The following is a 71,244-nucleotide window of genomic DNA, read 5'->3' on the forward strand; positions in this document are numbered from 1 at the left end:
TAAAATTTTAATTTTTTATTTATAAATTTTTAAAATTTTCTTTTGAACCAGATACATAGTAAACACTCAATAATGCTTGGTTTTGGATGTTGTAGTTTGATGCTCTTGATTACTGGTAGTGATTTTGAATATAATGATGTTGACTGCTGTTTGAGATGATGACAACCTTGATTTCAATTGTTATCTTGTTGCTCAACTTATTATGCTTCACTTTAACATCTTATCCACAATGTCTTTTGTGTAGTGTTTTCACCTCTGTTCTTGAAAAATGTTCTTTCTCACCAGTCTTTTAATGATTAGCTTTTCAAGATTATCTCCCAATGTTAAAAAAAATTCTATTGGAAAGGATGGAAACAAGAATAATTCACAATAAAGAAGATAAAATAGCAGTTGGATCTACTTTGTTGGATGCTCAGAATTAAAAGATGAAGTTAAACAGCTCAACTAGTAGTGTTGCTGTGTCAAATATAGGTCTCCTAGTAGACATTCTCCCTTTTTTCCTAATAATTACAGAACTTTCTCTGCTGCCAAAAAAATTTCAGCAGGGCAAATGACTATCAAGTTAGAGTTGACATTTCCAAAGATGTAAGTGCAGTAATGTGTTCAATTTCTTTGTCAAATTATTAAAAGGAAATTGCTTGCTTTCACTTTCTCCTTTTCCTGATATTACCTTCTCCTTCTCCCTCTTCTTTCCTATTTCCTTTTTTCAAGACTATGAATGTGAGGATTTGGGCTACATATCCACCTTGGAATAATGAGGGAAAAGTCAAGATCATTACAGAAACCTCAGTCCTAAGATTCTGGGCCATCAAACCTATGCCAGTATCTGCTTAACTAACACTTCTTGTTACATGAGAAAATTACCATCCAAAATGTGTTTAACCATTATATAGATAACTTTTCTGTTACTCATAGCTAAACACTATTCCTAACTGATTCATGAAAGAGCAAAGAGAAGGTAACTCTCACTGAGGAAAAAGAGACAAGATAAACTTCCTTCAGCAGAAACAGATTTTGCTACCTATTATTTATATTGCTATTATAAACATGCTGTATAACAAATGACAATAAATCCTCAGTGGTATTAAATAGGAAACATTTATTGCTTATGAATCTGGAGCCTACTGGAATTTGGCTAGGTGGCTCTGCTAATCTTGGTTGGGCTTGCTCACATATCCAAGGATGGGCTGTTTCTTGGCTGATCTAGTATGCCTCACATGGGTTGGCTTCGGTGAGTCTCTACCTGTTTACCATCCTCCAACACAATAGCTTTGGAATGTTCTCATGTTAGTTGCAGAGATACAAGAGCAAGGGTAAACTCAAGTGCTCAAGCACTCTTGAAGTCTCTATTTGCTAAGAACTCATGAGCCTAAGCAAATCAAGTGGCCAGACCCAGATTCAAGGACAAAAATAGAATAGCCACGGACTTCCCTGGTGGTCTAGTGGTTAAGACTCCATGCTTTCACTGCAGGCAATGCAGGTTCAATCCTCTGGTCGGGAAACTAAGATCCCTCAGGCCATGTGGTGCAGCCAAAAAAAAAAGAAAAAAGAATAGCCAGGACACAAATTACAGCACTATGTTAGCATAAAGAGTTTGTTCACTTAGGAAAGAAGGTAGTAACTCAGGTTATCTCTACACTGGTTATTTTGGGGAAGTTAGGGATAGGTACCACTATCCCCCCTGAAGTTACTAACTGCCAGAAATTTTTAAACAGCTGAGATCAAACATCTACAAAGATAGATATGATCACCTTAGGACATGGCGATTAAGTTAAGACACTTTTGATTGTAATTATCAGAAATTCCACTTCCAATATCTTAACTAATAACACATTAAAGAAGTGGAAATATAGTAGAGTAGGTAATCTGAAAGACCTTCTACCTAAAAACGTCTAGAAATGCCTAAATTCTAGATTAAAACAACAACATTTTTCAGATGCGTGACTGAGCTCAAAGAGAGGAAGAGGAAAAAAGCAGAGAAGGCAAAAACTAGGGGAGTGAGTGAGCGCTGAAGTCACAGTCACCTTTGGGTCATTTACCAATCCCAGAAGACAAGACACTTGTTTTTTTGTTTGTTTGTTTTATTTATTTATTTATTTTTTGCGGTACGCAGGCCTCTCACTGCTGTGGCCTCTCCCGCTGCAGAGCACAGGCTCCGGACATGCAGGCCCAGCAGCCATGGCCCAAGGGCCCAGCCACTCCGCGGCACATTGGATCCTCCCGGACCGGGGCACTAACCCGTGGCCCCTACATCGGCAGGCAGACTCCCAACCACTGCGCCACCAGGGAAGCCCGACACTTGTTTCTAAATGGCTACATGAGGCCAGGGAATAAAGCTTTGGGCTCAAATGCCGTATAGTTGAATTTAAGCCTCAGTTTAAAGCCAAGACCCTACATGTCCTATATGTTCAGTGAAAGAGTGGATTAGAAAATACGCAATTCTTCCAAAAAGAGATAGCAAAGACTATCTGAGTGGAAAGCAGAGTAATCTAAAATTCCTAACCACAGCCTTTCATCAATCATGTGGTAGGTAGAATAATGTCTCCCCCAAACCCCCAAGATAGCCATGTCCTAATCCCTGAAACCTGTGAATATGTTACCATAAATGGCAAAAGGGACTCTGCAGATGTGGTTAAGTTAAGGATCTTGAGGTGGAAAAATCCTCAATTATCCAGGTGGATCCAATGTAATCACAATTTCCTTATAAGGAGGAGACAGGAAGGAGCGTCAGAGAGGTATTTGACATCTGGTTTATTTCACTTAACATAATGCCCTCCAAATCCATCCATGTTGCTGCAAATGGCAAAATTTCATTCTTTTTTTATGGCTGAGTAATATTCCATTGTATGTGGAATCCACATCTTCTTCACCCATTCATCTGTTGATGGACACTTAGGTTGCTTCCATAGCTTGGCAATTGAAAGTAATGCTACTGTGAACATCGGGATGTATGTATTTTTTGAATTAGTGTTTTTGGTTTCCTTTTGGATACATACCCAGCATTGGAATTGCTGGATCATATGGTAGTTCTATTTTTAGTTTTTTGAGAAACCTCCGTGCTGCTTTCCATAATGACTCTACAAATTTATATTTCCCACCAACAGTGTGCAGTTTCCTTTTCCTCCACATCCTCACCAATATTTGTTGTCATCTTTTTGATGATAGCCATTCTGACAGATGTGAGGTGATATATTTTTGTGGTTTTAATTTGCATTTCTCTGATGATTAATGATGTTGAGCATCTTTTCATGTGCCTGTTGGCCATCTGTGTGTCTTCTTTGGAAAAATGTCTATTCAGGTCTTCTGCCCATTTTTTAATCAGGATGTTTTTGTTTTTGTTTTCATTTGAGTTGTATGAGCTGCTTATATATTTTGGATATTAACCCCTTATCAGATATAATGTTTGCGAATATCTTGTCCCATTCAGTAGATTGCTTTTTGTTTTGATGATTCCTTCCTTTGTTGTACAGAAGCTTTTTAGTTTGATTAGGTTCCATTTGTTTATTTTTGCTTTTATTTCCTTCACTTTAGGAGACAGATCCAAAGAAATATTGCTACAATTTATGTCAGAGAGTGTTCTGCCTATGTTTTCTTCCAGGAGTTTCACAGTTTCTGGTTTTACATTTAAGTTTTTAATCCATTTTGTGTTTATTTTTGTACATGGTGTTAGAGAATGTACTGATTTCATTATTTTACATGTAGCTATCCAGTTTTCCCAGCACCACTTATTGAGGAGACTGTCTTTTCTCCACTGTATATTCTTGCTTCCTTTGTTGTAGATTAATTGACCATAAGTGTGTGGGTTTATTTCTTGGGTCCCCATTCTTTTCCATTGATCTATGTGTCTGTTTTTGTGCCAATACCATACTGCTTTGATTACTGTAGCTTTGTAGTATATCAGAAAAGCATGGAATATCTTTCCATTTATTTGTATTTATTTCTTCCATTTCTTTTATCAATTTGTATCTTCTTCCATATCTTCAGTGTAGAGGTCTTTCACTTATTTGGTTAAATTTGTTCCTAGGTATTTTATTCCTTTGATGCAAGTATAAATGGGATTGTTTTCTTATTTTCTCTTTGCAATAGCTCTTTTTAGTGTATAGACAAGCAAAGTTTTTTTGTAAATTTATTTCATATCCTTCAATTTTACTGAATTTATTAGTTCTAACAGGTTTTTTGTTTTGTTTTGTTTTGTGTAGTGTCTTTAACGTTTTCTACCTATAATATCATGTCATCTGCAAACAGGGACAGTTTTACTTCTTCCTTTTAAATTTGTATGTCTTTTTTTTCCCCCCTTTTTGCCTAATTGCTCAGTCTAGGACTTCCAGTACTATGTTTAATAAAAGAGGCAAGAATGGGTATCCTTGCCAGGTTCCTTATCTTAGAGGAAAAACTTTCAGGTTTTCACTATTGAGCATGGTATTAGCTGTGGGCTTCTCATATATGGCCCTAATATGCTGAGTTACATTCCCTCTATACCCAGTGTTTTGGAGTTTTTTTTTTTTTTAATCAGGAGTGGATGTTGAATTTTGACAAATGCTTTTTCTGCATCTATTGAGATAACCATATAATTTTTATCTTTCATTTTTTTAATGTGGTGTATCACATTAATTGATTTGTGGATGTTGAACCATCCTTGCATCTCTGGAATAAATCCCACTTGATCATGGTATATGCTTCTTTTAAGTATTGTTTACTTTAGTTTGCTAATATTTTAATAAATTTTTGCATCTAGGTTGATCAGAGATGTTGGCCTGTAATTAAATTTTCTTGTACTGTCCTTGTCTGGCTTTGGTATCAATTAATACTGGCCTTGTAAAATGAGATTGGAAGTGTTTCCTGGTCTTCATTTTTTTGGGAAGAGTTTGAAAATGATTAATATTAATTGTTCTTTAAATGTTTGGTAGAATTCACCAGTGAAGTCATCTGGTCATGGACTTCTATTTTCTGAGAGGTTTTGATTACTGACTCAATCTCCTTATTAGTAATTGGACTTTTAGATTTTCTATTTCTTTATGGTTTAATCTTGATATGCTGTACATCGCTAGGAATTTGTTAATTTCTTCTAGGCTGTTCAATTTGTTTGTATATGATTGTTCAGAGTAATCTCTATAATCTTCAAACTTGTGGGGATCAATTATATTAATTTTCATTTATAATTTTATTTATTTGAGTTTTTCTTCTTTTTCTTGGTAAATCCATCAAAAGTTTGTCTACATTTTTAATCTTTTTTAAAAATTAACACTTAGTTTCCTTGATCTTTTCTATTATCTGTTTAGTCAATATTTCCACTCTGATCTTTGTTATTTCCCTCCTGCTACTACTAACTTTGGGTTTAGTTTGTTCTTTTTCTAGTTCCTTGAGGTAGAATGGTAGTTTGTTTATTTAGGGTTTTTTTCTTAATGTAGGCCAAATCTCCTTTATTTATTGCTATAAACTTCCCTCTTAGAACTTCTTTCATTGCATCCCAAAGTTTTGGTATGCTGCATTTTCATTTTCATATGCCTCAAGATAGTTTTAGCTTCTCTTTTATTTCTTCTTTGACTCATTGGTTATTCAGGAGCATGTTGTTTAATCTCTGCATATTTGTGAATTTTACAGTTTTCTTCTTGTAATTGATTTCTAGTTGCATACTGTTTTGGTCAGAAAAGATGCTGGATATGACATCAATCTTAAATTTATTAAGATTTATTTTGTGGCCTAAAATATAATCTATCCTGGAAAGTATTCCATGTGTGCTTGAGAAGAATGTATATTCTGTTGCTGTTAGATGTGATGGTCTGTAAATGTCTTTTGGTCCATCTGATCTAAAGTGTAGTTTATTTATTTTAAATAAATTTATTTTTATTCATTTATTTTTGGCTGTGTTGAGTCTTCTTTGCTTCACACGGCCTTTCTCTAGTTGCGGTGAGCAGGGGCTACTTTTTGTTGTGGTGTGCATGCTTCTCACTGCAGTGGCTTATCTTGTTGTGGGTCATGGGTTCTAGATGCATGGGCTTCAGTAGTTGTGGCTCAGGGGATCTAGAGCACAGGCTCAGTAGTTGTGGTGTATGGGCTTAGTTGCTCCATGGCATGTGGGATCTTCCCAGACCAGGGCTTGAACCCATGTCCCCTGCATTGGCAGGTGGACTCTTAACCACTGTGCCACGAGGGAAGTCCCTAAAGTGTAGTTTAAACCCAATGTTTCCTTATTGATTTTTCTGTCTGGAAAAATTGATTTTTCTGTCTCTATTGTTGATAGCTACCTTCACTTTTTAAAATTCTTTTTTCTTTTTTCTCCTCTGATTGGATAATTCAACTGTCCTGTCTTCGAGTTTACTGATCCTTTCTTCTGCTTGATCTAGTCTTCTAGATCTAGTCTTCTACTGAACCCCTCTATTTAATTTTTCAATTCAGTTATCATATATTTCAGTTCTGTGATTTCTGCTTTGGTACTTTTAAATATTTTCTATCTCTTCATCAAAATTCTCACTTTATTCATGTATTACTCTCCTGACCTAAGTGAGCAACTTTACAACTATTATTTTGAACTCTCTATCATGTAAATTGCTTATCTCTGTTTCATTAAGATATATTTTTGTAGATTTACCTCATTCTTTTATTTGGGATATATTTCTTTTTTTTTCTTCATTTTCCTCAACTCTCTGTGTTGGTTTCTGTACATCAGATAAAAACGCCACCTCTCCCCATCTCGACAGAGTGGTCCTGTGTAGGAGATGAACTTTGTCTATCAGTCCAGCCAAATCTCCTGATTACCTCTCAAATCTTTGATTGTCCAAGCTTATTCTTAGTATCTCCCCATACCTGAGGGTGTACCAAGGCCCATTAGCATCCCAAAAGAAAGATTACATTCAGCACCTAGATGTAGGCTGATTGGAAATCACATCCTCTGACAGCAACTGAGAAAGTATATAGTTAAGCTCTTTCCAAGGAAGAAGAAATTGGGAGATAGTTGATTTTGTCTGTTTTCTCTGTGCTGGGTCCAAGTGTATAGCTGCAGAGGGGTTCTCCTGCACCTGTTAAGAACTGCTTCTTTGCTATAGTACTATGGGACTTGTGAATTCAAACCCCATTGGCTATCAGAGCCAGGCAATCCAGAGGCCCATCCCTCAGCAGCCACAAGATCTGAGGTGCCAGATATGTGTACAAGCTCTTTCCAGGGAGATACTTGTGACTTTGGAGTGGGCTAGAGGGAAAAGAGTGTCCAGCATCTTCCACAGAAACTGGAGAGGACCATAGCCAGCTCCCAGATGCATGCTATATTAGAAGCCTGACCCATAGCCTCATGAGCTGCTTCTTTTTCCGGTAGTGGATCTTGGCCTTCTCCTTTCTCTTCTCCTCAAGTGTAGCCGTTACTGCCTGGTACTTCCAGCCAACCTCATGAGCCAGGCACCCTAGGTAGGCAAACTTCCGTGTAGGCTTCAGACGAACAACCTTGAGGGCGGCAGGAACCACCATCCACTTTTTCTTGTCATAGGGTGACAGGATCCCATCAAACACCTTGGGGCAGTCCAGAGCGGCCTGGCCTCGCTTGGTCTTGTGAGGCAGCATGCCTCGCACTGTCCGCCAGAAGATGTGGCTGGGGGCTCGGAAGCGGTAGGGGCCACGGGAGGGGTTGGTGTTCATCCGCTTGCAGAGGAATGCCAGGTACTTCAACTTGTTTCTATAGAAATTGCCAGAAATGTTGATGCCCTCACAGCGCACAACCACCACCTTTCGACCCAGAAGCACCTGCTTAGCCACGATGGCCGCCAGGCGGCCCAGGAGATGGCCTCGGCCATCGAGAACCAGGACCTGCCCCTCCGCCATCTTCGGCAGCCGCCTGGGAAAAGTATTCAGATAGAACTTTCTCAGGGAAAGACTAGAAGCAATTTTGCCTGCTTCCTCTCTGTTGAACCCTGGGGAGACAGCCATGATGTATGCCTGCACCTGCTAACAACTCTTTCTTTGCTATAGTTTTGTGGGTCTTGCAGATGCAAACCTTGTTGGCTTTCAGAGCTAGGTGTTTTGGGAGCCTGTCATTCAAGTTGGAGTCTTAAAAGTTGGGGCCCTAAATATGGGGTCCAAACTTTAATTCCTCAGGTAGAAGTTTGGAATTGAGCATTTCCTCCCAATTGTATGACACTGTGTTGAGCATGGGGCTTATGACAAACATGTCTCACTCTGCTTTCCTACCTGTTTTGCTGTGGGTATTTTCTTATTCACCCAATATGTAGGAGTCACACAACTTGCTTCTGGATTTCTTTCAGAGGTAATTGCTCTCTGTGTAGTAGCAGAACATTCATTGTGTCCATGGGAGAAGTGGGGTTAGGAGCCTCCTTTGTCATCATCTCAGCTGACCCCTCTTTCCCTCAGCCTTCTTTTAAAGCAGTTTTACTTATATCTCATTTTATTGACATTATCTGTTTGTACTCAACCTCCCTAATTGGACTCAAAATAACATGAAGGCAAGGCGTGTACCTTCATAATTTCCATTCTGCATTACCAAATTAGCACAGAATACATAGTCAATAAATGAACAAAGACATAAACCAAATGGAACCAGGAAGCCTAGTAATTATGTAGGTAAATAGGTCCCTTCCTTCTGAACCTTCAGGCATGATATCTGGAAAACAGTTTGAGCAAGACAACTTTGGAATGAGTGAATTAGAGCCATGGTTGCCAAGAAAGCCTTTCATGATTGGAAGGGAACCACCAAACAATTTATGTAGGCTCAAGGAGTCACTCTGAGAAATAGTTCTGTTTCTTCTTCCATTTTATAAGAAAAATAGTAGGAAATAAAGATGAAGAGGAACTTTGAAATAAAACCTTATAAAGCAAAAAGCGATGCCCCTCCCATCTTTTAACTATTGTTCACAAGTCACTTAAAAGTCCTAAGAAGGTAAATTAATATCTTCTCTTCTCACAGTTTATGAACAGGGAAGTAAGACTGGACTAGAGCCACCTATCAACAGACCCTGAAGCTCAGGTTCTGGAGCAGTCCACATTCCCCACAGTGCTTCTGGCCTTAAGCAAAAATTCACTTTGATATGAGGCTCAGACAATAAATAAAATAACCTATGAGGAACTGGAGCTGGAGTTTATATATATTTTTAAAATCTTTATCTTCACTTAAATTTTATTCAATGCAAGTAATTTATTTCTTTACTATTCACATGTCTATTTTAAAATATGGCTAAGGAGTAGGATTGTGTGGTCGACATTTCCTCTGTCTGTGGTCTGCATGTGAAGAATCTTGACTGGTTAGTCATTGTTGAGAGTTTTGCTAGACTACTCGATAATATTGCTGCCCCAGCATCCATTTGTGTGGCCAAGCAGCCTGCAGGGGACTTGAACTGACTGGCCCCCATCCTGTGAGTGCATGCCCTAGATAACACCATTACAGTCATAAGTAAATGTAAGATCCTGATATGACTACCCCAGCCACCTTTCGATAATTACTCTCCCGTGCCTGCCAAGGCCTTCTCCTTGCGTACCCCTTAAATAATATGCTCCACAAAGTTCACCAAAATCCCACTCTTTTTGGTTTGAATTAACCAATCTGGACTTAGCCAGGGAACACCAACGTATTCTACCTGTAGACCCTAATAAAGGCATATGCCCCAGGTCCTGCCATGCTCTCTCTGCCTGTACCCTGCCTTGACCTCTCATGGCCCCATGAGGCATGCAGTGCACCTCCTCCAGGACCTCTGAGTAATAAACTTCTCTATTTCAATTCCTTTTCTTGAACTATGGCTCAGCAACCAGATACCCAGGGCTCTACTTAACAAATGCTCATTTAACAAAGTCACAATAGTCACACAAGTACCATTTTCCCCCTGAAGGCAAAGTCCCTAAAGAAAATAACCAGTCCCTAAAGGGGCTGAAAATCCAATCACTTAGAATAACTGCAAACTTCATGGTAACACTATAGATTTTTGTTTTCATTATTTCCTGCAAATAGTTATTGTCTACTATGTGCCAGTTATTACCTACTGTGTGGAGACACACAGACTATCTGCACTGGATATAGTAGCAGACAAGATAGAAACATCCCTGCTCTTGTAGGATTATAGTCTTAAGGGGGAGATGGTCAACAACCAAGTAAACAAGTAAAATGAAATGAAATAGTGATACCTGACACAAAGAAATAGAAACAGGGCATAGTCTAGACAGAGTCAACAATTACAAAGTCTCTGAGATAGAAGGGGGCTTGAGGTTCTTAAGGGCTGGGGACAAGGGAGTAAAAGAGAAGATGTAATAGGCAAACATACAGTGAACTTTCCATTATATCCACAAAGTCACCTTCCCAATCGTCCTGAATAACTGAACTTAACACATTAGGCTCAAACATGCTATTATTTTAACACTTTTTATTTTCTTTTTAGAAATTTTCACCTTTTTTAGACTTACAGTATGTAGACATTATAATTTAAATTCTTCTTGAAGCCAAAGGAACAGAGTTATAATTGCTTGTTGCACTGTGGTATATGGCTTGAGAGTCCAAAGTGTTTACCTGGAATATGTACCAGCTGCAGAACATATCTGAAGCTTGTAATCTTAAATAAATTTGCATCAGTGGCTTGGTTTCCAAAAAATAAATATCTTTTATTTTTAAGAGTAGAAAATGGTTTCACAACCTCTTAGAAATTGAGAAGTAGCCTTTCTGAAAAATAACTAATTGGCTTAATTACGGAATCAGTCTTCTCCTAAATGACTTTGCTGTAAATAAAATTATCTTTGCTTTTTTTTTAAGGTATAATTTGCCATTAAAAGTTTTTTAGCATCAGTAACTGCTTCCATTACCTAGTCAACTTCAATTCAGGTTTTAGAGCCCTTCCTTTAACTTAACAGGGCTACAGTATCATTTTGTGAAGGTTGGAGGAAGGGGCTTGATAAAACAGAAAGAACACTTTATATGAAGTCAGATATTTGCTCACGTATTTATTCATTCATTGATTTATAAATATTTATTAGAAATCTTACTATGTGCCAGGCTCTGAGGTAGATAGAGTAGTGGCTGAAATAGACATGCTCTGTCCTCATGGAGCTTTTAGTCCATTTCCAGTTCCCTCACATTCTTCTGGCTGGGTAATTCTGAACAAGTCATATCACCTCTAAAAGCCTGGATTTCCTCATGAGTAAAATAAGCAATATGTAAGAAGCGTTGTGAGGAATATAGATAATAGCATAGGCTTAGCACAATGTCTGGCATATGGTGGTTACTTAGTAGATTTCAGTAAGGACATCCTACCCAGAGGCCTCATGTATTCAGATAGTTCATTAGAGGAAAATATTTCAGTTCTAAAGAACAAATGAGGTAGTTTCAATTCATTGATTATTTTATTACTGTTTCATTTGTTACACTTATTGGATAGCTGTATTAATATGTTAGTTTGAGCTAATAGCTCTCCAGTTTGTTAATGTCTATCAGTAAATGATAACTTTAATTCCGTAAGGTTTCCACTCACAAATGTACACTTCCCAGAACAGGACTAGCCTTGCTTACTATTTTTAATCAATAACAAGAATCCAAGACAACACAAGTTCTTTAGAATCCTAATTAATGGCTTTGGTGATAAATGTTTACTATCACAGATACTTGCTTCAGTTTCCACCAAACCTACACAATAAAGATGTGCACAGTAATTTTTCTTCCTGAGGATAGAAAAAAATTGAATATTTCCTTCAAAATGTTACTTTAATCCATTCTACCAAAACATAACATAATGATACATTTTCAATAGCTCTTTACAAATTAAAGCTCTTTACAAAGGTCATATAAATACAGAGTCATTATTAAAGTAGAAACTTAACACAAAGCAAGGGGAAAAAGATATTTCCTCTAAGGTAACTTGGTTTCATATTATTTCCAAAATAAGAACAATTCCCCACAAATGTCACTTGGGAAATGCCCATGAGCACCAATATCAGAGGAGGTTATGGCTTTGCCCACAGAGGGACTTAAGTTTACACAGAGGAAGGAGGTTGAAAGATGGGGCCAAAAGTCAACTGGCTTCCTAAGGTTCATGTGGAAAGACAGCTCCAACTTTGTTTTTGTCAATTGCACAGGGAAGTGTATTTTTGGATAAAAGCAGGATTCCAGCTGTCTAGTCCAGTTCTATGAATCAAGGGGAGATTTGCATGCATTGTCTCTGTGGCCTGACTCCCCAAATTTGATGTGGACCCCTCTGAGGCACTGACAGGTAGAGCTTATCTATTCTGCTGGTGTATGCTTCAGTTTTCCCTGTTTTAAATCTGTCCTTTACTAGATGAGGTCAGAGAGATACAATTCCCTGGCATACTAAATCAGTTATCAGTTTAGTGAGAAAATCAAATTATTTGTCTGTCTGGTAGACCAACTGTTCCGCTGAATTAACCAGCAGCTGGCAAGAGACAACAGCCCTTATCAATAAGCCAAATGTTGGCTGACTTGATTGGTTAATTCATTGACCACTGAATTCAGCTAAGAGAATGGCTCCTTTTCAGATAGCACCTGAGTCATTTCATTTCTTTCCTTGATTTTTGTTAGTGGAAGATATAAAACCTCTGATTATTTACTGAGTATTTGTGTTTTTACTTTGCTTCGTGATAAGTCTCTTCTCTTTCCCACAAGCTTGCTTTATGTGTGTGTCCTAAGGGAATGGAATGTGTCCCAATTAGGAAAAGCATTCAAGTTTGGAAGGGATGTTAAAAATCATCAAATCCAAATAACTCTCCAGTGCTTTAGTCTCTTTGTCTTTATAATTTGTCCTCTCAATATCTCCAATGAAGGGAAGCAGATGCTTTTCTTTTAGTATAAGAGCTCATCTACCTATAGATAGCACTAAATGGGCTGGCATACTTGGGAGGAAGGAAGGAGTGGAAGAGAAAGAGATGAAGAAGAGAGGAGGGGTGGAATGCGCTACAATTTATTGAGCCCTTACTCTGGACCCAGCTCTGTGCAGACATGAAGCACAGACATATCATGTGATTTGGGGTTGTGGCTCTAGAGTCCAGCAGTGTGCATGAGCAGAGTTAACACAGGAGCGTGTTAGCAGAGTCCACATCTCTACCTTTTTTAATAATATCCTTTTTTGATTTCCTCGCTTCTGTGAGGGAGATAGAGGGAGAGATAGTAGTTGTATATTAGGGTCAGAGGTGGGGGATTAGTATCATCAACCTCTCTGCTGCCCTTAAAAGATTCATCTTCTCAGACCTAGAGGCAGCAGAGTTGCTCTTCCCTTAAAGGTTATAAAATGGTTTCGCTCACATATATTCGTGGTTGAGCAGGAATTTGAATCTAGGCCAGTTTAATTTTAGAGGCTGTGTTCTTAACCAGGCTCCACTGCCTTTCTAGTCAGTTATCTCATACCTTTCACCTGCTTTCTATTCTCTATCATGCCTTCCTGTACTGCATCAAGATAGTGCAGCAGCTCTATAATTGCCTGGTAGAGGGAAAGTAGTAATTTCCTATGCACATATCCAAAAAATGTTAGATTTATTTTTAAGGTAATAAAGAAAGGACATAAAAGTAGTAGTGTGAAAGCAAGTACAGGAGACAGGTAGAGAAGGTTGTCAGAGTTTGTAACCCTTTATGGAATTGTTCCCTCACCAACTGACAAAGCAAGTCTCACCTTCCCTGAAGTTAAAACTTGGATGAGAGGCTTCCTTGTGGAACCGTTCCCCTTCCCACGTCTGTGAGATAATGCAAACTAGCCATGTACCCAAGCCCCATGAGAGGCAGTGTTCATGGTTAGGAGTGAGGGATCCAGAGCAAGTCTGAATCTCACCCCTTCCATTTTCTAGCTGATGACCATGGTTAAGTTATTTAGCTTCTCTGTGACTCCATCTGGAAAGTAAAGATAATAAGAGTACTCACTACATAGGGTTGTTGTGATGATTAAGTGGGTTACATATTTTCAGCACTTAGGACAGTACCTGGGATCAAGTCCTAACATCATCATTAGCAGCAACAAGCAGTAACATCCTGGAGTTTGGTTGTATTCTGTCAGACCGAAGCCTTCTCTCTGAGATCTCAGGTTGTTATTTGCACTTTGCAGGGGATTGAGAGAAGTTCTCTCTTTGTGCCTTCTCCATGCTCCACTGAATGGGCTCAGTCTGAATCGCCAGTTGCTGGACATCTTCTGGGCACCAGGAATTTTGGTCAGCACAGATTCCAGGTTAGTTCTATGAGCCCCTTTGAAAAGCTGGAACCAGACCTCCACAAAATGGTACCTAGGACACTGGGTCAATTTTAAAATGGGATTAATGTATTGAAGGCTTTTGTATGATAAGAGATAGCAGGACGAGCTTAACTACTCACACAATTACATGCTCACACACTGCAGGATGTGGCAAAAGAAATGGCCACATTTCTCTGCTGCTTCCTTCTCACAGCAATCACAATGGTCCTACTGTCTAGACTAACCTTCTGTGAACCCAATGAAATTGATCACTTCTTTTGTGACTTCACATCTCTGGTCCATCTCTCCTGCATGGACACTTCACTGACCGAGACCATTGCCTATGCCACCTCTTCTGCAGTGACTCTGATCCCATTTCCTCTCATCACAACCTCCTACTCCTTCATTCTTGCTGCTGTCCTAAGAATTCCATCTGGCACAGGCTGGCAAAAGACCTTCTCCACCTGCTCCTCTCACCTCACCATGATCATGGTGTTCTATGGGACACTGATTGCCACATACCTCATGCCCTCAGCCAACTCTTCCCAACTCTTGCACAAAGGATTTTCTCTACTTTATACCATCCTAGCACCCATGTTTCAACCCCATCATCTATAGCCTGAGAAACAGAGACATCCATGAAGCCCTGAAGAAGTGTTTGAGTAAGAAGCCAGGTTTCCTTAGATGATGCAAAAAGGAAAAGAACTATATTTGTTCGATGGTTCATAAACTGGATTGAGTAATTTAGAGTTAACATAAAAGGCAATTACCTAAACTATTAGCTACCAAAGACTGATGACCAGATGCCTATGAGTATGGCTGTGGACACTGCTGAATTCTGACAGTGAACTGGTGTCCCAGGAATGGTCTAAGCAGGTCAGATTCTGCTCCGTTCTGCTCCAGGATCCTTGTGTAGAAGCTCATCTCCAAAATGAACTGGTAATGCTGGCCACTCATTTGTTCAAATACTCATTGAGGGTCTACTATGTCCAAGGCATTGTACAAAATATAAGTGCAAAGTAAAAAACAGAGGAAGTCCCTGCTCTCACTAAATTCATAGTCATGGGGGAAGACAAACGTTAATCAAATAACTAGTGTAAAACTACACATATAAAATTACACTTGTGATTCAAAATTAAAAATAGTAAGATGACTACTACACACCTATTAGAATGGCCAAAGTCCAGAATACTGACAACACCAAATGCTGGTGAGGATATGGAGCAACAGAAACTCATTCATTGCTAGTGGGAATGCAAAACAGTACAAATGCTTTGGAAGACATTTTGGGCATTTCTTACAAAATTGAACATACTTTTACCATATGTTTGAGCAATCACACCCCTTAGTATTTACCCAAATGAGTTGAGAACGTATGTTCACACAAAAAACTGCACCTATTTATAGCAATTGTATTTATAATTGCCAAAACTTGGAAGCAACCAAGATGTCCTTCAGCTGATGAATGGAAAAATAAAATGTGATACATAGACAATGGGATGTTATTCAGCACTAAAAAGAAATGAGCTATCAAGCCATAAAAATACATGGAGGAAACTTACATGCATATTACTAAGTGAAAGAAGTCAATCTGAAAATGATATATAGTGTTTTATCCCAATTATATGATGTTCTGGAAAAGGCAAAACTTTGGAGACAGTAAAAAGATCAGTGGTTGCCAGTCTTGCACTCAAGACTTAGAAGTGGGAAACAAAGGTTTGGGGAAATGAGGGCTAGGCAGAGGACCCATGATGAATCTATGATGCTCTATCTCCCCTGCTATTATGGTAGCAGGCTCAGTTGGAAGCTGGGACATTGTGTTTATTGAGTTCCACCTCTTCCTGCCAGGCCCTCTACCAGGCTCTTGCCTGCACTTGCTCCCTCTCCTACTGGCACATGTTCTTAGTAAGTTAGAGCATAGGGTGTGGTGGGCATGTGTTTTTTGCTCTTTGCAACTCTAAAGAGCTGAGTTGACTTCTGAGTAGAAAAGCTGAGGTCAGCATTGCACATTCAGATGCTGCCTGACTTCTTTTCTGGCTCGTACAAATTATGCGCCCCTAGTGCATAATTTTCTGGCTCGTACAAATTATGCGCCCCTAGTGCCCCTAGTGCTGAGGTTAGGATTATCTCTTGCCTAAACTTTCTTCTGAAACATTCTTCTTTTTTTGAGTTAAGCAAAGAGATTATGTTCACCATGTGTGGGTGTTACTCAGAACCTTGGATTGGAAATAGCACATACGAGACTATGCTGGGTATCTGAAAACATTCTCAGACCTTGCTTTATGAAGAGAGAATTGCCCTCTCCTTGCTCCTCTTGTAAACTAGGAAAATATTGTGTGATCATCTTAGGGTACTCCCAGTAAAAGTAAGACTTGTCAGCTTTCATTTATCCACAGGTGGCTCATTGGGAGCCAGGGTTAATGTCAGACTAGCTCTACAGGAAATTGGATAGGAGAGCAGGCTTTTGTGTCATGGGAACGTTTTTAATTTTAGCTCTGCCACTTTCTTGTAATGTGCTTTGGGAAAGTTACCTAAACTCACCAATTTTAGTCTTTCTCATCTGTAAAGGAGGACATGCCATGCCCATCTCACACTGTCCCTAAGTGAGAACATGCACTGCCTGTCTGGCCCATAGCAAGTGCTCAGTAAATGGTAGCTCTTGTAACTCTTCTTCTAGGTTCCACCTTCTGTACCAAATCCCAGCCAAAACTATTATGTAGTCAAATTTCATTTTGACATTACAAAGTAATAAATATTAAGAATGTTTAAGGCCCAGAGAGAATGTATGGATTACACAACATCTTCTTCACAAGAAGTGATCCCCTAAGGGATTAAGTGGACTTTCCCCAGGTAACACAGACTAGAATCCAGAAATTGTATATCTGAGTCCTGTCCTCTCTCCCCTATACCACACCACCTACCAACTCAGTAGGTTTTCTCCTTGCATAGGGACACATAAGGAACATTTCTGTATATGTTGGCATCACTGTTTGGTTACACTTGGCTAGGAGAGAGTGTAGTGTATCACAGCACATGCCAGAGCCATGGAACTCCCCCTCCAGCCCCAAGTCTTACATTCCATCTCCTACAAGCCTGCAGCTCCACTCAGGTAACAAAGCCTCAGAATGTTTGCGGCCAGCACAATTGCCATCAACTGGGAGAAACTTCTCCACTACTCCATCTGCAGGAAGCCACAGCTCTCAACCTCTCAAATGGGGAAGGGGACATGTTGCGGGTAGAACTGGCTTCCTATTTCCACTGAGACATGGCAATGAAACATGAAGCCTGGGGAGTCTCTTCCAAGTTAGTGAGGGCTGCAGGAATGGAGCAGCCACAGCCCTGCTCCCACAACTGAAAATAAGCCCCAATACTGCCAAAGAACCCAGGAGTCTCATCTCACCCAAACCAGTGGTTTTCTGACCTTAGAGTTGGGCAAAGGTGCTTGAGAAGCCACCAAAGGTGAGGAAGAGGTTGAGCAGTCTCTGAGCCCCATCCCTGCACTCACTGAGCAATTCTGTTTTGATGTATCTTATTTATTCCATTTAAAACTTCATTTGAATAAAGACTTTTGCTGCTAAATATGTGTACACACACACACACACACACACACACACACACACAAACACACACATTTTTTTTTTTTTTTACTAGGTCCTTTCCTTCCATTATAGCTTCCCTTATTTTCCCTGCTGGAAAAACATACAAAAACATGAAGGTCATGTTTGGATTAGTTTACGTCCCATAAAGTCAAGGACAGTTGGTGTATCCTGACTAAGAGGACAAGACAGAGAAAGTATTTAGAGAAGACCACAGCTTCTAGGATGATGATTTCTGCAGGAAATTTTGTATGTCAATTACCTGCACTGTATTTTTTAAGCCTCTGAATCTCTGTAACTGACTTCTACCAGGTTGAAGCAACACTTGTCAGTGACTTTCCCAGGTTTATCAGGGATGCCTGTCCCTGGGGGACACTGGACACCTCCAGGTAGCATGACCACACCCTGACATATTTGTGCCTTTAGGCTCAGGAGTGGGTTAGTCTGCAAAAGAAGCCTTTTGTCACTCACAGACTTAGATTCCTTCTGAGAAGAAGTGAAGGGAAGGTTACACGATGGCCTGTAAATTTCTGATTCTTGTCCCAGGGCTGTGCAGGCCTTTACTGGTAGATGAGAGGGATATAGATGTACAACCAACTAGATGGAGTCAGAAGAGAAGGTCATAGCCACTCCTGCCATCATAGGGAGTAGCTGTGTTTCCACAGAGACCTGCCACCCTGCTCTCTCTGATCTCAGGCAGGAGGGCAAGAAAGCCCATATACAATCTTGGTGGTTTCTCACTGGTCCACACCTGCTCAAGCTCAAAGAATTTGGGACCTTAGTAAGAGAGAGTCACAACTTTCAGGCAGAAATCAAGAGTCTTCAGCACAAGGGGTCCACTCCTTGTGCATGCTCCTGGGGTCTGACCACACCCCTAACCACTGAAAGAGTAGAGGGTTGTGGTATCTGCTTAGTTCTTTCTTAGCTGAGGGACCTGAGGCAAGTCTCTTCAGCACTTTAGGTTTTAGGCTCTGAATCTAAAAAATTGGGAAGATTGGCTAAGTGTTTTCTAAGGAATATGCTGAGGATAACCAGTAACATTCATATCATACTTTAAATTTTATAAAGCTCTTTCACATAGTTTCTCATTTGGTCCTCATTTGGCTATAAAGTAGAAACGATCCCCACAGCACAGATGAAGAAACTAAGATTCAAAGATGTTAAATGACTTCCTTAAAGTATCTCTCTGAATGCCTTTTGGTTTCCAATCCTCTGTTATTTCCTTTACAGTGTACTCCTAGCTCTGAGTTCCATAATTCAGTTCTTCTCTTCTGGGTATGTGCTATAAACTGAAAGTGTTCCCCAAATTCATATGTTGAAACCTAATCCTCAATGTGATGGTATTAGTAGGTGGGGCCTTTGGGAAATAATTAGGTCATAAGGGTGGAGCACTCATGAATGGAATCAGTGCCCTTATAAAAGAGACCCCAGAGCTCTCCATCTCTCCTCTGTGCCTTGTGAGGACACAGCAAGAAAACGACCTTCTATCAACCAGGAAGCAAGCTCTCACCAGACACCAAACCTGCTGGCACCTTGATCTCAGACTTCCCAGTCTCCAGAACTACAAGAAATTAATTTCTGTTGTTTATAAGCTACCCAATCTATGGTATTTTTGTCATAGCAGACTGAACATACTAAGACAGTACTTTTTAATTTTTTTTTAATTTATTTTTTATTGAGATAACATTGGTTTATAACACTATAAGTTTCAGTGTACAGCACTGTATTTCTACTTCTACAGCCATCACTCCTAGGGCCTAAATCAGGTAGGCATAATATATCATAGACATTATGTTAAAAAGTGCCAGGCACTTCCCTGGTGGCACAGTGGTTAAAAATCCGCCTGCCAACACAGGGGACACGGGTTTGAGCCTTGGTCTGTGAAGATTCCATATGCTGTGGGGCAACTAAGCCCGTGGGTAACTGAGCCTGCACTCTAGAGCCCACGAGCCACAGCTACTGAGCCTGCATGCCACAACTACTGAAGCCCACGTGCCTAAAGCCCATGCTCTGCAACAAGAGAAGGCACCACAATGAGAAGCCTGTGCACCGCAATGAAGAGTAACCCCCGCTCGCCACAACTAGAGAAAGCCCGCATGCAGCAACGAAGACTCAACGCAGCCAAAAAAAAAAAGTGCCAAACTTTTTGGCAGTATGGTATCTGGGACAATGATGCGAGTACGGGGCTGTTTTGGATGCAGGTTTCCCAATCCCAATGTCACATTGGATTACGCCTTAAAAGCAAGGCAGTATCATTGTTGGTTATTATAGCTGGAATTAAAAAAAAAATGCTCTCTACCCTCAGCTTGGAATTTTATCTGTATTCTTCTCATATTTCAATATTTTCCAATAATAAAAACAGACTCACTCATCTTAAAAAAAAAAAAAAAGAAGGCTTAAATGGGAACCCAGTGATTTCTCCATGTCTATGTGAGGTTTTGTCCATTCAGGAGGCATTTTGACAGGTACTACTGCATGATAACGCAGCATCAATATTTTGTGTTCCCACTCCTTATCTGGCCAACTTCAGGTCTCCTAAACACCCAGATTCTGTTATCACCTACCATACTTGATCAATAACATGCACTGAGAAAACCAAACCATGGGTCTGACCTTCTGCTATATCCTTTTTCTAATTTAGTTTTTCTCATAGTTTTTGAGCTTTCTTCTGGATTATTCAAAAACATGGGCTGCCCTGACATTGTCTTATTCTCCATTTTTTTTCTTCTTCCTCCAAATGGATTGTAAATATCTAATGGTCAGAAACAACATTAAGTTCTCAATGAAATCTTGTAGGTTTGGGTCTGAGTGGGTATAGAGTTCTCTACCCTTCCCTGACTCCCAGGACACAGCTGCCTCTGGTTGTCAAGCACTTGGATCAACAATTGGGATGAAGGAGAGGAGTACATTAAAAAAGTTTTCTCCATCAAAATGATCATTCATTTCTGCTATGAGGAACTCTTGTCTTGAGATATTCTTCCTGATATTCCTAAAATCCTCTCTCTAATAACCACTTCTCTCTCCACAGATGTTCACTCTACTTATCTCTCTATCCTTCTCTTATTTTCTCCTCCCTTCCCAAATCTCCAGTTCTCCTAAGTTTCAGGCCTGAAGTTATTCAAACATTTATAGAGCACCTCTTATGTTCCAGACACAATTGTTCAACATACACAGAGCAACACAGAGGTTTACAGAGCTTTGAGTCTACGGGTGAGAGAATATTCCAAAGACAAGAGGGGAGGGAGGGAGGGAGAGTGAGAGAGAGAGAGAGAAAGAGAGAGAACTAGAGTGATTTGTTCAAGCAATTAAAAGGAATTCAATAACCAGTATGGCAGTACAGTGGGGGTGGGTGTGGGGAAGGACTGGCCAGCTGAGTGTGAGGAGTTAATAGGACCTGCTTAAAACCTATGGGAAGCCATTAAAGAGTTTGTTTGGTTTTTTTTAACATCTTTATTGGAGTATAATTGCTTTACAATGGTGTGTTAGTTTCTGCTTTACAACAAAGTGAATCAGTTATACATATACATATGTTCCCATATCTCTTCCCTCTTGCGTCTCCCTCCCTCCCACCCTCCCTATCCCACCCCTCTAGGTGGTCACAAAGCACGGAGCTGATCTCCCTGTGCCATGCGGCTGCTTCCCACTAGCTATCCTCCCTACGTTTGGTAGTGTATATATGTCCATGCCTCTCTCTCACTTTGTCACAGCTTACCCTTCCCCCTCCCCATATCCTCAAGTCCATGCTCTAGTAGGTCTGTGTCTTTATTCCCATCTTGCCCCTAGGTTCTTCATGAGCATTTTTTTTTCTTACATTCCATATATATGTGTTAGCATATGGTATTTGTTTTTCTCCTTCTGACTTATTTCACTCTGTAGGACAGACTCCAGGTCCATCCACCTCACTACAAATAACTCAATTTCGTTTCTTTTTGTGGCTGAATAATATTCCATTGTATATATGTGCCACATCTTCTTTATCCATTCATCTGTTGATGGACACTTAGGTTGCTTCCATGTCCTGGCTATTGTAAACAGAGCTGCAATGAACATTTTGGTACATGACTCTTTTTGAATTATGGTTTTCTCAGGGTATATGCCCAGTAGTGAGATTGCTGGGTCATATGGTAGTTCTATTTGTAGTTTTTTAAGGAACCTCCATACAGTTCTCCATAGTGGCTGTATCAATTTACATTCCCACCAACAGTGCAAGAGTGTTCCCTTTTCTTCACACCCTCTCCAGCATTTATTGTTTGTAGATTTTTTGATGATGGCCATTCTGACCAGTGTGAGGTGATATCTCATTGTAGTTTTGATTTGCCTTTCTCTAATGATTAATGTTATTGAGCATTCTTTTTCTGTTTGTTTGTTTTTATGTTTTTTATTCTTTATTTTTAAAATATGGGTGAAAATATATATTTAGAATTAGTCATCTGGACTCAGTTTAGATGATTCCAATTTTGTTGGCAATATTCAAGGCACCATAGTCAGGAACCAGTGGAACCTATGCCTTCTTCTTTCTTTTAGGCCTGATGAGAGCGTTGACCTTGGCCACATCAGTGTCACAGAGCTTCTTCACAGCCTGTTTGATCTGGTGCTTGTTGATCTTGACATCCACAATGAACACAAGTGTGTGTTATCTTCTATCTTCTTTATGGCTGACTCAGTGGTCAGGGTGACCTTGATGATGGTAATGGTGGAGCTTGTTTCTCCTGAGTGTGCTCATCTGAGGATATTTGGGCAGCCTTTTTTTTTTTAAGTATTTATTTATTTTTACATCTTTATTGGAGTATAATTCCTTTACAATGGTGTGTTAGTTTCTGCTTTATAACAAAGTGAATCAGTTACACATATACATATGTTCCCATATCTCTTCCCTCTTGCATCTCCCTCCCTCCCACACTCCCTATCCCACCCCTCCAGGCTCACAAAGCACCGAGCTGATCACCCTGTGAAATGCAGTTGCTTCCCACTAGCTATCTACGTTACGTTTGGTAGTGTATATATGTCCATGCCTCTCTCTCGCTTTGTCACACCTTACCCATCTCCCTCTCCATATCCACAAGTCCATTCTCTAGTGGGTCTGTGTCTTTATTCCTGTCTTACCCCTATGTTCTTCATGACATTTTTTTTCTTAAATTCCATATATATGTGTTAGCATACAGTATTTGTCTTTCTCTTTCTGAATTACTTCACTTTGTATGACAGACTCTAGGTCTATCCACCTCATTACAAATAGCTCAATTCTATTGATTTGAGGCCTCTCCCTTTTTTTCTTGATGAGTCTTGCTAATGGTTTATCTATTTTGTTTATCTTTTCAAAGAACCAGCTTTTAGTTTCATTGATCTATGCTATCATTTCCTTCATTTCTTTTTCATTTATTTCTGATCTGATTTTTATGATTTCTTTCCTTCTGCTAACTTTGGGGTTTTTTTGTGCTTCTTTCCTTAATTGCTTTAGGTGCAAGGTTAGGTTGTTTATTTATGTTTCCTGTTTCTTTTTTTTTTTTTAACATCTTTATTGGGGTATAATTGCTTTACAATGGTGTGTTAGTTTCTGCCCAATAACTGTTTCCTGTTTCTTAAGGTGGGCTTCTATTGCTATAAACTTCCCTCTTAGAACTGCTTTTGCTGCATCCTATAGGTTTTGGGTCGTCGTGTCTCCATTGTCATTTGTTTCTAGGTATTTTTTAATTTCCACTTTGATTTCTTTAGTGGTCACTTCGTTATTAAGTAGTGTATTGTTTAGCCTCCATGTTTTTGTATTTTTTACAGATCTTTTCCTGTAATTGATATCTAGTCTCATAGTGTTTTTGTCGGACAGATACTTGATATGATTTCAATTTTCTTAAATTTACCAAGGCTAAATTTGTGACCTAAGGTATGATCTATCCTAGAGAGTGTTCCAAGAGCACTTGAGAAAAATATGTATTCTGTTGTTTTTGGATGGAATGTCCTATAAATATCAATTAAGTCCATCTTGTTTAATGTTTCATTTAAAGCTTGTGTTTCCTTATTTATTTTCATTTTGGATGATCTGTCCATTGGTGAAAGTGGGGTGCTAAAATCTCCTTCTATGAATATGTTGCTGTCGATTTCCCCTTTTATGGCTGTTAGTATTTGCCTTATGTATTGAGGTGCTCCTATGTTGGGTGCATAAATATTTACAATTGTTATATCTTCTTCTTGGATCGATCTCTTGATCATTATCCAGTGTCCTTCTTTGTCTCTTGTAATAGTCTTTATTTTAAAGTCTACTTTGTCTGATATGAGAATTGCTACTCCAGCTTTCTTTTGATTTCCATTTGCATGGAATATCTTTTTCCATCCCCTTACCTTCAGTCTGTATGTGTCCCTAGGTCTGAAGTGGGTCTCTTGTAGACAGCATATATGTGGGTCTTGTTTTTGTATCCATTCAGCCAGTCTGTGTTTTTTGGTGGGAGCATTTAATCCATTTACATTTAAGGTAATTATTGATATGTATGTTCCTATTCCCATTTACTTAATTGTTTTGGGTTTGTTATTGAAGGTCTTTTCCTTCTCTTGTGTTTCTTGCCTAGTGAAGTTCCTTTAGCATTTGTTGTAAAGCTGGTTTGGTGGTGCTGAACTCTCTCAGCTTTTGCTTGACTGTAAAGGTTTTAATTTCTCCATCAGATCTGAATGAGATCCTTGCTGTGTAGAATAATCTTGGTTGCAGGTTTTTCTCCTTCATCACTTTAAATATGTCCTGCCAATCCCTTCTGGCATGCAGAGTTTCTGCTGAAAGGTCATCTGTTAACCTTATGGGGATTCCCTTGTTTGTTATTTGTTGTTTTTCCCTTGCTGCTTTTAATGTGCTTTCTTTGTATTTAATTTTTGACACTTTGATTAATATGTGTCTTGGCATGTTTCTCCTCAGAGTCATCCTGTATGGGACTCTCTGTGCTTCCTGGACTTGATTAACTATTTTCTTTCCTATATTAGGGAAGTTTTCAACTATAATCTCTTCAAATATTTTCTCAGGCCCTTTCTTTTTCTCTTCTTTTCTGGGACCACTATAATGCGAATGTTGGTGTGTTTTATGTTGTCCCAGAAGTCTCTGAGACTGTCCTCAGTTCTTTTCATTCTTTTCTCTTTATTCTGCTCTGCAGTAGTTATTTCCACTATTTTATCTTCCAGGTCACTTATCCGTTCTTCTGCCTCAGTTATTCTCCTATTGATCCCTTCTAGAGTATTTTTAATTTCATTTATTGTGTTGTTCATCATTGCTTGTTTCTTCTTTTTCTTCTAGGCCCTTGTTAAATGTTTCTTGCATTTTCTCTATTCTATTTCCAATATTTTGGATCATCTTCACTATCATTATTCTGAATTCTTTTTCAGGTAGACTGCCTATTTTCTCTTCATTTGTTAGGTCTGGTGGGTTTTTAACTTACTCCTTCATCAGCTGTGTGTTTTTCTGTCTTTTCATTTTGCTTAACTTACTGTGTTTGGGGTCTCCTTTTTTCAGGTTGCAGTTTCTTAGTTCCCTTTGTTTTTAGTGTCTGTCCCAATTGGCTAAGGTTGGTTCAGTTGGTTGTGTAGGTTTCCTGGTGGAGGGGACTAGTGCCTGTGTTCTCGTGGATGAGGCTGGATATTGTCTTTCTGGTGGGCCGGTCCACGTCTGGTGGTGTGTTTTCGGGTGTCTGTAGCCTTATTATGATTTTAGGCAGCCTCTCTGCTAATGGATGGGGCTGTGTTCCTGTCTTGCTAGTTGTTTGGCATAAGGTGTCCAGCACTGTAGCTTGCTGGTCATTGAGTGAAGCTGGGTCTTGGCATTGAGATGGAGATCTCTGGGAGATTTTAGCCATTTGATATTATGTGGAGCTGGGAGGTTTCTTGTGGACTGATGTCCTGAAGTTGGCTCTCCCACCTCAGAGGCACAGCACTGACTTCTGGCTGGAGCACCAAGAGCCTTTCATCCACATGGTGTTCTTTAGGATTTCTTGGGTATATTTTTTTTTGCTTTCTTTCTTTCAGGTATTTTTTTTTTCCTTACTTAGTTGCAGTGAAATTTCCAGGAATGAAGCAATAGGCAGGTGAATGGTCTCCAATTCAAAGCCAGGCGTTTGTCAAGCTCTTGCTAGTTCTTGTTTTCCTTGTGTCTCTGGAGGGAGAACCAGGAGGTGGTTCCAGGCTCTGTCCCTACTGCTTCCCCACGTGGACCCCTGCACACACGTCCTCTTGCTGCCTCTGCTCTTGGAGGGGCAGCTTTCTGAGAGATGAGAAGTGCTTGCAGACATCAGAACTCCAGGCTAAGATCAGAGGAACAGGACAGATTGCTTACATTTCCCCTGAAATGGTTGCTAGTGTTGGAGGGTCTCCTGCAGAGGCCGGGAGTGGCTCTGTTTCACTGTGGGGACAAGGACACTGGCAGCAGAAGTTCTGGGATATACTCCTTGGTGTGAGCCCTCCCAGAGTCTGTCCTATTGAAGAGTTTAAAGTGGGGAGTGACATGATTAAATATGCATTTTTAAAAGACTGTTCAAAAGACTGTTTAAAAGGCTGTTCAAGACTGAGGCAGAAAACATCCAAGCTGATCTTGAAGGAGGCTGGTATCCAGTGACCCAGGAGAGAGATAAAGATTAGTGTAATGGCCCTGGAGTGATAAGAAGTAGCCTGATTTGAAAAACATTTAGGCAAAGGTATAATTTAAAACACTTTTTGGTTGATAACATTGACATAACTCTTTAGGCCCAGGATAGAGATGCTCCTGCCCCAGGTGCCATGTCAGCAAACTGAAATTTTTTATAACTTTTGTGTCCTTGTAAATGCTTTGCTTGACTGGTCAACACATCAACTCTAGGCTCTATACTTATTTCCTTGTTCCTTCTCACCCCAAGCAAATTTGACTATGTGGCCCCAGTCAACCAGATATTTTTCTCTTTTTCTCTTCTTTGCTCTTTATTTTCTATTCTATAAAAGCTTCCTGCTTTCTGCCCCACTTTGCAGTTCTCTGAATGGAGACTGTCTACTTCAAGAAGTGTTAAATAAAATTTGCTCCTGTCACCAAAATTGTCTTCTTTAATCATTTTTTAGCAATAATATGTGGTAGTGTGGGAGAAAGAGTAGCCTAAAAGGATGCTTTGAATCTGACTTGGGCAACTGAGAGTTTAGTCAATCTTTCCCTGAGATGGTAATGGGGGTGAGGGGGTGGAAATCAGGCTGAGTGGGAGGAAGCTGAGTTTACTAAGCTGAATTTTGGCTACTGTACTTGAGGTTCCTGTGTGGTGCTCAAGTGAGAGACCAGGTTGCACATAGAGATGTGAATCTTTGACACAGAGACATAGTAATCAAACTCATCAAGAAGTCTTTCCTCAATTACTCCACTTCAGCGGCCTCGGGTGAGGGGCAGTGATTTCTCAGAGTGATGCCAGCTGAAGAGAGGAAAGTTTATAACAGCATTTCCTGAAGTACAATTACACTGAAAAATTGTTCCCTGAGAAATACCACACACACACACACACACACACACACACACACACATTGTTCTATGATCTAACAAGTTTGGGAAAAGCTACATATTTAGGGAATGTTAAGAGAATATTAAGGACTAACACAGCACAGTCTGCAATAAAGAACATTTTCTTCTTTGTTTAACTCAGCTTTCCCCATGAGCCAACCCTGGCCAGAAGTTGTTCCAGAATCTTAGTGTCTCAGGGCAAAGGAAGATAGTAGAATTATTATTGGATGTTACTATTAATAAACTGAAGCTGAGAGGTTGAGAGTTTCTCAGTATCTCACAGCTAACAGAAATAAAGCTTAGACTGAAACCCAGATGTTGGGACTCTAAACCTGGAGCTCCCTCTACTAACCAAATCATTTCTACTAGTGCCCGCTGGATTGTGCCTTGGAGTTTGCTCCTGAAAGTACCCTTACATAAGGACAGTCCAGCTTTTGAGACATGGAAATCTGAAAATAGTGACCCAATCAAACTGGAGACTACAGATCTTCTGGAAGGTAGTTGGAGGGAGGGTGGAGAGAAGGTGGAATGGCTTAAGAGACATTCCTAAGTCTCAGTCCTAGAAAACTTCTTAAAATATTGATTCTTGGGTTCCACTCAAGTCTGTCTACCTGAATGGGACTGGAGAAGTATGGTGGGGTCAGGCCTACTTATCCTTGAACAGATCCACAGGTAATTCTGAGATGTCACCTTGATTGAGAAGCACTGCCCTTTTCTAGACAAAAAACAATGTCAAAATCTCCCCAGAACCCACCAGTTCTCACAGATTCCTACCTGAACCAACTTGGTCATTGAGATTTTCCTGAGTTGCAGAGAAACTGGTTTAGACATTTGGGTGGGTTGTGGAGTAAGCTTCTAAAAAGCCTCAGGGGAAGGATTGTATCTTTGAGGCTAAAGAGGGCGGGCCCAGCCCCACTTCCTCTGTCTCCTCATCTGGGCTTCCTGTCATCACAGTGTGATCACATTTATTCCCCCTTCACTTCTCCTTTTACACAAATAGCCCCAACTTCCGTGTTACCAGCCTTGTCTCGGCGCCCCATTGATAATCACCAATTTTGCCTAAAGGACTGAGGAAAAGAGCCTGCAAAAGGTAAGATTGGTGATATTTTAACCTTGTTTGAGAGCAGAGACCTGAACCATATTATGTGGGCTAGGGTATCTTCTTAGGAGTCTCTATATACCTCTCTAGTAACTACAATTTCCTGAAACTTTTGCAAATATTTACTGCAGGTAGTAAAATTATGAACAAGATTCTAGTGACCCTCAAAAGGCAATCAGGCTGGAAGGAGTTTCAATTAACTGGATTCCCATTATCTGATATCTCTTTGGGTCAGGGCATTTATGTGCTTAAATTGCTTCAGAACTTGAATTTGGGTCTGGTCATTTCTGTTGACCAGAGCCATCTGTCCAAGATGAAGCTGGGGAGATTTCCTACATGTGCTGATCTTCAGAAGATTTGTCTTGTGATTTTAAAGTGAGCAGAGAACCAACAGTCATAGTTATTTTAAAAGGTAGCTGGGAGATGCAGATCTTCTTCATCTGAGAAATTCTCAGAAGTAAAGTTAGTGACTCCCACTGTGATTCCTCAGAGACACTAAACAGAAGGACTGATATAAATCACAATACCCAACTCAGAGTCAAGGACACAGGACATGCTCAGAACCTGTATTTCGAGAAGTAAAAGCTAGACACCACTAAGAGATGCTTAGATTTGTTGTTTTTAAAGGGCAGGAAGACCACTGTGATCCTCAGGTTTCCCCCAAATAAAAGTATCCTTAGTATTCAAAACAAGAATATTGATAAATATAATATGATGTGCACCAACTTTGCATGACTTGCAAAACAAACTTGATATTGCAATGATTTCTAATTCAGGCCCCATAACTAATAACTGAGGTCTTACGGACTCAGAAAGTGATAGCTAAGCTTTGGTCCTGGCTTTCTGTAACCACTATAGTCACTGGGGGTAAGGTTACCACAGGGAACTCTAGATGAAAGCTTTCTCCTTCCAATATTTGCAAGGATCTTACTGGGAATGGAGAGGAAAGTCCCCTAGAACCACACTCACCCACCTAACAATGAGGCATGGGAATGGGGAAAAGGGCTGTAGATTCCCAAAGCACCTCAGGGACTATTGCACTTTGAATTTAAAAAATAATCAGATGTTAAGTAGCTCCTAGGGCCAGGCACTGTGCCTGGGAGGAAGGGGCAAAGTAGAAGGAAGATATTTGTCCAAAAAACAATCTTGCCCTTAAGGAACTCCCTTGGGAGATAAGAAATATCAGATATTTATGCAAGGGCTTTGGAAGAGAACTGAACAAAAGCAGAATCTTAGCTGCTGGCTAAACAAAGAAGTTTTGCTTTCTCAATCTCTACCAGAATCTGCACTATTTTGAAATTGTGGTTGAATTAGAGCAGAGGTTGAACTGAAACATGATTTCCTGTGATGTTTCCTGTGTAGGCCAGTTAGAGTATTTAACCTTTAAATGAAAGGATTGGACACCTTTATGCCAGCAAGGAATGATTCAAAGCCCAGCCTTTTTTACATCTACTACTATCTAAGTGACCTTGCATTTGGTAATTGACAAGAGACACACACTGGAAACCTCAAACTCTGTTGGTCTTTAGTTTCTTATGTCCTCAGGTTGACTTCTGACCGTGCAGAGGGCTTCAGACTAGGACCTGAGGTCTGTTTAAACTTCCTCACTCCTACTTTGCAACATGCCAGCAGCTAGGCATATGCTAAACACTGGAGACCCAAGGATAACTGATGTGGTTATCAATTTCAAAGCATTTGTAGAGTAACATGAAGGACAGACACAGCAATACAAAATTATGACACAATGTGAACTTTTCTATAATGGAGCAAGTGTGTGCACAAAATGTAGGAGTTCAGGAGTGTGCCAAAGACTCCCTGGGAGAGGTGACTGCTTGGGTTCATTTTCAGGGAAGGATGAGTTTGCTATGGAGACTGGGGGTAATGGCATTTCAGACAAGACACAGTATATGCAAACTCAAAGAAATGTGAACACCCAGGCATGCTAGAGATGAGAGTAAGAAAATGAGATTGGACTATAACAAACCATGGTTGCAGGACCACAGGAAGTAGGAAATTTCTCCTACTTGGTTCTAGAACCCCAACACCTGAAAGTGGAAGGCAAGATCTCTAACCAGGAGGGTCCCAAGCCCAGCCCTGGATGGAGCTATGCCTGAAACCTCCACTTGACAGGCTTGATGGAATGTGGCTTGAAATGAGGGTGAGAGATTTCTTCTTCTTCAACCTAGGTTTTCCCCCTAGATTTAAGTGAAAGGTGGAGCTTTTTGCAAGGTTACAGACATTCTCTTTCCCTCAGCTTCTGTTTCCGGAAATGCTGTGTTGATTTAGTCATGGTGGTTTGGTTTATGTTCCTGAAATAGTCAGCCTACAGTACTTCCTGTACCGAGTGAGCATCCAATGTGTGCAGATCACCATGGGCCTAGAGACTGGACACTTGCCTTCAGGAACCTCCAGGACCCAGCTGCCACTGCAGGTGCAGAGCACTGAATGTCTAATGCAGAGACATTAGACAGCTCTGCAGAGTGGGTCTCCAGGGTGGCTGCTGGGACAGAGGAGGAGAGGATTGCAACTGGTGCTTGGGTGGTCAGTTTGGGAAGGCCGTCTGGAAGTAGGCCTTCTGAAAGAGGAAGATAACATTTTTCCAAAGCCAGTGGGTGAGCCCTCAGGCCATCCATCTCTGTGTTGGGATATAGAGGCAATTCCTCTATTCATTTCCCATTTCACAGTAGAGTTCCTACCCAAGCAGTAGCAACAATACATCCTAGCTATGGCCAAAAGTTGTTCAGCCACAAGGATACATTTCCACAAACATTTAAAATAAATGCACTATATTCCAAGTGTTAGAATGTTGACACTTAAAGGGAACTTAGAGATTATTTAAGCTTAAATAAATTGTCCAACTCATAGTGGGAGCCCTGTTTTGCTATTATAACATTCCAATCTGTATATTTTTCAGGTCAGGTGACTTGTTCAAAGTCATAAAATTACTTAACTAGTTATCTAGAATGTTTCCTGAGTCTCTGTGAAATGTTCTTTTCTCCACACTACATTATACACCTTTTCTTATAGACTTCTTTTTAAATAGGCATCATTAAACTGTGTTATTTGTTCACATAAAGAAGTTTCCAGTGCTTTTTAACATAGGTAGACATGAAAATACAACTTAACTATAAATCCAGATGATCTGAAATCAATATGCTAACAAATCAAGTATTTAATATCTATTTAATTTGTCAAACTTTTGTTTGACATTTTATATTTCAGGAGAACTAAAGAATAAAGGTGAGAAATGATTTCAATAACTCACATCTTTTAAAATTTATTCAAGTAAATTTGAACTCATGGCTTAATATTTACTCTATATTATGAACAAATAGAGGCCTTAAAGAATTATCCCATGGTTTATTCTTCTAAACATAGTTATTGTAGAATCACAGTATTTATACCATGAGGGACTTAAATCGTAATGATTTCAAGATAGGTATCCTTCAGATCATTTACTTATGTTCAACTTTTTTTTTTTTTTACTTTTTATTTTGACAAAAATTTGTACTTACAGAAAAGTTACAAAAACAATACCAAGAATTTCTGAACCCCCTTCATTCAGATTTCTCAAATATTAACGTTTTATCACATTTTCTTTATCCTTCTCCAGCTTTCTCATTTGAGAGTAATTGCTGACATGATATCTTTTCCCCTTAAGTGTTTTAGTGTGTATTTTCTACAAACGAAAACATCCTCTTATATATCCACTTTACAATATCAAAATCAAGATTTTAACACTGATAAAATACTATTACCACTCTATAGATTTTATTCAGATTCCACCAATTGCCTACTAATATATTTTACAGCAAAGGGAAATCTCTGATCATACATTGTTTTACACCATCGTCTCTCTAGTCTCCTATCTGGAACGGTTCCTGAGTCTTTCTTTGTGTTTCATGATGCTGATATTCTTGAAGAGTACAGGCAAGTATTTTCTAGACTGTCTCTCCATTTTGGTATTTCTGATGTTTCCTTGTGACTAGATTCAGGCTATTCCAACTTTTGTTAGGAATATCACAGAAACGGCTTTCATTATCCCACAGAGAGCCTTGTCCACCATGGGCATAGCTTGCCTGAACACACCATGGACAGGTCTCTAGGACAGGGACCCTCCACAGCAAAATTCTACATATTTTATGCTAAGGAAAGAGAACCACTAGTCCACTGACTCTGGAACAATGGTAACTGTTTTATGTAACTGTTCCTGATTTACAGAGAGCCCTTGTTATATAAGTCCCTGTCTCAGCTCAGCTGCTAGGAGCATCTATGATTTTTCTGTTGAGTGATGATCTTCCTAAGCTCCCAAATGGAGGAAAATGAGACCCCCAAGATAATCTGGATTTGTTTTTCCTCATTTCTTCTCTTCTCTTTGCTTCTTGCTTCTTTCTCTCTTTTATAAATCACCAATTCCTCTCCTTTGAGGACAGCCTTGAAAGGAAATTTTCACCTGAACACAATTTCAGGGAAGAATAAGATGACAGACACATTCCTTTGACAAAGTGATGGAGAGGTGAGAGGAAACTAATACATGAAAGTTGATGGTTTGATTTGGTTTAATTTTAGTATCACCCTTTCCCCTGTAACTTATTACTCCATGAATAGACAGAAATCTAAAACCCACATCCTACCTCAGCCACTGCTCACAGGGGTTCAGACTGAAAGATGGAAGGAGTCCTCCTGGAGGCTCATCACATTGCAGTGGGGGGAGTTGAGTTGGGAAGTGGGAGGTAAGAACTCAGAACCTGGGACAATGAAAGGAACGTAGGCTTGGGAGACTGAAAGACCTTGGCCTGTGCCCTGTCGTTGTTGATTATTAGCTGGGTGATCTTGTGCCAGTTACATAGGCTGTCTGAGTCTTGGACTTCCTGTTTGAAAAGTGGGGCTATTGACACCTAAGTTATGAGGTTGATATGAGGATTATAAATAAAATTTATTTATGAAGAGCTTGGCATTTTGCAGAGTTCAGTGAACTATATCATTTATCTAAATTTATTTTGTCAAGACAGCCATAATTTGGGAGCCCTCATGGAGAACAGATTTCCTTTCCTATTTAGAAAAAAACTTATGTTAATAATGGCCCCAATATTGTTCAGTGATGAATTAAAGACCTCCACAGACTCTGTGTAGGAATAAATGGGAAGCCAATACTTACCTTGCTGGATGTAAGAACATTACATGTTCTTCTATTTAAATTACCAAATAGATCTGTATATCAAGAAATGTCTGGAAAGATGTTCACCAAAAATGTTAATGGTGGTTATCTCTGGGATGTGGAGTTTCAGAAAATTTTATGTTTTCTTCTTTGTGCTCTCTTTATGGTTTAAATTTTTTCACAAGAACACACAAAACTTTTTTAAAAAGATATTTACAAAAAATGAAACAAGCAAAGGATTACTAAAAAGGTGTTCTGGCACCCAATGTATTTTATTCCTGAAAATCTAGCAGAAATTTCAGAGTCACCCTTAAGAATTGACTGTTAGGGAAGCTCTGAACTTGATCTTTTCCTCAGTTTTCACTGAACCAGGCACTCTGATACTGAACCATCCAGGAAATATTATCTCATTTAACTCTCAGAACAACCTATGAGGTATGCATTAATGTATCACCATTTTAAAGATGAGGAAATTGGAAAAGTTAGAGAGATTAAGGAAATTGCCTAGGGCCATACTTCTGGTATGTACCACTGCTAGAATTCAAAACTAAACTTGCCCGCATCCGTTACTAGTGTTTGTCAAACTGTGTTCCATGGAACACTATGTTCTCTGAGCTGTTAATAAGTAACCTGTAATATATGAATAGGTTTGTAGTTATATAAGTAGACTTTTCTCTTAGACACCCACAATGTACATTAGTACATATCAGTTTTCACAGAAGTCACTCATTAAAAAAACTGTTCATTATTTTATGTTTTATTTTTATTTAATCTCACTTCCAAAATTATTGACCATGGATACCTCTCATTCCCTATGGTTTTGTTTGGTTTTGTTTGTTTGTTTGAGGAATATTTATTAACATCTCATAAATCTAATAGTCCGTGTAACACCAAAGCTGTCTTGCTGTGGCTCCAAATCTAAAATTGGATCAGATAAGGCTGGAGAGCAAGAATTGATAGTTTCTTGAAACTTCTGTCCAACTTTAGCCACTTCTAAGCTTGATTACCTTCAACACTGTATTAGATGACCCGCATATGGGTTAAAGAAAAGAAAGAGATTGAACTAGAAATCCATGAGACAGCTTATCAGCCTGAGCTCTTTGCTTGGAGGAAAATTAGTAAAGGGTGAACTTCCTCCCTGGCCTCCACGTTGGGTGTGGGAGGTGCTGCAATTAACTGCAGTTCAGTCACAGAGGTTTCCTGGAAACTGACGTCAGGGGCTTTCTTCACAGGGCCACATTAGTCACAGATTTTGACTGCAGAGGGGTGTCAGTTTTTCCAGTGGGGTTGGAAGGGGTGGAGACTCAATAACTGACCAGCTACAGTGAAGAAAGGAAAGGGGAATTCTCTCTTGATTTATGTAAAAACTGGGTTCATTGTTGCATATGGTAAAAGTAGTAATGATCTTCACAAAATGGGCGGCTTTTCTCCTTCCGTTTGGTGCAAGTCTAAGTGGAAAATCAGGAAGGAGAAAGAGGTTCTTTTTCCTGTCTGTGAAGGAAAGAATCAGTGGGGATATCCACAGGTTTGTGGGCACCTCATTAGTTGGTGCTCTGTGGACAATTAGATTACAGGGTCCTGAAGCAGCTGTCACAGGATCTGAAGATATTGGACATGAGATGACTCTAGGAGGCATCTGGCCCAGTCTTCTTCTGGGTCAGTTATTTTCAATGTCTAAAAGATTAGATTAATGGCACAATAAATCTCAAGCCCAAAGCTCCTCACTTTGCAGTGTCATGTTTATTCCACTACACAAGATAATTTAGAGTTAATGAGCAAAGTTCCAGTCATTTGTTCATTCAACCATCTTACTTTTTTAGTGTAATTAGGTACTGTGTTAGGCCTCGAGGATTCAAAGATGAATCCCTCAAGAAGATGACAGTCTAGTGAGCCTAGACTCAGGATGATTAGTAGCTAACCTAATTAAGGGGCCACAGGGAAAGAAAGGGGCAAATTCCAGCAAAGGACTGCTGAGCAAAGGTAAGGAAGGAAGAATGGAGAAAAGTATTCAATGTTACTTGCTAGATTTTAAAGTATAAGACCAAGAACGTTGCTATGAATTTGGAGAGATGGACAGGAGGAAATTAGGAAGAACCTTTTAACATATGTATACATGCATAAAACCTAACTACAAACACTGTAAATTAACAATACAATAAATAAATAAATAAATAAATAAATAAATAAAGTTGTAAATTTTCCTCTAAAAAAAAAAAACTGAAGAGGAACAGTCAGCTCTACCCACCACCAGTACTTCCCATCAGGAAACCTACACAAGCCTCTTAGATAGACTCATCTACCAGAGGGAAGACACAGAAGGAAGAATAACTACAATCCTGCAGCCTGTGAGACAAAAACCACATTCAGAGAAAGATAGACAAGATGAAAAGGCAGAGGCCTCTATACCAGATGAAGGAACAAGATAAAACCCCAGAAAAACAACCAAATGAAGCAGAGATAGGCAACCTTCCAGAAAAAGAATTCAGAATAATGATAGTTAAGATGATCCAGGACCTCGGAAAAAGAATGGAGGCAAAGATCGAGAAGCTGCAAGAAATGTTTAACAAAGACATAGAAGAATTAAAGAACAAACAAACAGAGATGAATAATAAAATAACTGAAATGAAAACTACACTAGAAGGAATCAATAGCAGAATAACTGAGGCAGAAGAATGGATAAGGGACCTGGAAGACAGAATGGTGGAATTCACTGCTGAGAAACAGAATAAAGAAAAAAGAATGAAAAGAAATGAAGACAGCATAAGAGACCTCTGGGACAGCATTAAATGCAACAACATTTGCATTATAGGGGCCCCAGAAGGAGAAGAGAGAGAGAAATGATCAGAGAAAACATTTGCAGAGATTATAGTCATAAACTTCCCTAACATAGGAAAGGAAATAGCCACCCAAGTCCAGGAGGCGCAGCAAGTCCAATACAGGATAAACCCAAGCAAAAACACGCTGACACACATAGTAATCAACTTGGCAAAAATTAAAAACAAAGAAAAATGATTGAAAGCAGCAAGAGATAAATGACAAATAACATACAAGGGAACTCCCATAAGGTTAACAGCTTATTTCTCAGCAGAAACTCTACAAGCCAGAAGGGAGTGACATGATATACTTAAAGTGATGAAAGGGAAAAACCTACAACCAAGATTACTCTACCTGGCAAGGATCTCATTCAGATTCGATGGAGAAATCAAAAGCTTTACAGAAAAGCAACAGCTAAGAGAATTCAGCACCACCAAACCAGCTCTACAACAAATGCTAAAGGAACTTCTGTAAGTGGGAAACACAAGAGAAGAAAAGGAACTACAAAAACAAACCCAAAACAATTAAGCAAATGGTCATAGGAACATACATATCGATAATTACCTTAAACGTGAATGGATTAAATGCTCCAACCAAAAGACACAGGCTTGCTGAATGGATACAAAAACAAGACCCACATATATGCTGTCTACAAGAGACCCACTTCAGACCTAGGGACACATACAAACTGAAAGTGAGGGGATGGAAAAAGATATTCCATGCAAACGGAAATCAAAAGAGAGCTGGAGTAGCAATACTCATATCAGATAAAATAGACTTTAAAATAATGAATGTTACAAGAGACAAGGAAGGACACTACATATTGATCAAGGGATCAATCCAAGAAGAAGATATAGCAATTATAAATATATATGCACCCAACATAGGAGCACCTCAATACATAAGACAACTGTTAACAACTGTTAGAGGAAATCGACAGTAACACAATAATAGTGGGGGACTTTAACACCTCACTTACACCAATGGACAGATCATCCAAAATGAAAATAAATAAGGAAACAGAAGCTTTAAATGACACAATAGACCAGATAGATTTAATTGATATTTATAGGACATTCCATCCAAAAACAGCAGATTACACTTTCTTCTCAAGTGTGCACGGAATATTCTCCAGGATAGATCACATCTTGGGTCACAAATCCAGCCTCAGTAAATTTAAGAAAATAGAAATCATATCAAGCGTCTTTTCTGACCACAATGCTATGAAATTGGAAATGAATTACAGGGGAAAAAAACATAAAAAACACAAACAAATGGATGCTAAAAACTCTGTTACTAAATAACCAGGATATCACTGAAGAAATCAAAGAGGAAGTCAAAAAATACCTAGAGACAAATGACAATGAAAACATGACAATCCAAAACTTATGGGATGCAGTAAAAGCAGTTCTAAGAGGGAAGTTTATAGCTGTACAAACCTAACTCAAGGAAAAAGAAAAATCTCAAACAAACAGTCCAACCTTACACCTAAAGGAACCAGAGAAAGAAGAAAAAACAAAACCCAAAGTTAGCAGAAGGAAAGAAATCATAAAGATCAAAGCAGAAATAAATGAAATAGAAACAAAGAAAACAATAGCAAAGATCAATAAAACTAAAAGGTGGTTCTTTGAAAAGATAAACAAAATTGATAAACCATTAGCAAGACTCATCAAGAAAAAGAGGGAGAGGACTCAAATCAATAAAATCAGAAATGAAAAAGGAGAAGTTACAACAAACACTGGAGAAATACAAAGCATCCTAAGAGACTACTACGAGCAAATCTATGCCAATAAAATGGACAACCTGGAAGAAATGGACAAATTCTTAGAAAGTTATAACCTTCCAAGACTGAACCACGAAGAAAGAGAAAATATGAACAGACCAATCACAAGTAATGAAATTGAAACTGTGATTAAAAATCTTCCAACAAACAAAAGTCCAGGACAAGATGGCTTCACAGGTGAATTCTATCAAACATATAGAGAAGAGCTAACATCCATCCTTCTCAAACTCTTCCAAAAAATTGCAGAGGAAGGCACACTCCCAAACTCATTCTATGAGGCCACCATCACCCTGATACCAAAACCAGACAAAGATACTACAAAAAAGAAATTTACAGACCAATATCAGTGATAAATATAGATGCAAAAATCCTCAACAAAATAATAGCAAGCAGAATCCAACAACACATTAAAAGGATGATACATCATGATCAAGTGGGATTTATCCCAGGGATGCAAGGATTCTTCAATATACACAAATCAATCAATGTGATACATCATATTAACAAATTGAAGAATAAAAATCATATGATCATCTCAATAGATGCATAAAAAGCTTTTGACAAAATTCAACACCCATTTATGATAAAAACTCCAGAAAGTGGGCATAGAGGGAACCTACCTTAACATAATAAAGGTCACATATGACAAACCCACAGCAAACACCATTCTGAATGGTGAAAAACTGAAAGCATTTCTTCTAAGATCAGGAAATAGACAAGGATGTCCACTCTCACCACTATTATTCAACATAGTTTTGGAAGTCCTAGCCATGGCAATCAGAGAAGAAAAGGAAATAAAAGGAATACAAATTGGAAAAGAAGAAGTAAAACTGTTACTGTTTGCAGATGACATGATAGTATACATATAGAATCCTAACGATGCCACCAGAAAACTACTAGAGGTAATCAATGAATTTGGTAAAGTTGCAGGATACAAAATTAATGCACAGAAGTCTCTTGCATTCCTATACACAAATGCTGACAAATCTAAAAGGGAAATTAAGGAAACACTTCCATTTACCATTGTGACAAAAAGAATAAAATATCTAGGAATAAACCTTCCTAGGGAGAAAAAAGACCTGTATGCAGAAAACTATAAGACATTGATGAAAGAAATTAAAGTTGATACCAACAGATGGAGAGATATACCATGTTCTTGGATTGGAAGAATCAATATTGTGAAAATGACTATACTACCCAAAGCAATCTACAGATTCAATGCAATCCCTATCAAATTACCAATGGCATTTTTTATGGAACTAGAACAAAAAATCTTAAAATGTGTATGGAGACAAAAAAGACTCTGAATAGCCAAAGCAGTCTTGAGGGAAAAAAACAGAGCTGGAGGAATCAGACTCCCTGACTTCAGACTATACTACAAAGCTACAGTAATCAATACAATATGGTACTGGCACAAAAACAGAAATATAGATCAATGGAACAAGATAGAAAGCCTAGATTTAAACCCACGCACCTATGGTCAACTAATCTATGACAAAGGAAAAGATAGACAATGGAGAAAAAAGTCTCTTCAACAAGAGGTGCTGGGAAAACTGGGCAGCTACATGTAAAAGAATGAAGTTAGAACACTCCCTAACACCATACACAAAAATAAACTCAAAATGGATTAGAAACCTAAATGTAAGACCGGACACTATAAAACCCTTAGAGAAAAACATAGGAAGAACACTCTGACATAAATCACAGCAAGATCTTTTTTGATCCAGCTCTTACAGTAATGGAAATAAAAACAAAACTAAACAAATGGGACCTAATGAAACTTAAAAGCTTTCGCACAGCAAAGGAAACCACAAACAAGATGAGAAGACAACCGTCAGAATGGGAGAAAATATTTGCAAATGAATCAATGGAAAAAGGATTAATTTCCAAAATATATAACCAGCTCATGCAGCTCAATATTAAAAAAACAAACAACCCAATCCAAAAATGGGCAGAAGACCTAAATAGACATTTCTCCAAAGAAGACATACAGATGGCCAAGAAGCACATGAAAATCTGCTCAACATCACTAATTATTAGAGAAATGCAAATCAAAATTACAATGAGGTATCACCTCACACCAGTTAGAATTGGCTTCATCAGAAAATCTACAACCAACAAATGCTGGAGAGGGTGTGGAGAAAAGGGAACCCTCATGCACTGTTGGTGGGAATGTGAATTGATACAGCCACTATGGAGAACAGTATGGAGGTTCCTTAAACAACTAAAAATAGAATTACCATATGATCCAGCAATCCCACTACTGGGCATATACCCAGAGAAAACCACAATTCAAAAAGACGCATGCACCCCAATGTTCACTGCAGCACTATTTAAATAGCCAGGTTGGAAGCAACCTAAATGCCCATCGACAGACTAATGGGTAAAGAAATGTGGTACATATATCCAATGGAATATTACTCAGCCATAAAAGTGAACAAAATTGGGTCATTTGTTGAGACATGGATGGATCTAGAGACTGTCATACAGAGTGAAGTAAGTCAGAAAGAGAAAAACAAATATTGTATATTAATGCATATATGTGGAACCTAGAAAAAATGGTACAGATGAACCAGTTTTCAGGGCAGAAATTGAGACACAGATATAGAGAACAAACAGATGGACACCAAGGGGGAAAGCCACGGGTGGGTGGGTGTGGTGGTGTGATGAATTGGGTGATTGGGATTGACATGTATACACTGATGTGTATAAAATTGATCACTAATAAGAACCTGCTGTATAAAAAGATAAAATTCAAAAATTAAAAGAAGGATGCTAAGTTGTGACAGCAATAGGAAAAGAATACCAACCGCATGCAGTAGCTACCTAAAAAAATAAAATAAAATAACCGTCACTACAGTCAAAGTAACAAACATATTCATCACTCACAAAATATTATTCATGGTCTTTTGTGATCTCTTCTTCCTGTCCTTCCCTGCTCCCCCTCTATTTACCCCATGCCATACTCCTCTACCCCAGTCTCCAGGCAATCATCCATCTGCTTTCTGTTGCTATAGTTTTAATTTTCTAAAATGTTATATAACTGTAATCACACATTAGGTACTCCTGTTTTGTTTCGCTTCTTTCACTCACCTTAATCATTTGGAGATTCATCTATGCTCTAGAGTGTACCAACAGTTCATTCCTTTTTATTCCTGAGTAGTATACCATTATATAATTATACCACTGTTTATTTATCCATTCACCTGTTGTTAGAGCTCTAGGTTCTAAATTAGCTTCCTGGACCTAATTCCAACATATGTGTGTGAGGCGGCTTCCCCATACTAACAAGCAATTCTTGGAGACAAGCAGAGTGTCCAAGAATTCAACTCAATTCTGACACTGTCTACCCAGAGATAGAATCATATTCCATGAGTAAAGGGCTCAGTCCCACAAGCCTTCCTTCCATTTAAGATACCAGTCCCAAGCCCAGGTTGTAACCTGTGCTTCTGACCTCCTTCCTATAAGTCAGAGGTTCCCATAACTTCTTTTTGGAATCTGGATAGAAGCCCTTTATCTCATATGTGATTTGGAAATATTTTCTCCTCATCTGTGGCTTGTCTTTTCTTTCTCTTAACAGTATCTTTTGAAGAGCAGAATTTTTTTAAAATTTTAAAGAAATCTAATTTGTCAGTTCTTTTATGGATTGTGCTTTTAGTGCCTTATCAGAGAATTCTTTGCCTATCGAGGTTGCAAATATTTTCTCCTATATTTTCTTCTGTAGTATTATAGTTGTAGGTTTTATATTTAGGTCTATGACCTATTTTTTACTTAATTTTTGAGATATATGTATCCAAATTCATTTTCTTGCATATTTGCAATATCCAATTTTTCCAGTATCATGTTGAAAAAAATATCCTTTCTCTGTTGTATTAACTTTTTATCTTTGTTGCAAGTCAATTGTTCATATATGTCTAGTTCTCTATTCTGTTCCATTAATCTATTTGTTTATTTTCATGCCAATACGGTGCCTTCTTTATTGTTGTAACTTCATAGAAAGTAGCAAAATCAGGTAGTGCTTGTCCTCCACCTTTGTTCTTTATCAAATTTGTTTTTGCTATTCTAAGACCTTTGCATTCCCAAGTGAATTTTAGAATCAATATTCAAATGTCTACAAAGAAGTCTGCTGTGACATTGATTGCAATTACAATGAATCTATCGATAAATTTGGGAAGAATTGACATTTTAACAGCACTGTCTCTTAGCCCATGTACATGGTATATCTCTCCATTTATTTATATCTTTTTCAATTTCTCTCAGCAATGTTTTTTTGTTTATTTATGTTTGTTTTTTAGTTTTCAGTGTGTAGGTGTTTCACATCTTTTGTAAGATTAATTCTTAAATATTTCATAGTTTGATGCTATTGTAAATATATTTTTTAAAAATTGAGTTCTGAATATTTGTTGCTAATATGCAGAAGAACTATGGATTTTCTTTCTTTATTTAAGTACAGTTGATTTATAGTATTGTGTTATTTCAGGTGTACAGCATAGTGATTCAGTATTTTTGCAGATTATACTCATTATAGGTTATTACAAGATGATGCATATAATTCCCTGTGCTATGCAGTATATCCTTGCTGCTTATGTATTTTATATATAGTAATTTGTATCTGTTATCCCATACCTTTAATTTGTTCCTCCATCTTCCCTCTCCCATTTGGTAAACACAAGTTTATTTTCTATATCTATGAATCTGTTTCTGTTCTGCATATTCATTTATTTTTATTATATTTTAGATTCCACATGTAAGTGATATCATATAGTATTTGACTTTCTCTGACTTATTTAACTATGCACAATATTCTCTAGGTCCATCCACATTGTTGCAAATGGCAGTATTTCATTCTTTTTTATGGCTAATATATATATTTTTATATATATTTCTTTATTCAATTCAATATCTTCTTTATTCAATTGTCTGTTGATAGGCACTTGGGTTGCTTCCATGTCTTGGCTATTTTCAATAGCCAATAGGCTATGAACTTTAGGGTGCAATTATCTTTTTGGATTAGAGTTTTTGGTTTTTCTCAGTATATAACCATGAGTAGAACTGCTAGATAATATGGTAGTTCTATTTTTAGTTTTTTGAGGAACCTTCATAGTTCCTTAGTGGTTGCACAAATTTACATTCCCACCAACAGTGTACAAGGATTCCCTTTTCTCCACATCCTCACCAACATTTGTTATTTGTAGACTTTTTGATGACAGCCATTCTGACAGATGTGAGGTGATACCTCACTGTGGTTTTGATTTGCATTTCTCTAATAATTAATGATGCTGAGTATCTTTTCATGTGCCTGTTAGCCATCTATCTGCATGTCTTCTTTGGAAAAATGTCCGTTCAAGTCTTCTGCCTGTTTTTGATTGGATTATCTGGTTTTTTGATATTGAGTTGTATGAGCTATTTATATATTTTGGATACTAACCCCTTGTTGGTTGCATAATTTGCAAATATTTTCTCCCATCCCATAGGTTGTTTTTTTATTTTGTTGATGGTTTCCTTTGCCGTGCAAAAACTTTAATTAGGTCTCATTTGTTTATCTTTGCTTTTATTTCTTTTGCCTTAGGAGACTGATGCAAGAAAATATTGCTATGATTTATGTTGAGAGTGTTTAGCCTATGTTCTCCTCTAGGAGTTTTATAGTTTCTGGTCTTACATTTAGGTATTTAAACCATTTTGCATTTATTTTTGTATATGGTGTGAGAGAATGTTCTAACCTCTCTGTTTTACATGTGGCTGTCCAGTTTTCCCAGCACAACTTTTTGAAGAGACTGTCTTTTCTCCATTGTGTATTCTTGCCTCTTTTGCCATAGATTAATTGATCATAGGTGCATAGATTTATTTCTGGGCTCTCTATTCAGTTCCATTGATCTATGTATCTGTTTTGGGGCTGATACCATGTTGTTTTGATTACTGTAACTTTGTATTGATCTTATGGATAAAATCTTATAGAAAAGCCCGCAAGAACTTTTTGGCCAACACAATAGTACATGTGAAGTCTGGGATGGTTATAATCCCAGTTTTGTTCTTTTTTCTCTGTACATTGACCAAGTATCTCCCAGACTAAGATATATCTATGGATAAATTATTTGTTTAACTAGAATTTTAATTAATTTAACTCTTAAGATGTAAAATTTACCAGTCCTTATCTCCAAATTTTTGAGATTCCTTACAATAGCCCTTTGCACAGGCAATATCAGGTAATGAAATAGATTTGAATATGTCAAGTCCCAAAGAACAGTACTAACTGCCATGGAAATACAAAGATTTTCAGCTGGATTGATGAAGGAGGTGACATTCAAATAAACACATTCAAATGAGTGTAGTCTTTTTGAGCAGCTAACTCTTGACTATGAGGCCTGGGAAATACTCAAATCCATCTAAATAAACATGGGTTCCATTTATTGAGTACTGGTCATACATCAATCTCTTTGGTAAGATGATTTAACCTTTACTTCTACCCTATAATGTATAAGTATTACCTCATTTTACACAGGGATAAATTGTAACTGGAAATGTTAAGTAGGTTTACAAATCTCACACACCTGTTCAGTGACATAGGTGAAAGTTGACTTCAACTTTGACTTCAAAGCCTATGTAATAAATCATTATACTTTTATTTTTTTACCTCTTAAGCATTTCCAAATAAAATTAAAATCTACCTTTATTTTAACTTGGTTAGAGTAATTATTAACAATTAAGAATAATTCTGAGGGTCAAGATAAGAAGGAAGGGAAAAGAGAAGGACAAAATAAAGAAATAGGAAAATGGTATGAGATAGATATAAGTATTTGACCTTTTTAACAGAGAAGATTACTCTATTATGTAACATAAGTAGCTCATCAGGCTTATTTATAGCCTGAATGAACTATCACTTAAGACCATCTGATTTCTGGGTATCTTGACACTGCAATGAGGGTATGATGGATTATAAAAGCAATCTATGCACTAGAAAAAGCATAGTTCTAATGGGAGAAAAAACAAAAATTGACTTTATTGCTTTGTATATCAGTCTTATGTGCAGTTTTAAAATATGAGTCACTATACAGAAACTCATTACTTCTGAGAGAAAATTCAAAACTGTGTATCTGGATCTCTAGAATTGAGGACCAGACTGTGGATACTGATGTCCTCACTGAAAAACAAAATTATATTTTTAAAAATTTCAAGCTCTCATTGTAATCTCTTTTTGTTTCTTCACTGGATATTTGTTGCTCAATATTATCTCTGCTGTAAGGTTGACATTTTCTGGAGGATTGCTATTGCTTAGTCATGTTTATATCTCCCACAGCACCTAGAACAGAAAACACCATATATGTTTCTTCAGTAGAAGGATGAATGAGGCATAGATATGTTCCCCACATTTTCATGTGGAGAAGTTCATAGACCAAATGTAGAGTGTATATGCAACTCAGGGTATATAAGAAACTGGTGGATCAAGTCACTAACCTTCTCCACAGCTGATTGACCAGCCTATCCCTGATCCCAGGGCTTCCTTCAGTCCCTGAGCACTGACATGGTATGTGTCACTGACTCAGCCTCCTCTAAGAATGGCTCTATTACTTACTTCTAGAGTGCTTAATTCAATGTTAAGCATCTTTAGCTTGCTGAATTGAAACAAACGTGGTGTCCAAGATGAACCAATTGGTTCCTCAGTTCAGAGACTAAAAGAGCAAGAAGTTTGGGGAAACTTTCCAGAAAAGATTCACAGCTCAAACCCAAGGTGATGCTGGAGATCCTTGAACCCTGGACATATGTGTCCTCTGATCTCTGGTGCCACTTTGCAGAGCCAGGTCACTTATGTCCTCTTTTCTTCCTTCTACATTTTAGGGCAAGAATATCTCAGCATGGGCATAAGTAGCTTGAAATTGCTGAAGTATGTCCTGTTTTTCTTCAATTTGATCTTCTGGGTAAGTCTGTCTCTTCTGAGCATGGTTGAACTCACCTCTTCCTAGCTACACTCTACTTCTCTCTCTTCTCCTGAAGAGCCTGGTGTGGAGTGGAACCTACACATGCCCAGGTCAGGTGCAGTATACACAGCCTAAGAAGAAGGGGATGATAATTTTCTCCCCTCTTTCCATCCTGCCATAATATAAGCCTGCAAAATTGAAAGATACCAGTGCAGCAGAGGATACTGTTTCTCTGGGAGCTTTAGGCTATTACTGCTCACTGCTGACATCTATGGGTCAGAAACCTAAGACTCTACATTCCCTGTATTTAATGGCTCTTTTCTTCTTGCTCCCCCGATGCCCAAACCTAACCCCTTGGAAAGAATAGATGATTGAAAAGGAAGTCACCTTTTCTGGGGAGGTGTCACTATACCAGATTAAGCAATTGAATTTCAGACATAGGATAGGTTGGTACTCATGTTTCTATGAGAAGCTTCTTAAAAGTTTGGCTTCTCTAGTTTTCTGCCAAGAAAGATGAACTTCTCAACCAGGGTATTCCCTTTACATGGTTGTGGTTTCCAAAGGGAAGACCATATATAAGTAGTTGAGGGAACAAGGAGTAGGGATCTGAATCATGAAGATCTGGAAGCAAGAGTGGGAATCTGAAGCATGAAGATACTGTGTTACCCATAGGAATGAGCTTTCCCTGGTATCTGATATGGGTAGGATGAGGCATGAGTGGGACATCACAGGAGATGATAACTTTTTTTCTAAGGGCATGGGGAAATCTGGGTAAATAGTTTGTTGTGTAGAACCAATAGAAAAAGGTGATTCTAATCTCATGTAAGTGAGTATGAGGAGATATTCAAGGACCACTTTTTATTTCAGAATGTTATGTGATTCTTCCTTTCAGCTCTGTGGCTGTTGCATTTTGGGCTTTGGGATCTACCTCCTGATCCATAACAACTTTGGAGTGCTCTTCCATAACCTCCCCTCTCTCACGCTGGGCAATGTGCTTGTCATCGTGGGTTCCATTATCATGGTGGTTGCCTTCCTGGGCTGCATGGGATCCATCAAGGAGAATAAGTGCCTGCTTATGTCGGTGAGTTACTCTCACAGTTGATGTGGTGCCCTAAGTGGGGAGACATGATGCCTTGGCTTAAGCCACAAGCAAGATATCTTCTGGCAACTCACCTATTAGTGCAGGGAAATCATAGGAACATAAAATTGGCACCTCAGGTCAGTCCACTCTGTCTAGACCAGTAGTATTTTGTTCTTGACTGCGGTCCTAGGGATAGATAAGAGAGGGCATTGCTATCCTCCTTGACATCCATTTTACACTGTTAATGACGAACTTATCATTATAATTTGCCTTCATAACTTTTATTTCTTCTTTCTTTTTCCTATAGATTTCATCATTTATTTTATTTTAAAAATTTTTATTGGAGTATAGTTGATTAACAATGTTGTGTTGGTTTCCAGTGTACAGCAAAGTGAATCTGTTATACATAAATATATATCCACTCTTTTTTTGTTTTTAGAGTCTTTTCCCATGTAGGCCATTACAGAGTATTGAGTAGAGTTCCCAGTGCTATACAGCAGGTTCTTATTAGTTATCTATTTTGTATATAGTAGTGTTTCTATGTCAATCCCAATTTCCCAATTTATCTCCCCCCATTTCTTATTTATATCTGGTTGAAATCAACTGTCATCCATCTGCCTGAATCCTCCTCACATTAGTATATATTTCCAGGATCTGACTCAGAGTCACTAACTGATGGAAAATATAGTCTCTAGATTCTTCTGAGTGCTGTAACCCTCCTAAAATGGCAGAGGATGCTTACCTATCTGATATCTGCACTAGATACACCATAGTTTGAGTGACCCAAATGGGTGAAGGCCTAGGCTGCAGCTATTGAGGTCTAACATGAGACATGCTAGAGCTTTTCACTTGCTCCCTGTCAGTTACCTATCCTAAGGAGCACCTTTAGACTTAGGTTTTTCCTGTAAGATCTATGGAGGAAGAGCTCTTCATTCCTCTGGTGTGCTCAGAACAGAGCTCGGTATAACAGTACCACTCTATCCATAAATATGGGTTCCCAATCACCTTTCTTTTTCCTCAAGTTATGTGGTTAATCTTCTTTCCATTATGGGTCAAGTGTTAAACTGGAGTCAAGAGATAGAATAAGAGGGCTTCCCTGGTGACACAGTGGTTAAGAATCCATCTGCCAATGCAGGCGACATGGCTTCGAGCCCTGCTCCAGGAAGGTCCCATGTGTCACAGAGCAACTAAGCCCATGTGCCACAAGTACTGAGCCTGCACTGTAGAGCCCTGCGAACCACGACTACTGAAGCCCATGCGGCTAGAGCCCATGCTCTGCAACAAGAGAAGCCACCGCAATGAGAAGCCGGTACACAGTAATGAAGACCAAACACAGCCAAAAATAAATAAATTAATTAAAAAGAATAAAAAGGGGAGATAGAATAAGGAAGTCCTTGTTCTCAGATAGTTCCCAGACTAGTGGCAAAAGATGGAAGATTATAGACTTGGGAAAAAGGTTTTAAGTAGTCAAAATTTGTGTTGGGGTAAAAAATGAAGGAAAGTGAATAAGTGAAAATGTGTTTTCTGTTAATTGTGATTGGCATAAGCACCTAGAGTTGTAGATAAATATGAGTTAAGATCATGATTAGAGCGCCTTTTCTCCCCATCTGTACAGGGCTCCTCTCAACCTCTACCATTACCTTCCTCCACCCTAAAATAGCCCTTTGCTTGCAGAAAGGACCAGGCCCCAAATTCTAAAGACACATGGTTCAGTTTACTAGTTTTTGCTCGGTTGTTTCAATAGGCTGATGCTAAAACTTCTTCATTGATTCAACAAATGGTATTGCCTATTCATTATGCACATGGAGCTCAGTGGGCACAATGGGTAGAAGCACAATGGGAAGAAGAGAAAAAAGTTAGAAGACAGCTGATCTGCCCTTGGATTATAGTTGTAGGAAAAGAACAAATATTCCTCACAAAACAAGAGAAAGCTTATGAAGGCTAAAACAGGCAGGAACAGAACCTCCTGCACATGTGCAGAGACATGCCTGGATGCTCCCAGGGTGGAGTAGAAGTGGGGGAGGAATGAGGATCAGTGCTGTGAGCATCTCTCTTCTTTTCCCCAGTTCTTTGTCCTGCTGCTGATTATCCTCCTTGCTGAGGTGACCTTGGCCATCCTGCTCTTCGTGTATGAACAGAAGGTAAGTTATAGAGAATCAAACTCATTGTTGTATTGCTAAGAGTGGGTAGTGTGCAGTGGAGAAGAAATTGGCACAAAATAAGTCCTATAATAGAGTTAGAATCAAAGTAGAAGGATGAAGGAAAGAGGGATTAATTGCAATTGGGGAGAGAAAAAAATCATGAAGGAGATTGCATTTGAGTGGTGTTTTGAAGGATGAATAGGAAGAACAGTAAAAAAGCAAGTTTATCTTCCTCTTATTTACCTATTTACTTTTCTCCATGTGTTTGGCAGTACAGATATCTGTCTCAGTGCCTAAGAGAACTCATGCTTTGATTGTCCGTTTTCCTCCTTTGTAAAACCAGAGTTCTGGAAGGACAAGAGACCACTGTGTACTTCTTCCTTCAATGCCATCTCATCCTCAGCATTTCTTCCTATATATAAGTTCCCTCCCCTCACTTCCTAGTTCTGAGGAGACCATTTGGAAGGGAGGAGCAGATGGAACCATTTTATTACCCTACATTAGAAATTCCTTGTTCCTTGAACTCACTTGCTTTTTACAATGTCTTCTCTGCTGGAATGTGCCCCACCCAGCTGAATGACTATGTGGCTGAGGGTCTGACTGACAGCATCCAGCAATATTACTCAGACAACAGCACCAAGGTGGCATGGGACTCCATCCAGTCATTTGTGAGTACAAGTGGAATCCTCCTCGGCTCAGCCCAGAAATAATTTTCCAACCTCAGTCCCTGGGGACTAGACAGGCCTTCCTTTCATGAAAGTTTCAGAATCTAAGGTCCACAGCTCCTAGGTTAAGAATAATGCTTGGCTATCACAAACAGGAGAGCACAGGAATCAGCTTGATTGGTACAAAGTTGTCTACATTCTCTTTTACCCTTCATCCACTCAGGCCCATTTTTTAAGCCCTACTAAGATGTACGAAAGACCCAAACATGTTATACTGGATTCGTTTATGTATTTTCCAAAATTTTTCTGAAAACAGAAATTGTTTAATGCAAGAAATCTCTTTTGAAGTCCTGAGTAGCCCAAATCATTCTTGTTATCTAGCTCACCAGCACCCCATTCCTCGTACCCTAACCCACCAACAAACATATATATTAACTTGGTATTCCTGCCTTGGTGTGTTGGGGTCAGGGAGCCAGCATGACACTGGCATAGCTTGTGTCTCAGACAATACCATTATGACCACATGGAGCCGCCTGTGGCCCTGCTATGCCTGCTTAGTGTGGAGTAAAAGAAATAGCACAGGGCTTCCCTGGTGGCGCAGTGGTTGAGAGTCCGCCTGCCGATTCAGGGGACATGGGTTCGTGCCCCGGTCCGGAAAGATCCCACATGCCGCAGAGCGGCTGGGCCCGTGAGCCATGGCCGCTGAGCCTGCGCCTCCGGAGTCTGTGCTCTGCAACGGGAGAGGCCACAACAGTGAGAGGCCCGCGTACCGCAAAAAAAAAAAAAAAAAAAAAAAAAAAAAAAAAAAAAAAAAAAAAAAAGAAATAGCACAGAAATTAAAGCCCAGAGACCAGGATTGGGTAGTCTTGGAAAAGTCACTTAACCTTTCTGGATCCCCAATTCTTTCTTTTTTTTTTTTTTAACTCCTGTTTAGAAGCCTTCTTATTATAGAATTTCTAGACTTATACAAAAGAAAAGAGAATAATAGAAAAATGTATCTCTGGGTACATATCACCCAGCTTCAATAGTCAACATTTTGCCAATGTTGTTTTAGCTAACCCTCTATACTTTTTTGCTAGTATTTATTAAAGCAAATAATAGATATTATATCATTTAAAATTAAATATAAAGATAATAACTTCCTTTTTAACAAACACTTTATTTATTTTTTTGCGGTGCGTGGGCCTCCCACCGCTGCGGCCTCTCCCGCTGCGAAGCACAGGCTCCGGACGCGCAGGCTCAGCGGCCATGGCTCACGGGCCCAGCCGCTCCGCGGCATGTGGGATATTCCCGGACTGGGACACGAACCCGCGTCCCCTGCATCGGCAGGCGAACTCTCAACCACCGATCCACCAGGGAAGCCCCAAACACTTTATATTTTTAGAGCAGTCTTAGGTTTACAACAGAACTGAGAGGGAGGTACAGAAATTTCTCATATACTCCCACAAATGCATAGCCTCCCCCATTATCAACATCACTCACCAGAATGGTACATTTTTTTAGATGAAGGATGAGCCTACATCGACACATAATTATCATCCAAAGTCCATAGTTAACATTAGGGTTCACTCTTGGTGTTGCACATTCTATGCATTTGAACAAACTTATAATGATATATGTGCATCATTATAATATCATACAGAGTAGTTTCCCTGCCCTAAAAATCCTCTGTGCTCTGCCTATTTATACCTCCTCCTACCCTCATCCTTGGCAACCACTGATCTTTTTATTGTCTCCATAGTTTTGCCTTTTCCAGAATGTCATATAGTTGAAGTCATACTGTATATAATCATTTCAAGCTGGCTTCTTCCACTTACTAATATACTTTTAAGATCCCTCCGTGTCTTTTCATGGCTTGATAGCTCATTTACTTTTAATGTTAATATTCCATTTTCTGGATATACCACAGTTTACTTATTTATTCACCTATTGAAGGACATCTTGGTTGCTTCCAAGTTTTGGAAATTATGAATAAAGCTGCTATAATCATCCATGAGCAGTTTTTTTCCTGTGGACATAACTTTTCAACTCCTTTGGATAAATACTGAGGAACATGATTGCTGGTTCATTTGGTGAAAGTATGTATAATTTGTAAAAAGCCTCCAAATGGTCTTCCAAAGCATCTGTACCATTTCTCATTCCCACCAGCAATGTATGGGTGTTCCTGTTGCTCCACATCTCATGAGTATTTAGTGTCAGTGTTCCAGATTTTGACCACCTTCACAGGTGTGTACTGCTAGCTCATTGTTTTAATTTTCATTTCCTTGATGACGTATAATGCGGATTTTCATATGTTTATTTGCCATCTGTATATCTTCTGTGGTGAGGTGTCTGTTAAGGTCATTGGTTCATTTTTTAATCAGGTTGGTTGTTTTCTTATTGTTGAGTTTTAAGAGGTTTTTTTTAAAAATATTTAGGCAAAAATTCTTTATCAGATGTGTCTTTTGCAAATATTTTCTCCCAGTCTGTGGCTTGTCTTCTAATTCTCCTGATATTGTCTTTTGCAGAATATAAGTTTTTAATTTTAACTGAGTCCAGCTTATCAATTATTTCTTTCATGGGTCATAACTTTGGTGTTTCTTCTAAAAATATATCTTCATAATCAAGGTCATGTAGGTTTTCTCCTGTATTATCTTCTAGGATTTTTATAGTTTTGTGTTTTACTTTTAGGTCTATGATCTATTTGGAGTTAACTTTTGTGAAGTGTGTAAGGTCTCAGTCTAGATATTTTCTTTCTTTCTTTCTTTTTTTTTTTTTTTTGCATGTGAATATCCAGTTGTTCCAGCACCACTTGTTAAACAGACTATCTTTTTTCCATTGTATTGCCTTTGCTCCTTTGTCAAAGATCATTTGACTATATTTTTGCAGGCCTGTTTCTGGGCTCTCTAAATCTATTTGTCTATTCTTTCACCAATACCGTACTGTCTTGATTACTGTAGCTTTATAGTAAGCCTTGAAGCTGGGTAGCATCAGTCCCCCAACTTTGTTCTTTTTCTTCAATATTGTATTAACTATTCTCAGTCTTTTGCCTCTCTATATAAACTTTAGAATCAGTTGGTTCATATTCATAAAATAACTGGCTGGGATTTTGATTGGGGTAGCATTGAATCTATAGATCAAGTTGGGAAGAACTGATACCTTAACATTGAGTCATCCTATCCACGAACATGGCATATCTCCCCATTTACTTGGTTCTTCTTTGATTTTGTTCATCAGAGTTTTATGAGTTTTTTCCTCATACAGATCTTGTACATATTTTGTTAGATTTATATTGAATACCTAAGTATTTCATTTTGGGGGATGCTAGTGTAAATGGTATTGTGTTTTTAATTTCAAATTCCACTTATTCATTGTTGTGATATAGGAAAGCAATTGACTTTTGTATATTAACTTTATATTCTGCAACCTTGTTATAATTGCTTGTTAGTCCCAGGATTTTTTTATGTCAATTCTTTCAGATTCTCTTCATAGATGATCATATCACCTGTGAACAAAAACAGTTTTATGTCTTCCTTCCCACTCTGTATACTCTTTCTTTCTTTCTTTTTTATATTTTTGTGTTCCTCTCTAAAGTTTTCACTGTGTACATCTCTTATTTTCCCTAATTCAGTTAACATTTTTATTACCAATATTTTGAATTCTTTATCTGTAAATTATTTCTATTGCATTATTTATTTATTCAGAGGTTTTCTTTTGCTCTTTCAATTGAGAGCAGGTCCTCTGCCTTTTCATTTTGCTTAACTTTCTCTGCCTCTATGAATTTAGGTGAAAGAGTTACCTATTGCAGTCTTGAAGGGGTGTTGTTATGTGGGAGTGTCCCTGTATAGACTATGCATGCCCAAAGCCTTTGGTGGGAGACCTGGATTTGATGTGGATGCAAGTCACATCTTTCCTTAGTGTGTGCTGACAGCTATCACCTTGGTGGCGAGTGGGGCTAGAGATGGAAGGGCTAGATCTAGAGCCAGATGTAAGGTGGAACTTCCCCTCTGCTCAGTGATCATCACTGCCCTATCAGTGGCAGGGTCTAATCCAGTTGCTGGAGCCAAAGCCCTGAGAGTCAGACCTGAACTGGCTCTGTTCCCTTTAAGTGTGTGTTTTCCCCTCTGCCTGCACTGGGGCCCTTGACCCAGAAAGAGGAAGTGCTGAAGCAAATGGGACCCCTGTGGGCTCTTGGCTCATGTCAGCTGAAGACAGGCATCTGAGCTGTCTTTGATGTGCTGCTTCACAGACACCTGCAATTGTTTCTCTCATTCTGCTCAGAAGCAGCCTTGGGTGCAAATCCCCTTGTCCCTCACAGCCAATCACTGCCCCCAGCCTCTGCTTCCCCTGCCCTGTTGTGGAGCCACACCTCAGGGCAGGTGGGGTCCGCATGAACTCTCAGTGTATGGTGGGCGGGGGGAAGGTGGTGGAACAGCCTCCATCAGAGATCTAGGATGTTTCTGATGCACTGCTTGAGTAAACACCAACAATGGCAGCTGCTGCTCCACCCAGGCTCCGCCCCGATACTGGGTCACCTCTGTGTCCCATGGTTTCCATCTTCTCCTTGGTCATGGCCACCCCAGATCAAGTGCTGCACTGTGACATGGAATGAATGGGGCCAGAGCATTTGCTTGGCTTGGGTTAGGACCTGTGAGCAGGTGGTTGCAAGAAATCTGGCAGCTGTTAAAGCAAACATCTCTCCACCCTGCCTTGGAGGCAAGCCAGCATGCATGCACTCCTCACGAGTAGAGTCCAGGCTTCCACAGCCCTCCTGTTGATCCAACCAGTACTCCAGTCAGACAAGGTACCTTTTCTCCCAAGCATAGGAACCCACGACTGGGGCTCCAAATTTGGGGTTCTCACCACTCACTCCCCAGCATCGGTATCCCACCCATGCATTCTCCCTTTTACTGTGAGTTCCCTCCCAGGGGCACAGGTCCTGACCTAATCACTTTTTTCCCCTTCCTACCCAATTATATGTGTATTTTTTTACAGCCTTGGTTGTACAGGATTCCTTCAGCCAGTTTTTAGTTAGTTTTCAGTGAGTTTTTTTTTTTTTTTTTTTTTTTGCGGTACGCATGCCTCTCACTGTTGTGGCCTCTCCCATTGCGGAGCACAGGCTCCGGACGCGCAAGCTCAGCGGCCATTGCTCAGCGGACCAGCCGCTCTGTGGCATGTGGGATCTTCCCGGACCGGGGCACGAACCCATGTCCCCTGCATCAGCAGGTGAACTCTCAACCACTGCACCACCAGGGAAGCCCTCAGTGAGAATCTTTCCACATGTAGATGTATTTTTGATGTGTTCATAGGGGGAGGTGAGCTTCACATCCTCATACTCCACCATCTTGATCAATCTCTCCAGGCCACCTTTTAATTTTGATGATTTTCTCTATTGATTTCCTATTTTCAATTTCATTGATTTCTGCTTTAATTCTCATTTATTTTTCTTCTTACTTTGAACTTAATTTGCTCTTCTTTTTCTAGTTTTCTAAGATATACACTGAGATTATTGATTTTTTGATCTTTCTTCTTTTCTAATATTTTTATTCAGTGTATCAATTTCCCTCTAAGCACTGCTTTTGCTGCATCCCATATATTTTTATAAGTTGTGTTTTCATGTGTGTTTTCATTTTTGTATACGTTTTCCAATATTTTTAAATTTCTCTTGAGATTTCTTCTCTGATCATGTGTTATTTAGAAGTGTGTTGTTTAATCTTCTTGTAAAATAAGGTCTATTTAATACACCTAAAATTTTACAATAATTCTTTAATATCATTAATAAATGTCTATAATCATTTATCTAAAAATATTATTTTTAATTGGTATCTTCCAACCAAGATCCAAACAAGGTCCACATATTATATTTGGATAATACGTTTCTAAATCTCTTTTAACTTATGATAGTATCTCTCTGTGTTCATGCTATTTACTTGTGGAAATAAATTAGGTTGTTTGTCCTATAGAATTCCCCAATTTCTGGATTTGGCTATTTGCTTCTCAAAGGATTTTAGCATCAGGGAGTCTCTGTCTCCCATACTTGTGAATCTAGAGGCTTGATAAAGTTTCCATTTGTGGTGAGACTAACATACATATTTCCTACAGCATCACGTAAGCAGGCACAGAATATCTGATTGTCCTACTTTTTGTGATCTTAAGACTTGTTGGTGAGTGTCGGAGGACAGAGGGAACAAAAACTGCCCAACAAACTGAGAAGGCATCTTGAGACCAAAAAGTGAGGCATGCAGCTCCATATAATCAATGGATCAGCTTATTATAGGGTAACTTACAGAGTGGGATTGGGAGTGGGCAGATGATTTGGAGGCATTTGCAGATGTATTCCACACTGCCAAGGGGCCATTGGGATGGTCTTATAGGTAACCTAGGGTATGGGGGTAGATACTTGGAAACAGGAGGTGCATTCCTAAGTCAAGATTAACCATCTTACATTCTGTCACTTCAATATGTTCTTCTTCTTGTTGTATTTTCTTTGACATAACGTCCTAAGTTGCAGAACATGCCATCCAGACGGTCCTCTCTAGTGCCAGCGCCTCTTTAGTCTTCTCTTGTTCCCAGGTGAACTGTAATTTCTTTTCTGTGCTAATATTTAGAGTACATAACAAAGACCATGCAACAGTTGCAATAGCTTGCTCACTTTTTTTTCACCCCACTTTTGCTTTGCTACCTCTTTGATTAATATATCTAGTATGCCCTTTGGTGTTTTCAGGGTATCCCTCTACTCTTGCACCAGCCTGAAGTGTTCCATAAATATAGCCAGATCACCCCACATGGAAATGGCTGGCCAGCCTGGAATTTCCCCCACAGACAACAAGTTTTCCCTGTTTGGCACCTTCACCCATTCCTGCATTATTTTCAGTCTCCTGCCTGGCTTGCCAATTGTCCAAGGATGGAGGGAACAAAAAGTGCCCAGTGAACTGAGGAGGCATCTTGAGACCAAAAAACAAGGCAGGCAGCTCCATATAATCACTGGATCAGTTTATTATAGGGTAACTTACTCACAGGGTAGTATTAGGATCTGGAGGACAACGATCAGGAAGCATTCGCAGCTACACTCCACACTGCCAAGGAGCCGTTGGGACAATTTTATAGTTAACTTAGGGTATGGAGGTAGATGCTTGGAAACAGGACATTCATTCCTAAGTCAGAATGAATGGTAACTAGTCTTGTGGGCACTGGGAGTACATCAGCAAATGTTATCACCATTGTTTTGGGACTAACAGAGCATAGAGGCCACAATATCTATTAATTACAAAGCTCTTTATGACATAGAAGTGATTTATTGTACCCTGGGTAGGGTCAGCGGTAGGACAGGAGAAACTGTAAGGGCCCAAGATAGCATCAGCTATGCTAACAGCCATACAGTGGGTCTAGGTGTGGTCAGCCTCATCCCTCCATTATAAAGTCTCCTGTGTGCCTAATTTTTTATTTGTAAAATGTGAATAAATTAAATATGCCCTCTCTACTTCAAGAAGTTTTGTGTGAAGGGAATGGTATCACAGGTTTGAAAGTACTTAGTTCTAAGGAGCCATAGTAGTCAGGCCAATTCTGGATTTTCTGCTAGAGAGTCAGATCTGAAGGGACTACCATTTCTCCAAGGCCCATGGTTTTCTTTCTGTTATCTTACTAACCAACACTTGTTTGGGGTTTGGCTTTCAGCTGCAATGTTGTGGTGTAAATGGTACAAGTGATTGGATGGGCAGCCCACCAGCATCTTGCCCCTCAGACCCACAAGTTAAGGTAATTTATTTTCAGAAACTTTTCTGCTATTGGTCACTGTGGTTAAACTTTTAATTACCTTAGAAACTCCAGTCGTACAGGACCTAGTCCTCCCAGCCAGAAACAGGAAACCTTAAACAAAAGAGAGACCAGGGAAACAACTCATATAACTAGACAAATAAGAAAAACAAACAAGAAAAAAATAAGTTCATCTAGATTAGAGATGCCGTGAAGAATCTTGCTACTCTAAACTATTACATTAGAGGGGAAAATTTATGTGATAGTGGCAGAAGACTATGTCTAGATTTTTCTTGAGCAAGAATTAGGTCTTCTTATGGTTGAAAGTGAAATTGTAAGGTTGAAGCAGAAAAGCTTCTCTCTACCTGTTTCCCTGCTCTCCTTCCTTGGAGATGGCAGCATCCAACCCTTTAGCAGAATGCATCATAAGTGAAGGAGTGAGGAGTTGGGGAAGAGAGAGTTGACAGAACTTCTGACTAGACCCAGAGAAGAAGCCCAAATCAACTTTCAAATAGACTAAGTCCCTAAGGTCCTCACTTGAGGTTGTTTGGAAATCTCTGGAATTTGGGAGGGTCTGTGAAGAAGGACTGGGACACCTACCAACCAGCAACTGCCCTGCAGCTTGGCAGGCCTATTATGTTTACTGGCTTTTGAAGCAGAAGCTGAAATGCAACCAGTCCTAGGATTGCATAGCCTATATTCCCATTTGCCAATCCCAAGACACTAATGAATATTCAAAAAACACAAAGACATATGTTGTTGACCTGCCTCTTAGGATCTAGTTTAACTCAGTGTGTAAAGATCTAAGACTTCTACTTTAGATGACACTGTAATGATAATAATACCAGAAAAGTCTCTAGTTTAATGTTTTCTATTTTATGCCCATTTCTTCATCCATATAAAAATAATAAAAATATAATGCCTGGCCTAAGTCTCTTGGCATAAGGCAAAATACAAACTATCTTCCCAAATAAACCTCCTGATAAAGTTGAGTAATATAGTAGCATCATTTGTACTTGTAATTTTTTCTAGGGTTGCTATGTAAAAGCAAAACTGTGGTTTCACTCCAATTTCCTGTATATCGGAATCATCACTATCTGTGTATGTGTAATACAGGTAAGAGCTAAACCAGAGGATTACTTTGAGGATTAAATGAGATGTCATGTAATTTTTAGAATGGTACCAGGTACAAAAATATGAGCTCCCCCAGTAAAGTAGAAAATGATGTTATTACCAGTTTAAGGCATACAGAAAATATGCTGTAAGATCTATCTGGTCAATTTATCCCTAAGAGAAATGAGTGTTTCATTGTCAAATTAAAAGCCACCAAGCAGAACCTTACTTTGGTCCCTCACAGAGCTGGTCTGGAAAAGCCTGTGATGAATAAAGCATTCTACTTGAAAAATTGGCCTTGTGTGCTAAGCAGGAGTTGGTGATGAAAACTGTAATCAATTTCCTCATTGCTTCTCTGCTTAGTTTGACAAGTCAGGGGTGAATGGGTGATAGTTTTTTTTTATTATTATTATTATGTGATATTTCTACCATTTTTATACCCAAGTTTCTTGAGTATATCACAGATTAGCTAAGACCTAATCAAGAAGTTCAGAGAGAAATGATTTTTCTCTACTTGAAAACCAAGGAGGCCTAAGGGTAAAGATCACTCACTGCACAAAGTATTGACCTGTGCAGAGCTTGATTATACCAGCAGCAGGACTTCTGTGATTTATTAAGGAGACAAAAGATGTCCCAACACTTTATACTCTACTGTCTTGCCATCATTACCCCCACTTGTCTCCCCACTGCCATTCTAAAGCTAAAGGAGAAAACTCCTGAGAAAGAATTAGAAGTGAGAGTAGGAAGGGTAGTCTCAGTGTGATGGACAATTTCTTTTTCTCTGAGACTGATTCCAGGGACTGTGGGTGAGATGTTTCCACCTGTAAAGACCTCACACTTTCCCAACTGTTTCCTCAGGTATTGGGGATGTCCTTTGCACTGACGTTGAACTGCCAGATTGACAAAACCAGCCAGGTCCTAGGATTATGACCTGTGGCTGCCTTGTGCTGGAAAGACTTGTTTCATCACTGGAAATCCAAAACCACTTGTAACATGAAGCTCTAAATGACCAACTCCTGAACTGGTGTCTTTGTCCCCCTCCCACCTCTTCCCTGTTGAGTCCCTGTCTCATACAACCAGAGAAGAGGGTGTTGGTCAGGCACTTCCCATCTCAGATAGCAAGACAATCCTTTATCATTCATGGCAGCAGCCTTGTCACTCATTAATAACTGAACATTTGTCAGACATGAAAGTCCAAGAGAACCTGTGGTACTAATGGCTCAAGATCAAAGGATGGGTCTGCAGCTTGGGTTTTTGCATCTTCCCATTGTCAAACAAGTCTCTGGCCTCTAAATCATGCCCAGTCCACTCTCCAAAGTCAACCAAGAGATAAGCTTAAGGGAGCTCTGGGGCCAGGTTCATTGGATCATTGTCACAATCCTGTTTCCTTTTGACTGGGGGCCTTGGCTACAGGAATGACAGAGTACCCTTTCTCCAAAGGTTAGGTTTCATTTCAATTTCTTTATTAAAGGGTCTTATTGATTCATCTAAGTCTTTCCAAAATAAACTATCCAATGACTCACACCCTGATTTCAGCCAATCTCTTAGCCTTTGATTTACATAACTATGAAGGAATTCAGCAGGATAGGTATTTCTGGTGGTTTAGGTAATAATTACATTCAAAAGAGTTCTGGTGTTATTTCTCTTTCAGATAAGGTTTTGTTAATGTACTGTTTTAATTCTTCAATAAATAAAATAGCTTATGCTCTGTCAATCACTACATTCTCATTCCTTTGTCTCAAATATAATTTCCATGACTCAGCCTAATTGCCCTGCCAGCAAGTTAGGGATATTAGTTATCTATTGCTGCATAATGAATTACTCCAAAACTTGTCGCTGAGAACAATGAACATTTATTATCTGACAGTTTTTGTTGATCATGAATCTGGGAGCAGCTTTATTGGGTGATTATGGCTCGTGATCGCTCACATGACTACAATCAAGATGTCAGCTGCAGTCATCTCAAGTCTCAACTAGAAGAGGATACACTTCCAAGTTCTCATATGGCTCCTGATAGGCATCAATTCTTTGCCACATGCACCTTTCCATAGCACTGCCTTATGACATGGAAGCTGATTCTCCCCATAGCAAGGTATTCAAGAGACAGCATGAAATACAGCACCCAAAACAAGCCATACACTCCTTTTATAACCTAACTCAGAAGTGCCATCACATCACTCCTGCTGTATACTTTTCCTTAGAAGTAAGTTGAAAAGTTCACACTCAAGGGGAGGAAATTACACAAGTGTGTAGATACTATGGGGTGGAGATCACTGGGGGCTATCTTAGAGGTGGTCAACTACACCATGTTTGTTGGGTCAGGAGAAGCTAAATTTAATTGTCTATATGATAACCATACTTTGAAAGCAAAAGATCAGACCACATCTAATACAGAGTCAAATGTAGAGAAGTTAGAGAAAGGGGTGACAGAATTGGTTTCTATTCTCAAAGATTTGTGTAGGATCTCCAACTTTCTTTTAGGAAAATTGGTCAAATTCATAGTAGTTTATAGGGAAATGTATATCTTTTGCACTTTCCTGAGGCAAAGGAGCAGAGGAGACATTCTCATGATTATCACAAGTATCAAACATGTCTCACATTCAACATGCACAAAATAAAACTTATTATATCTTCCAAGCCTGTTTCTCTTCTTTGTTCCCCCATATCAGTGAGTGATAAGACCACCTTCTGGTTGCCATAGCCAGAAACCTGGGCTTTGTCCTAACTCTAGCCTGCCCTTCACTCCCAACATCCAGTCAGTCATAAAGGTCTAAGGATTCAGCTACAAAATACCTAATTCATCCACTCTCCCCATTTCATTTCTTACCTATATTCCTTCAGTTGTCTACTATCTGTTCTCCTAGTACCCACTATTGACCCCATCTAAGCTATTCTCCATACAGTAGCCAAAATAATATTTCTAAAACATAAATATAATCAGGAGACTTTCGAACCCTGGGTCAAGATGGCAGAGTAGGAGAAAGTGGAGTTTGCATCTCCTCACAGGTACAGCAGGGGTACATCAGAACAGTTCTCGCCGAGCACCTTCTAGGCATTGATGGGGAACCTTGGACACCTGGGGAACAGGAGGGGTCCCTGTGCAGCTGGGTGGGACATGGGAGGGAAGGAGAGAGGGAAGGAGGGAGGGAAGAGTGATGGAGACGGGACAGGGCTGGCACCCCTAAGGGGAGGGCTGGGGGAGAAGAGAGGTTTCAGCACTCAGGGGGACACACTAGTGGCAGGGGGATCAGCAGGGACAGGGGGGACCTTCAAGGGGCGGGAGGTCAGAGGGGTGCCCTGCAAAGATCTGTGGGGGTAGGGACGGGGTGGGGCCTGTGTGTGTGGTCTGTGCCAGGCCCCTACACACCCCAGCCTGGGTTGTGTGTCCCCTGGTGGGGAGAAGGGCTGCGTGCTGGACAGTGGGGTTTGGAGGGTGGACCCAGGGAGGGGACCACTGTGGGAGGTGGGGAGATGACCTGGGGTGGCAGGGGGAAGTGTTCCACAGCCAGGAAGGTTGGTGGAGGAGGCCCAGGCCACCAAGAAAGTGGGACGCAATTGTTGAAGGCAAGGCCACCATTGCAACACCCTTCTCTGCCCACCAGCCTGGCCTCCTTGGGCAGTGGCAGGGGCACACACTTAAGCAGGCTCAACCACCCCTCAAACCAGGGTTTCCCCCCACCACTGAGGCCCCAGCAAGCCTGCTAGGGTGCTGGGCCTGAGCCCTAACCTCATGGAGGTCTCTTCAGGCCATATAGGTCCCATGCCTGAGCCCTGCCCCTGCTGAGGCCTCCTCTGGCTTCTCAGGTCCCAATGGACCCAAGTACAACACCCCCCAGGGCTTCTGGGGGCTGCTCGGGTCCTGGTGGACCTGAGGACTGTCCCCCACAAAGCCTACAAAGGCTGCACAGGTCCTGGTGGCCCATGTGCCGCCCCTGACAAAGCCCCTCCTAGGGCTGTGAGGGTCCAGGCAGGTCGAGCATCACCATTTTCCAAAGCCTCCTCAAGCCATGATGGCCCCTGTGGACACACCCATGGAAACCTGCCCCCAAGCTGGCTTACATGAGCACATGTGCTCTGGGTCAACTTCAGGAGCAGACACTGGTGAAAGAAACACACGCAGAGGTGGGGCTGACACAGAGGGTACAGATAACTACCTAAAGGTGTTGGAGGCCCTCCTGGGGAGACAGGGGTTGGATGTAGCTCACTGTGGGGGCAATGAAACTGATAGCAGAAGCACCAGGGAATTTTAATTTTTTAATTAAAAAAAGCTTTTTTTTCAAAACCAACTTTATTCATGACACATATTAAAAAAAACTCCCACCCCCTGGAAATGAGCTAAAAAAATAAACAAAATCCACCTCCCACTTCCATGTCCCCACTTCCTCCCATTCCCTCCAAACAAAAGGGGAAAAAAGGCAAAGGAAAACAAAACAAAACAAAAAAACCCCCAAAACCGCCCAAAACAAGGTAGTGCATTTCCCCAGGGGAAAGGGGAAATTACACTGGAGCCACTGGGAGCAGATAGGAGATCCTCTGGCTACAGAATCCTGCAAAGAAAGACAGACACTCAAAACAGAAAAAGAAACACAAAAGGAAACAAAATAGATCACCAGGCAATCTGGAGGGGCAGGGAGCCAGAAAAGAGGGGTGGGGTGGGTGGTAGACCTGGCAGGACAGGACCAGGCAGGAGGGGACTGTGAAAGCTAGGGAGAAGATGGAGGGAAGGTAACAAGCAGAACAGTTTGGTGTCCTTCCAGAGCCCTGGGTGAAGAAAAAACCTCCTACCACCCATGCCCACCTACCCTTGAGCAGCCCGCAAGGGGGCAAAGGGGGACAGGGAAACAGGGGGAGCAGCTTGCGCGGTTGAGACATGTCCATGGCGAATCCCCAGAGTGAATGAGCAGCCCCCTGCCCCACTCCCTGGGCCTTCCCTTACTCCCGAAAGCAGGTCGCTCCTCAGCAGTTAGAGTTACCCCCTTCCACAGTATATCTTTTTTTTTTTTTTTTGCGGTACGCGGGCCTCCCACTGTTGTGGCCTCTCCCATTGTGGAGCACAGGCTCCGGAAGTGCAGGCTCAGCGGCCATGGCTCACGGGTTCAGCCGCTCCACAGCATGTGGGATCCTCCTGGACCGGGGCACGAACCTGCGTCCCCTGCATCAGCAGGCAGGCTCTCAACCACTGCACCACCAGGGAAGCCCCATCCTTTTTTTTTTAATATTTTTTTTCTATCAAGGTCATCTTCTGCTTTTCTTTTTTTTCTTAATTCATTTTTTTTCCTTCTTTTCTCTTTTTTTCCTCTCTCTCCTCCTAATACACACTTTTTTTAGTAAGGGGAATACCATGATGTCGCTCTAGCCCGGCCCCTGTAGACATGACCCCAGGGCCTGTTATTAAAACCACTGTAGAATAGAGAGTGGGAACTGTTGTAGTTGGTGGTCCGGGCACGGTATCAGGCTCGCGGGAAACCCCAGTCTGTTGTGCTGATGCCTGGTCTGTTGGTTTGTTTTGGGATCACCTTGATTTGTCTTCCTCTAAATAGGGACTCATCTAAGGCCAAGGAAGTCCTCACTGACTCTTTGTCTGAGAACTCTATATATGCAAACCCTTTGGGATGGCCACTAAATTTGTCACATAGTATAGTAACACAGTTGACTGAACCACAGCCATGAAAGTGTGCTTCCAGCTCTTCTGCTGTTGCACCATAGTCCACATTGCCAACATAGATGGAACGGGAATCGGCCTCCATCTTCTCCTCAGTGGACATGATCACTGAGCCAGCGTTGCCTGCAGGTAGACTCATATTCATCTGCTTCTCTACCTTGTTCTGTAGCTCCTTTAGCTTCTCAGTTTCTTCCTCCATCTCCCTGACTCAAGCTTTGATCACTTCCAGCTCTGGGTCCTCAATGGTGCCATCCCTCATGTCACCCTCGACCAGTCCCAGCTTCTCCTCCTCCTTGCTGCTGGGGGCTCCCTAACCGGGCCCAGGGCCTGGAGCTCCCAGGGGGGCACGGGGCCAGGATGGCTTCTCTTCGGGCTCAGGCTCTGGCTCAGGCTCCAGCAGCAGATCCTCAGGCTCCAGTTCCTCAGACTTCAAGCCGTTCCCATAGTACCCTGTGCCCCCCGGGACCCCCTCCCTGGCCTCCCCACCAGCCCTGGGCACAAGATGGTGCCGCCGCCCCAGCCCGGAGCCCCAACCGCCCGCAGCCTCCACTGCTGCTGCCACTGCCACCACCACCACCATCACCCTAGAGTTAAAAAAATTTTTTTGGCTGTTGTGTTTTGTTGTTTCATTTTTATTTTTATTTTTCCTAATATATTTTTTATTTTTCTTATTTTATTTTTCATTCTTTGTTATTGTTCTGCTCTTTTTTGCTTGTTGTCTTTTTTTGTTTCTTTTTGCTGCACCTTATGGTTTGTGGGATCTTAGTTTCCAGGCTGGAAGTTGAGCCTGAGCGCCTGTGGTGACAACACTGAACTAACAGAGAACTTCAGACACCAGGGAACATTAATCTCTGTGAGCTCTCACAGAGATCCTCACCTTGGCACCAAGACCCAACTCCACCCAACTGCCTGCAAACTCCAGTGTTGGATGCCACAAGCCAAACAAGCAGCGAGACAGGAACATAACCCCACCCATCAACAAAAATGAGATGACAGAGAAATATGTTACAGATAGAGGAGCAAGGCAAAAGCCTGCAAGACCAAATAAATGAAGAGGAAATAGGCAATCTACCTAAAAAAAAATTCAGAGTAATGATAGTAAACATGATCCAAAATCTCAGATATAGAATGGAGGCATGGGTCTAGAAAATACAAGAAATGTTTAACAAGGACCTAGAAGAACTAAAGAACAAACAATCAGTGATGAACAACACAATAATTGAAATGAAAAATACACTAGAGGGAATGAATAGCAGAATAATTGAGGGAGAAGAATGAATGAGTGAGCTGGAAGACAGAATGGTGGAAATAACTGTCTAGGAGCAGAAAAAAGAATGAAAAGAAATGAGGACAGTCACAGAGACTTCTGCAACAACATTAAATGCACCAATATTTGAATTATAGGGGTCCCAGAAGAAGAAGAAAGAGAGAAAAGACCTGAGAAAATACTTGAAGAGATTATAGCCGAAAACTTCCTTAACATAGGAAAGGAAATAGCCACCCAAGTCCAGGAAGGGCAGAGAATCCCACACAGGATAAATCCAGGGAGAAATATGTTGAGACACCTATTAATCAAACTAACAAAAATTAAATTCAAAGAAATATTAAAAGCAGCAAGGGAAAAGCAATAAATAACAGACAAGGGAAACCCCATAAGGTTATCAACTGATTTTTCAGCAGAAATTCTTCAGTCCAGAATAGAGTGGCAGGATATATTTAAAGTGATGAAAGGGAAGAACCTACAACCAAGATTACTCTACCCAGCAAGGATCTCATTCAGATTCGACAGAGAAATAAAAAGCTTTATAGACAAGCAAAAGCTAAGAGAATTCAGCACCACAAAACTAGCTATACAACAAATGCTAAAGGATCTTCTCTAAGTGGGACACACAAGAGAAGAAAAGGACTTACAAAAACAAACCCAAAACAATTAGGAAAATGGTACTAGGAACATACATATCGATAATTACCTTAAATGTGAATGGATTAAATGCCCCAACCAAAAGACACAGACTCCCTGAATGGATACAAGCATAAGACCTGTATATATGCTGTGTACAAGAGTCCCACTTCAGACCTAAGGACACATACAGACTGAAAGTGAAGGGATGGAAAAAGATATTCCACACAAATAGAAATCAAAAGAAAGCTGGAGTAGCAATACTCATATCAGACAAAAGAGACTTTAAAATAAAGACTATTACAAGAGACAAAGAAGGACACTACATAATGATCAAGGGATCAATCCAAGAAGAAGATATAGCAATTTTAAATATATATGCTCCCAAAATAGGAGCACCTCAATACATAAGGCAACTGCTAACAGCTATAAAAGAGGAGATTGACAGTAACACAATAATAGTGGGGGACTTTAACACCTCACTTATATCAATGGACAGATCATCTGAACAGAATATGAATAAGGAAACACAAGCTTTAAATGACACAATAGACCAGATAGATTTAATTGATATTTATAGGCCATTCCATCCAAAAACGGCAGATTACACTTTCTTCTCAAGTGCACACAGACCATTCTCCAGGATAGATCACACCTTGGGTCACAAATCCAGCCTCGGTAAATTTAAGAAAATTGAAATCTTATCAAGCATCTTTACTGACCACAATGCTATGAGATTAGAAATCAATTACAGGGGGGAAAAAACGCTTAAAAAACACAAACACTTGGAAGCTAAACAATACGTTACTAAATAACCAAGAGATCACTGAAGAAATCAAAGAGGAAACCAAAAAATACCTAGAGACAAATGACAAACAAAACACAACCATCCAAAACCTCTGGGATGCAGCAAAAGCAGTCCTAAGAAGGAAGTCTATAGCAATACAATCCTACCTCAAGATATGAGAAAAATCTCAAATAAACAATCTAACCTTACACCTAAAGGAACTAGAGAAAGAAGAACAAACAAAACCCAAAGTTAGTAGAAGGAAAGAAATCATAAAAATTAGGGGGGAAATAAATGAAATAGAAACAAAGGAAGCAGTAGCAAAGATCAATGAAACTAAAAGCTGGTTCTTTGAGAAGATAAACAAAATTTATAAACCTTTAACAAGAGTCATCAAGAAAAAAAAGGGAGAAGACTCAGAAAAATAGAATTAGAAATGAAAAAGAAGTAACAATTGACACTGCAGAAATACAAAGGATCATGAGAGATTACTACAAGCAACTATATGCCAATAAAATGGACAACCTGGAAGAAATGGAAAAATTCACAGAAAAACACAAACTTCCAAGACTGAACCAGGAAGAAAGAGAAAATATAAACAGACCAATCACAAGCACTGAAATTGAGACTGTGGTTAAAAATCTTCCAGCAACAAAAGCCCAGGAACAGATGGCTTCACAGGAGAATTCTATCAAACATTTAGAGAAGACCTAGCACCTATCCTTCTCAAACTCTTCCAAAATATAGCAGAGGGAGGAACACTCCCAAACTCATTCTACGAGGCCACCATCACCCTGATACCAAAACCAGACGAAGATACTATGAAAAAAGAAAATTACAGACCAATATCACTGATGAATATAGATGCAAAAATCCTCAACAAAATACTAGCAAACAGAATCAAGCAGCACATTAAAAGGATCATACACCATGATCAAGTAGGGTTTATCCCAGGAATGCAAGGATTCTTCACCATATGCAAATCAAACAATGTATACACCATATTAACAAACTGAAGGATAAAAACCATATGATAATCTCAATAGATGCAGAAAAAATTTGAAAGAACTCAACACCCATTTATGATAAAAACTCACCAGAAAGTGGGCATAGTGAGAACCTACCTCAACATAATAAAGGCCATATATGACAAACCCACAGCAAACATCATTCTCAATGGTGAAAAATTGAAAGCATTCCCTCTAAGATCAGGAACAAGACAAGGATGTCCACTCTTGACACTATTATTCAACATAGTTTTGGAAATCCTAGCCATGGCAAACAGAGAAGAAAAAGAAATACAAAAAGAAGTAAAATGTCACTGTTTGCAGATGACATAATACTATACATAGAAAATCCTAACGATGCCACCAGAAAACTACTGATGCTAGTCAATGAATTTGGTAAAGTTGCAGGATACAAAATTAATGCACAGAAATCTCTTGAATTCCTATACACTAGCAATGAATTAGCAGAAATATAAATTAAGGAAACAATCCCATTTACCATTGCAACAAAAAGAGTAAAATAGCTAGAAATAAAATTACCTAAGGAGGCAAAAGACCTGTATGCAGAAAACTATAAGATACTGCTGAAAGAAATCAAAAATGACACAAACAGATGGAGAGATATACAATGTTCTTAGATTGGAAGAAACAAGTTTGTCAAAATGATTATATTACCCAAAGCAGTTTACAGATTCAATGCAATCCCTATCAAATTACCAATGGTATTTTTCACAGAAAAACAACAAAAAATTTTACAATTTGTATGGAAACACAAAAGACCCCAAATAGCCAAAGCAATCTTGAGAAAAACACAAAACAGAACAAAACAAACAAACAAACATGGAGGTGAAGGAATCAGACTCCTTGACTTAAGACAATACTACAAAGCTACAGTAATCAAGACAGTAGGGTACTGGCACAAAAACAGAAATATAGATCAATGGAACAGGATAGAAAGCCCAGAGAGAAACCAACACACATATGGTCACCTTATCTTTGATAAAGGAGGCAGGAATATACAGTGGAGAAAAGACAGCCTCTTCAATAAGTGGTGCTGGGAAAACTGGACAGGTACATGTAAAAGAATGAAATTAGGACACTCTCTAACACCATACACAAAAAAAAACCCAAAATGGATTAAAGACGTAAAGGTAAGACCAGACACTACAGAACTCTTAGAGGAAAACATAGGCAGAAAATTCTTTGACATAAATTACAAGATCTTTTTTTTTTTTTTAACATCTTTATTGGAGTATAATTGCTTTACAATGGTATGTTAGTTTCAGCTTCACAACAAAATGAATCAGTTATACATATACATATGTTCCCATATCTCTTCCCGCTTGCGTCTCCCTCCCTCCCACCCTCCCTATCCCACCCCTCCAGGCGGTCACAAAGCACCGAGCTGATCTCCCTGTGCTATGCGGCTGCTTCCCACTAGCTATCTACCTTACGTTTGGTAATGTATATATGTCCATGCCTCTTTATCGCTTTGTCACGGTTTACACTTCCCCCTCCCCATAGCCTCAAGTCCATTCTCTAGTAAGTCTGTGTCTTTATTCCTGTTTCACCCCTAGGTTTTTCATGACATTTTTTTTTAAAATTCCATATATATGTGTTAGCATACGGTATTTGTCTCTCTCTTTCTGACTTACTTCACTCTGTATAACAGACTCTAGGTCTATCGACCTCATTACAAATAGCTCAATTTCATCTCTTTTTATGGCTGAGTAATATTCCATTGTATATATGTGCCACATCTTCTTTATCCATTCATCCGATGATGGACACTTAGGTTGTTTCCATCTCTGGGCTATTGTAAATAGAGCTGCAATGAACATTTTGGCACATGACTCTTTTTGAATTATGGTTTTCTCAGGGTATATGCCCAGTAGTGGGATTGCTGGGTCATATGGTAGTTCTATTTGTAGCTTTTTAAGGAAGCTCCATACTGTTCTCCACAGTGGCTGTATCAATTTACATTCCCACCAACAGTGTAAGAGGGTTCCCTTTTCTCCACACCCTCTCCAGCATTTATTGTTTCTAGATTTTTTGATGATAGCCATTCTGACTGGTGTGAGATGATATCTCATTGTAGTTTTGATTTGCATTTCTCTCATGATTAGTGATGTTGAGCATTCTCTCGTGTGTTTGTTGGCACTCTGTATATCTTCTTTGGAGAAATGTCTATTTAGGTCTTCTGCCCATTTTTGGATTGGGTTGTTTGTTTTCTTGTTATTGAGCTGCATGAGCTGCTTATAAATTTTGGAGATCAATCCTTTGTCAGTTGCTTCATTTGCAAATATTTTCTCCCATTCTGAGGGTTGTCTTTTGGTCTTCTTTATGGTTTCCTTTGCTGCGCAAAAGCTTTTAAGTTTCATTAGGTCCCATTTGTTTACTCTTGTTTTTATTTCCATTACTCTAGGAGGTGGGTCAGAAAGAATCTTGCTGTGATTTATGTCATAGAGTGTTCTGCCTATGTTTTCCTCTAAGAGTTTGATAGTTTCTGGCCTTACATTTAGGTCTTTAATCCATTTTGAGCTTATTTTTGTGTATGGTGTTAGGGAGTGATCTAACTTCATACTTTTACATGTAGCTGTCCAGTTTTCCCAGCACCACTTATTGAATAGGCTGTCCTTTCTCCACGGTACATTTCTGCCTCCTTTGTCAAAGATAAGGTGACCATATGTGCGTGGGTTTATCTCTGGGCTTTCTATCCTGTTCCATTGATCTATCTTTCTGTTTTTGTGCCAGTACCATACTGTTTTGATAACTGTAGCTTTGTACTATAGTCTGAAGTCTGGGAGCCTGATTCCTCCAGTTCCTTCTTTCATTCTCAAGATTGCTTTGGCTATTCGGGGCCTTTTGTGTTTCCATACAAATTGCAAAATTTTTTGTTCTAGTTCTGTGAAAAATGCCAGTGGTAGTTTGATAGGGATTGCATTGAATCTATAGATTGCTTTGGGTAGTAGAGTCATTTTCACAATGTTGATTCTTCCAATCCAAGAACATGGTATATCTCTCCATCTATTTGTATCATCTTTAATTTCTTTCATCAGTGTCTTATAATTTTCTGCATACAGATCTTCTGTCTCCTTAGGTAGGTTTATTCCTAGATATTTTATTCTTTTTGTTGCAATGGTAAATGGGAGTGTTTTCTTGATTTCACTTTCAG

At 39.6% G+C, this 71,244-nt stretch overlaps 1 protein-coding gene and 2 pseudogenes across 3 annotated transcripts; 1 reads left to right on the forward strand and 2 right to left on the reverse strand.

The window, feature by feature from the left end:
* Window positions 1-7,257: 7,257 nt before the first annotated feature.
* Window positions 7,258-7,827, reverse strand: LOC113614600 (60S ribosomal protein L13a pseudogene; annotated as a pseudogene). Its single transcript, XR_003430683.1, has one exon. The product of XR_003430683.1 is annotated as a 60S ribosomal protein L13a pseudogene (transcript).
* Window positions 7,828-28,103: 20,276 nt separating this feature from the next.
* Window positions 28,104-60,430, forward strand: CD53 (CD53 molecule). Of its 2 annotated transcripts, none has more exons than XM_027096232.1 (8): window positions 28,104-28,305; window positions 45,903-45,982; window positions 46,875-47,063; window positions 49,130-49,204; window positions 49,777-49,872; window positions 57,523-57,603; window positions 58,633-58,716; window positions 59,572-60,430. In XM_027096232.1, the coding sequence occupies exons 2-8, from the start codon at window positions 45,920-45,922 to the stop codon at window positions 59,641-59,643; spliced, it is 660 nt and encodes a 219-aa protein (XP_026952033.1). In that variant the 5' UTR covers window positions 28,104-28,305; window positions 45,903-45,919; the 3' UTR covers window positions 59,644-60,430. The 2 variants fall into 2 exon arrangements, with proteins under 2 accessions (XP_026952033.1, XP_026952032.1); XM_027096231.1 differs by lacking the exon at window positions 28,104-28,305 and adding an exon at window positions 32,193-32,244.
* Window positions 60,431-63,973: 3,543 nt separating this feature from the next.
* On the reverse strand, window positions 63,974-64,574 carry LOC113614590 (polyadenylate-binding protein 2 pseudogene; annotated as a pseudogene).
* Between the last annotated feature and the right edge of the window lie 6,670 nt (window positions 64,575-71,244).

Source organism: Aethalodelphis obliquidens, unplaced genomic scaffold (genome assembly GCF_003676395.1).
Source record: "Aethalodelphis obliquidens isolate GAN/ISIS:26980383/991018 unplaced genomic scaffold, ASM367639v1 scaffold100, whole genome shotgun sequence".
Lineage (NCBI taxonomy): Eukaryota > Metazoa > Chordata > Mammalia > Artiodactyla > Delphinidae > Aethalodelphis > Aethalodelphis obliquidens.

Bases quoted from the DNA above. Each gene is read 5' to 3' on its own strand.
- CD53 (XM_027096231.1), top strand. From the start codon at position 32,217: ATGATGCTGATATTCTTGAAGAGTACAG. The intron at 32,245-45,902 runs GCAAGTATTTTC...TCTACATTTTAG, and splicing joins GATATTCTTGAAGAGTACAG to GGCAAGAATATCTCAGCATG. The intron at 57,604-58,632 runs GTAATTTATTTT...AATTTTTTCTAG, and splicing joins CCTCAGACCCACAAGTTAAG to GGTTGCTATGTAAAAGCAAA.